The 59,454-nt window shown below is 40.3% G+C and overlaps 2 protein-coding genes across 5 annotated transcripts; one reads left to right on the plus strand and one right to left on the minus strand.

Moving 5' to 3' along the window:
- Positions 1 to 15,653: 15,653 nt before the first annotated feature.
- On the minus strand, positions 15,654 to 28,900 carry FAM76B (family with sequence similarity 76 member B). Of its 4 annotated transcripts, none has more exons than XM_056497008.1 (10): positions 28,631 to 28,900; positions 28,468 to 28,532; positions 27,965 to 28,019; positions 26,274 to 26,429; positions 25,146 to 25,342; positions 23,167 to 23,214; positions 22,886 to 22,966; positions 22,094 to 22,226; positions 19,446 to 19,547; positions 15,654 to 18,807 (listed from the first exon to the last, which is right to left on the minus strand). In XM_056497008.1, the coding sequence occupies exons 1-10, from the start codon at positions 28,733 to 28,735 to the stop codon at positions 18,718 to 18,720; spliced, it is 1,032 nt and encodes a 343-aa protein (XP_056352983.1). In that variant the 5' UTR covers positions 28,736 to 28,900; the 3' UTR covers positions 15,654 to 18,717. The 4 variants fall into 4 exon arrangements, with proteins under 4 accessions (XP_056352983.1, XP_056352973.1, XP_056353002.1 ...); XM_056496998.1 differs by having other exon boundaries at positions 22,094 to 22,229; positions 28,631 to 28,899; XM_056497027.1 differs by lacking the exon at positions 22,886 to 22,966 and having other exon boundaries at positions 28,631 to 28,899.
- Positions 28,901 to 29,223: 323 nt separating this feature from the next.
- CEP57 (centrosomal protein 57) lies at positions 29,224 to 59,097 on the plus strand. Its single transcript, XM_056484529.1, has 11 exons — positions 29,224 to 29,503; positions 34,120 to 34,279; positions 37,260 to 37,439; positions 37,748 to 37,869; positions 38,679 to 38,795; positions 50,874 to 50,951; positions 52,070 to 52,174; positions 52,333 to 52,413; positions 52,761 to 53,005; positions 56,461 to 56,605; positions 57,867 to 59,097. The coding sequence occupies exons 1-11, from the start codon at positions 29,456 to 29,458 to the stop codon at positions 58,101 to 58,103; spliced, it is 1,518 nt and encodes a 505-aa protein (XP_056340504.1). The 5' UTR covers positions 29,224 to 29,455; the 3' UTR covers positions 58,104 to 59,097.
- Positions 59,098 to 59,454: the final 357 nt, after the last annotated feature.

Raw genomic sequence — 59,454 nt, forward strand, 5'->3', positions numbered from 1 at the left:
TCCCTCAACCTGCTGCCCAGTCTGCTTTGCCATGTTTCTGCCTGCATTCATCCTGTTATTCTGGTTTCTCTCTCTTTTATTGAGCAAACATCTGAGAAACCCAGGTTGGGTTTCAGGGTTCACAACTTGGATTCACATCTTGCAGGCCACCTGCAAGAAGCATGATATCCCAAAAATCTGCTGCATGCCAGATACTTGCCATGCAGAAACAGCAAGGTCTCAAACACCCTGAATAGAAGAGGGCTTTCAAGCTTTCCACTCTTCAATGGGAAACATATTGTGAAACATATTTCCTAGGTCTTCTCCTTCTTCTTCACCTGCCCTTTTTATTAGAGGTGCCCTGACCAAGCCTTTCATAAAGATCTCAGAGCCATATTGAAAACTGAGAAAATAAAAGGTGTTCTCTGGAGCAAGTCTTCAGAACTGGCAGCCCCTGGAAAGGAACCTTCAGATGCCCAGAGTCAAAACAGATCAATCAGGGGATGCAGATTGATTATCTTGCCTTGGCCCCAACTCGTTATCATACTCAGTTTTTCAGACCTTTCCGATTTTTTTCTGATTCACCCTGGGAAACTGAATTGCATCATGTCTTTGGGAAGGTTTGTATTGGGTCAATGGTCTGGAGAGAGATTGTAGGAGTGGGGTGCTCTGTGCATCCTAAAGAAAAGAGCACAGCTTTCCAGCTTGAGTGAATCAGCATGCCAGTTTCTGATCCAGACCTCCCCAGCACTCCTAAATCTGTACACAGTATGGAGGAGGTTGAATGTCACCTCAGAGGACCCCTCAGAATTAGCACTCTTGTATGAGAGAATTTAAAAAATACATTTTCCTAGATTTAATGCCAAATTCTGTACCTTTGCTAAATTTTACAATTTAATCTTCTCTTGCACATCTCTTTCACCATTTCCGTGACTGAAAGCTGCCTAGTTACCTCTGCTGCAGGACCTTTTGCACTTAATCTCCTCATATTTCCTACAAAAATAAAATTTAAAGACCCTTAGGGAAAACTGGTGTTTCCTAGATAATAAACTCTAGACATCCAGTGGTTTATTTCTTGTCCACAGATTCCTTTTAGGGTCTGCAGGACTTATAATAGCAAGAGACTCGTTGCATTGCCTTCTGTAAATGTGCTACCAGCACTTCCACCTCTCCTATCACACCACCATGGAAGAGTACCTGCTAGGATTCAGGTCTGTATGGTGACATAATTCCTTTTTTTCTCCTGCATTTGAAGTTAGCACTTGCTTGCCTTCCTTTGTATGACCAGTGATCCCATTTTCCATCTGATGTTCTGGGGAGGATAATATTCTCAGTGACACTGCACTACTCTCCTTTTGTTGATTTCCTTCCCATGCACTGGGGAGAATGTAATCTTGAGATGAGCATTTTACACGTGCCCTTCATTTAAAGCATTGTTGGAGCAAAGAAAGACAAAAACATCCATGTTCCTGTGCAGGGCACTGGAGCAGTGCAGAAGTGTGAGCTACAGGAATGGTCCCAGACACAGCTGTGGCACAAGGCTCTGCACAGGGCACAGCTGACTGACTTCTCCCTTGGCCCACAGCTGTGACAAGTAGCAGCCAGTCCAGACTGAAGAGAGTTAGGTGCCTGTTCTTTATCATTGCTTTGTTCTGTGGGCTGGTTCATGGCAAAAAAAAAGAGGGAAGCATCATCAATATTCTCATGTGGATATGAATTTAGCAGGAGCAGGGCTCAAGTGAGGATCCAGCTTTTCATCAAGAGCACAACACTCCCACCAAATTAACCACACAGGTAAGTCCTGCAAGGGAAAAAAATGGAAATTTCATCTCACTTTCTTCCTAAGCAAGTGGATAAAATTAATTTCTCTCTTTTCCTGCAGTATTTTCTAATGGAAATACTTGCATTCTAAAAGTCTTTGCTGGAAAATAAATCTGCACATTTGTTCAGTTTGGACTCCAAAATTCTAAATAATGTTATTTGGATTCTCCTCAGTTAGACAGGTTTGGAACTGGCTATGCTGGAGTGATGTCAATCAAAGTGGAAAAGTCATCTCACTTTATTATTGCTCTCTCCTTGACTGTCTTTCTCTGCAGTTTATTCCTTTGCAATTATATAGAGATCTGCCACATGACTATTAGCTAGCATAACTAAGCTTAGCAGTTAATAATCACTTAAATTTCATTGTTATGAATTCCATGCAAAAGAAGAGAAGGTATAGCAAAAGTTTATTTGAAAAAGCAAATGTTCCAGGTTGGTATATTCATTAATGACTGTCTAACAGTCAAATTCTTGGCACATTATTGTTGCAATTTTTCCCAGCAAGACACAGAAATTGGCAAAGCAATCATCAAAGCACACAAGCATATGTCTTAAGTAGGTGTTTTGAGTTAATCATATAGCCAAGTACTTTGCAGAACTGGGAACTCTACATTACAGTGTGACTGCTTCCAGAGGTCTGGCCCACAGACAAGGAAGTGTAGGGCTGACAAAAGGAAAAGCAAACTTGAAATTATATGATAACTACCTCTGCTTCAGATAATATACTGTCTTAGCAATGTAATGAAGCAAGAATTTAAATAAAAAATAAAACTATTTTACTAGTCAAGACCTATCCACAGCCTTGTACTCAGCCCATAACCATGGAAGGACATCCATGAAAAACAGGCAGAGGCCACCTGGATAGAAAAAGTGCAGGAACAGGCAAAGGTGATTTCTGGGAGATGAGGACAAATGACATGTCAGGGCTGATGCCACTGGCAAACCATGAAGGATGGCTGCTGTAAGAAGATGAGAGGCATGGATAAAGCAGATATATAATATATATATAATATAATATATTATATTATATATTATATTATATAATATATACATAACACTGGTAGAATGAGAAGCTTTAAGCAACACAGAGTGGAAGAGTAAAGACCCATGAACAATTAACAACATGCAACCCTTCTGATTTGACTTGCTATAAGCATGGCTTGACTTAAATATGGTATCATATCAGCAGTGATTGAGAGCACTGTGCCTCCATCCTCTTGCACAGCTCACCTAATCAGCATAATCTTCTCCACACCATTTGTGAGCACATATGAAGAGACATTTTGGTCCATTTCCATAGAAAGGGATACTTTTAAATTCTGTGCTTCTACCTATTGTTCCAAACTGATTATTTAGCCTGTCAACCCAGCCTGTGATGCTATTACCACAAGAGTTTTGAAGTGTTTTTCCAAATAAAAGACAGGCACAGACTTTAAAAAAACACTTAAAGGACTGTAGTTCCATGAAAACTGAAGTCCCAAGATAACAGAGAGATAAGGCAGTGATTGGAAGATTCTTCTGCACTTTCTGATAGGAGTATCAGGAAGACAGAAATTAGCTCTAAAATGGCTCTAATGACAATGTATTTTTCCAAGGAAACAAACATCATTTTCCACATCAAGCTCAGGGTGTGCAGGTTTATAGTGAAAGTCAACTTTTTTTCCATATGCAAACAAAGTACTCAGTAAATATCAGAATCTTATCATGCTATCTTGCAGTAACAAAGTTCTTTCTATTATGGCTCCCATGGCAGACATGCATGATGAGAAAGAAATAAATTTGAAATAAATTGTCACATCTAAAAAGTATAATAGAAAGAGTGAGGACTGCTTCTGTTCAAATGTATTTTCTGTTTTGGGATGTATGAATTATGAACCATCACTGTACAGGGAAGTGACTACTTCCACTCCAAAAAAAAAAAAGAAGACTAAATTTAAAACAAAGCGGGCCCAGATTCTTAATCTAAACACACGAATTTAAGAGGAGAGTGTCTCCTCTGCCTTCAGCATAGTCTTTCTGCATTTAAGCAGATATTAATGAGATCAGCATACCTTTGAGATACCTACAAGGGAAACAGAACATTATTTCCACACAGTTCCAGTAAGTGCATTATGTTGGTAATTTAATGACTAATTGCAAAATCTATTATCCTGGAGATGAAAAGATTTTGGAAGATTTAAGATCAGATTTCAAGTTCAAGAAAAGCAGGAAACAAAAAAGAACAATAAACTAAATACTGGAATACACATGCATGACTCAAAGTCTTGCAATAGAAACTGCTGTAACTTCCACACACATTAACATGATTAAAAACAATGACATGATATGTGGGAAAGTTGAGCTCTGTATCAAATGTGAATTAGAACATTTCAGAGAAAACTGAAAATAAAAGGACAAAGAAGCACAAACCTTGCTTTGCCAAAACTGAACAGCAAATGCCTAGGAGACCACAGCAGTAACATGAGGAAAAAAGCAACATCTGGACAAGGCTTGGGAGGCCACCAACTTCCAAAACTATCCATCAGAACTGCCAGGTGTGCAGAGTGTCTCAGGCACTCGAGTGTCTGAGGCAACTTACTCAGCAGCACGCAGATAAAGGAGTAGGGGGACAACAGCCCAGGAGAATGTGGAGAGTAAACTTTTGTGTTAGAGGTGGAAGAGCTTATAAATATTGTTATGGGGTCCTGGCTTTGTGAGAAACCCATGGTTGCACAGTGGGATGAGGCAGTGACTCTTGCAAAATCTAACTGTGAAGAAAAGGCCAGTTTGTTTGAAAGACTTGAGTCAGGCACAAATAATGGAAAAGCCTTATAATGGCTTCTCTCAATGGACTGGATTTAGCCTCCTGTGCCTACCCTAATGACTGGAAGCAGAAATAGAATATTTGGGCAAGAAAAAGCATGCTGAGTTAATTTAGAGACGTTTTTCAAATAAGCTTCTGGGCCAAAGGCTGGTTTTGGACTTGATCATCCTTGTGGGTCGCTTCCAGCTCAGGCTATTCTATGATTCTTAGTTTCATGCACATTTTGGTAAGTTTGGAATATTTTCCCTGTCTTTTATCTCAGTGTCTGAAACGAAAATAATCTTTCATTTTCCAGACTGTACCTAACATCTTCAAGTGCCCAGGAGGCATAGAATCATGCAAATCCTTGGTTTATCTGTGAAAAAGAGTGTCCTGAGAGTAGTCACTGAAATGCTGGAAACTGTGAGCCATTAGTGGTATTGGCATAGATACACATAATGTAAACTGGCAGCACAGACTCAAAACATTAATACCCAAGCAAAATTAACACTGCACACTTGTAAGTACAAAGAAATGCCAAATAACTGCTTTGCAAAGAATGGTAAAATATTATGGGATAGAGAAAAGCAGATGATAAACACTTTAAAGAAAAGTTGTGTTGGTGCCTCCATTTCCTTCTCATCTTGTTGATGTGTGCATCACTCTTCTAGTGATGTACACATCCTATGCACACAGCTTGTGGGCACAGCTTATCCCTTGTAATACATCAGTGTGTTACCTTAAATGGTGCCAGTGCTTTGGAGTCAGGAAATCAGGGATGGTAGCAGACCTGTTGTGCAATGCTCACAGGCAAGGGAAGGACAGACACCAGCTAATGCAAAAGACCACAGAAGACTAGCACAGAGAAAGTGCATTTCATTTGAAATGAAGTTAGCATGCCCTTACCCAGTGGAACATAAAGCAGATTCCAGAACTACTCTTACTACACCACCACCATTTCCTGTAAGACCAACTTTTACACACAGACAGATAACAAGAACAGGAAAGGTCTTCTGTACATGCAAATCTTGCCTCTGTCCCAGACTCCAGGGCATGATGTTAGTCATCCCTGCAGTAAACCCTAATCATTTAGGGCTATAATTAGACAAGTAGGCAAAGGTGAGCCAAATATGCCTTTTAAGAAAATCAAACCCAGTCTCTGTCATTCAGGTCAACCAGAGCCAGGATGGGAGGCAGTGGGAAGGGCAGAAGTGAGATCATAGGACAGAGGAGCACTGAGAAATCTGTGCAGAAAAGGAGACTGGGGGACCCTCAATACTCCCCACACCTATGGAGACACTGACACATGCTGGAAAGCACAAGATTCCTTCTGCTGCTTCTCTTCTTTCTACCCCAGCTCCTTTGTAACCATTGATCCTTCCCACAGCCATAATCCTGCCTCCACAGCCTGCACCTACTATCCTGCTCCTGGGGGCTGTTTGGAAACATCTGCTCCACAATCCACCCTGGGAAAGGAGAGGAAAAGCATCCTACTGTTACTGTCCACAATGAACAGGAGAAAACCAAAAGGAAAAGGAGAACATGAAAAAGCGTGAACACCTATAGTCTAAACTGTTGAGGAAGACAAAAAGAGCATGGGAAAATTAATCTGAATTCCATCTGCAAATGGGAAACTAAAAGCAGAGGTGAAGTCCCAAGAAAGCTGGTGGAGGAACCAGAAAAGCAATCCATCTGTCCGAGGATGATGCAGTATCAAGCTCAAATCCTATTTTCTAGCAGTTTATATTTAATACAAAGAATTAAGTATGTGTCTAATAACCAGCATTCAGCAGGTTGTTTTAAAAGCCCCTCTAATTTCCTTCTCTCATCAGATTTCCCACATCTAATGTCAGGTATTTACTGAGATCTATTTATTTTCCTTCCTATGTGTCTCAGTCCATTTAGCTATCAAGTATAAGGACCTGTATTTTACTAAAATATCTGCAGTTACTGGGGCTTTTTTCCAATATTGTCTGTTCTCGTTGTCTTATCCTTGTGCTTTTCTGGTCTCACTATGTGAAAGCAAAACCAGAATTAATATCCACAGGCAAATCGAGGTGCAATCATGAAATACAAACCTAGAGGATAAGCAGAAACTCCCTCTGTTGTCATGCATGGCATTAATTTCTCCATTAATTAAGGCCTTTTTTCCCTGAGGATTGCTTTGTCCATTGATAATTTCTCAAAACAGCTCATTATTTTATCCAACTGATTATATTGTTGCTTTATAAAAGGCATTTATTATTTTTCATCCTAAGAATTATTTTCCCAGACTCAGTAGAGAGATAAGATGTTTTGTTCTTGCTCTTCCTGAAGGGCTTGTATTTTAATCAATTCATGACATAATTACAGTGTTTTATATAAATACCAACACAAAATCTAGATCTTAACTAAAACATTCTCCATTTATGCAGTTGTTGCTTGTGCCAGCACCAGCTCTGACACAGTGCAACCAGCCAGGCTCACCAGCCACTGAATTACAGCTGCATTTCCCTGGGCATCAGGGCCACATACTTCTGCCTGGCAAACCCTTTTGTCACATAAAGCATGGATGGTGCTTTGAGCAGTCTGGTCCACTCAAAGGTGTCCCTCCCTGCCCATGACAGGGACCTGGAACTAGATGATTTTTAAGGTCCCCTCCAACCCAAGTGATTCTATGAAAACAGCTTCTAAAATTCTGTCTTGTGAAGTGGTTGACAGGGATTCATTTTTTCCCTATGGAATTTAGCTCAGCCTGCAAGATGTGCAATAATATTCCTTCTCTAGAAGGATGCATGGTGCTCTCCTGGAGAAGTCTGCCAAAGCATTTTGGATATTGGCAGCAAGCCAGATCTTTCTCCCAGTGCCAGGACGTAGATCAAACAGGAACAGCAAGCAGCAATAGATCTCCTCTTTGTCATGAACAGGTACTATAAATTCTTAATCAGGTTACTAAGCCTCTTTGCACTCTGGCAGAACCAATTGTGGACTTGGCTGATTATTGCCAGAAGCAGGAAAGAGGAGCAAGATTACACAGCAGTGATCTCATGGTGCTCTCTCAGGATGCCCCAGGACAGCAGTTCTGATGGTGTAGCTGGCACTTCAGCTCTCTGCAATCTCAGCCCTACAGGAATGGGACTGGAAGAGTTTATCAGCAACACAGATTGAAATGTCAGGAAGAGTTCAGCTATTCTAAAATGGCATCGGTTGGAAAAATATGGAAATTATAAAAAAATAATTTAGGGTGAAAGGAAGTTCTTTTAAAAAGCTTCATGCTATCAAATTGTGAGAGAGAAAAGATCCTTAAATCCTTCAGGTGGTCTGCAGCCTGACATTTTTCACTACTCTGGGATTTCCAGATAGTTGTGATTAAGGAAAAATACCTTGGCAGTATCTGGTTCCTCTTCTGGGAAGTAAGACAACCTTCCAAGACATATTCTCCCTGCCCAAATACAATTAATTTTTCTTAGAAGACTAACATCATCTGCACTTCATGCCTGCTTCAGGATAAGACTGCTTACTTCCAGGTGTTGGTTGTAGTCCCAGGAGATATGGGATTTGTTCAGGAGATATAGGTTTCCCAAAGTACACCAACCTGTCATTTAGTTCCATCCCAGACTCAGAGACAACAACAGACAACCAATTTGGGTTCCAGCTGTTGATATGAGGGAAAGGTTAATTACACCTTTGAATATTCCTTGATTTTGATAAGTATTAGCTAACCAATAGCATGAAGGGTCATTTAAGCCATATTAAAAACACTGGGGAAGTAGAAGAGTTATTAAATTCTGTTGGTTTAGAGTATACCTGTGATGTTATTTTAGCTTTAGCACTAATAAATTTGTTATTTGTTTTTCATACCAATATGTTTCCATTTACTTGGCAAAAGTGATGACAACAAAAGTTCTGTCAAAATCTGTCACTGGATCACATGAGAAAGTAAATACTTGCAATAATCATTTGGTTAAATTATCTCCTCTGTCCTCCTTGGAGGTAATTTAGGATTACTGAGTTCTAGTATTGTCAGAAAGAGCCTTTGTAGAATACCATATGGCTAAAAACATAATGAGCCTTGCTAAAGTTCAGCAGAAGGTGTGTGTTTGTATGCAGTGACTAAGCATATGCAAGTAGGAGGCAATTACAGATGGCTGGAAATATGCTACTACTGCAGAACACATATGATGTTTTGTATTGCAGAGCAGAAAGCAGAAATGCTCTCAAGTACCAAGCTTGGCTACTAGCTAATACTGTGATTCTGAATTTGTGTTATTTAGGACCACAGCATCACACTCAGCAGCTGCAGATCAGCAACAAAAGGTTGCTCACTTCTGTTTCTTAGATTGAAAACAAGTTAATGAAATCATGGAAAGTATGCAGAAGTAAGGAGAATAGACAGAGTGGAAAACAGTATGATACATCCAGTAAAAGCCCCATTAAAAACAAAGGTAGGAGTTAACTGTGGCACAGCCATGCTTAGAGCACTTAGGAAATGAAATTTCTTTACTACCTGTGCCAGAGTGGTTAGCCTGCATTCTCTCCTCCATTTGGGGCTTGCTTTATCGATTTTTTGCCATACTACAGTTCTGAGATTGGTTTGGGCTGCTGCTGACTGTAAAATGTTCATTTGAGGAGTGTTCATTCTCTTAGCTAAAGTATTTGTCACTTTACCTAAGCAGTCACTGCTGCATTGAGATATCAGCCCTCACAGGATTCGCCAATTTTCACTCTAACTGAGGGTGTCCTGGAGAGGCTTATCAAGGGACTCCTTTGGAAGTGCTGAGTGGGAACTGTCGTAAATGTGAGGTTTGTAGGAGAGGTCAGGGATATAAACAAGTTGCAGTCCCTTCCCACCCATGCTAAGGAACAGAGACCTGGCATTGGATGACAGGTTTGTGTTTGGAAAAGAGGTATTTACAAAATAAACCCGAAACAACTACTTCAAAACCAAGCCACAAACCACTCCCTATTCCACTCATTTATGTTTCCAACCAAAGAACAATCCTACTGATGTCTACCAACTGATTCAAGGTGGGCTGAAGAGAAAGAAACACCCTGATTTTCAGAGCAAATAGGTCCATAAAAGGAGAGAAGGCATGACTAGGACCCACACTACTGATCCCATCAGCTTTGCACTAGGCAAGACAAAAGACAAGTAACAAGGTGTTTTATATAGATATGAAAATATATTTATATTCTAAATAAAAAAATATTATACAGGACATTGTATTGTATAATATTATAGTTTATTATATGTAATTATGTTTTATAAAGGTGATATATATAATTTATATAAATTAGAACTACTCATTTCTTCTTTCTTTATTTTCCCTTCTAAGGTCTGTTTAGCAATATTATTGTAGGGTCAGCAAGGCATAGAATTCTGCCTTTTAGCCTCAAAATTGCATCAATGAGTGCAATTGCATCTTGAACATCTGGGAAAATGAAAAGAAGAATTTCCCACTTGGATACAGAAGGTAATATACATTAGAATACTCTGTCCAGAATTTGCATGTGCAGCAAAACCCTAAGAAATAAGTCAAAGAGGCTTCTTTAGGAAAAGTTACTCTAAAAGCATTCACACTTCCTCTGTTAGCAAGTTAAGACCCATATACAGTGATGTAAAATAGGCTCCTTTTTTCCTCCTCAGAGGAGGAAAATGAAAACTCATTTTTTGGTCCAAGCTGCTCTCTGGTGACTTGATGGGAAGCCTGGACTGCCTGTCCCCCTCGTGGGCAGTGTGGATGGCCCCAAGTGCCAGAGATGTTTATCCTGGAGGAACTGGTCACTGAAAACCTCTCAGCTTGATCTTAAACCAGCTAACAAAGGTGTAATTTGAGCAGTCTACTCCTCAGGGGTCCATCATCTGCATTGCCTCTTCCTTCTCCGATGAGCCTCAGGTATTTTCTTTCTCAAGGCTTCCACTTTCTGCCTGTTGGTAAAAATTAGCACTGGAACAACACTGGAAGTGTATTTTACATCAAGGAGCTGATGGTGCCTTTTTCCCTCCCCCAGATCTATGATGACTAAATTATTGACTCCTGGAAGAACAAATCTTACTGTGAAGAGGAAAAGTCAATGGTGCTAATTAGCAACAAAGTGGTATAATTGAATCAGAGTGCTGGGAGAACTTTTGAATACACTGACCCTTGAGGGCAGAGTCACAGTCTTTAAATCCTAAGCCAATGAATGTATTAATGAAGAAAAACAATCACAGAAATTGTGATTAAATGGATCAATTTATGGACCTTTCTGCCAGAAAATTACAGTTACAATGCTAGTAAGATTTAAGAAACAGAAATTAAGCTAGAGGAAACTTCCAATGGGTTTAGAAAGAAAACTTAACTCTTGAGAAATCATTTTCTGTCAACTACCAAAAAATTCTTTCATGTTCTACTGAAGAAGCAGAGATATTTTTAGACTACATAAATTACTGTTTTTATCTAAGCTCGATTCTATTTTAGTAAATAATATATCAATATCTGTGTTCCTAACTATAGCTGAAGAATGAAAAGCATGTTTTTATTTTGTTTTCTAAAGCATCTCATTTTGTGTCTTTATAAGATAAAGCATGTTTATCAGCCTGATAGCAATCTTGACAGTAGAATCAAGTTTATAAGTGCATTCTGAATCACTACAAAATTCATATTTACTGCTTTTTAAAATTATCTCAATTGCTTATAGTTTTTTCCCACACTATCACCCAGTTTACTCAACTTAAAATGTTAACTATGACAGAATGGGTTAAGGTGGTATCTGATTTTTGCTATGATTTCTGTATGCCTCAGGAACAATATTCAGTGAGTTGTTGCAAGGATACTTTTCAGGAAAATAAATGTACCTGTGCTCATGATAGGACTATTCTCCTGACAGAAGGAAAGATGTGAAGAGCTACTCTGAACTGTGAGTTTGCTTTTTCAACTGAATTAATAAACTAAAAATATGTAATAACATAAATATTGTGCAAAAATCAGTGGATAAAGGGAAAGGAGTGCTACACATATTCTTGAGGTCCTACATGCTTCACACCAAACTTAGAACACTGTCACTAAACATAAAACAAAACAGTGCAAAAGGGCTTTAGAGGTCTGGACAGCAAGATAAGTACTGTTGGGAACTTTACTATTTTCAAACAGACTTGTTCCTGACTTTGCATAGTATAAGAATTATATCATGTCGGCAACAGATTAACAGGAAAGAAATAGATGGGAAGCTACTTTTCCTTGCTCTGTTTACTTGAAATTTGCTACCAAAAATAACTTTTAGAAATGCTTCTTCATGCAAAGCTCTATCTTTTACAAGTTCAGCAAACTATCTTGCTGGTTATGTAACAATCACAAATATAATTTAATGTTTCCCTAGTGCAGCACTCTGCCTAGCAGGTGAATGGCTATTACAAAAAATGTTGGGTTTTTTCCTCTTCTATTCAAATGAACTGAACACTGTGAGGGAAAAACTGAACACATCAAAACATTGCTTTCCTATTTTTTTCATTAAAAAATACTGTATTTTAATAGATTAGGGAAAAAAAATATTGCCCTGTTTAGGAGTCAGTTACAGGGCAGTTGAGGTTGGGAGTATCTTCTGGATGTCATCTGGTCCAATCCTCTTCCTCAAGCAGGGCCACCTGGAGCCAGTTGCCCAGGACCATGACTGGGCAGCTTTTGAGCATCTCCATGAATGGAGACTTTACCACCAGCTGGGCAGATTGTTCCACTGCACAGTCATCCTCACATAGAAAAAGCATTCCAATGTACCATATCCAGCATTTGGGACATTCTCATTTTAGCCTCAGTGCTGCTGCACAGAAAGCAGAACCATACACTGTGGGGTTTAAGCAGCATCTAGTGGCTAATCTTAGGTAGGCAGCCATCCTACTTAGCTCTGTTTTCCCTTAATATTTAGCATCAGGAAGTAGGGAAGGGATACATTCCATCAGTTTTGATAAACATGATCCAAAATTGTGCTTGCTTTAAAAAAATCTTTACATATCACTGCCTTTGAGCAAACTAAGAGAAAAAAAACACTGTACTAATCACACCCTAAAAACTGGAGAATATTTTTCACTGGAGAAAGGCTAAAGTATCTTCAGTGAAAGAATGAAGGAATAATTTTCAAATGCATCTTACAAGGCAATTTGGTTTTTAATGGAAAATAGTATCTTGCCATCCAGTAAGAGAAGGTACCAAGTGCTCGCCCCACTTTTGCAGATGTAAGATAGTTGGAGGCTGTCTTGTGCTCAGCAATCAAGAAATGTAGCTCAGTGATGGGGTCATTGCAGTCATGGAGCAGATCACCCTGTGCATCATGAGGCACATGCAGGACAAGCAGAGGATCAAGCCCAACAAGCATGGATTTAGGGAAGGCACATTCTGCTGGACTAACCTGATCTCCTTATATGCTGACCCACAAAGCAGATAAGGGAAAGGCTGTGGATATTGTCTGTCTGGACTTTAATAAAGCCTTTGACACCATTTCCCACAGCATTCTCCTGGACAAGCTGTTTGCTGATGGCTTGGACAGGTGCAATGCTCACTGGATAAAAACTGGCTGGATGGCCAAGTTCAGAGAGTGGTGATGGATGCAGTTAGATCCAGCTGGCAGCTGGCCACAAGTGGGGTTCCCCAGGGATCAGTACTGGGGCCACTCCTGTTTAACATCTTTATTAGTGATTTGGGGAAAAAGGCATTGAGTGCCCTCAGTCAGCTTGCAGGGGACACCAAGTGTGACTGTTGATCTGCTGGAGGGCAGGAAGGGCTCGCAGAGGGAGCTGAACCGACTGGATTGATGGGTTGAGGCCACTTATACAAGGTTCAGCAAGGCCAGTGGCATCCTGGCCTGGACCAGCAGTGGTGTGGCAGCAGGAGCAGGGCAGGGATTGTCCCCCTGCACTGGGCACTGCTGAGGCCACAGCTCCAATCCTGTGCTCAGTTCTAGGCCCCTCCCTGCAAGAAAGACATTGAGGGGCTGGAGAGTGTCCAGAGAAGGGACATGGAGCTGGGGAAGGGGCTGGAGCACAGATCTGATGGGGAGTGACTGAGGGAGCTGGGAGTATTTAGCCTGAAGAGAAGGAGGACTGGTGGGGAAATATTTCTCTCTACAGCCACTTGAAAGGAGGTTATAGTGAGTTGAGAGTAATTTTTTTCTCCCAGATAACAAGTGGTAGGACAAAAGGAAATAGCCTCCAATTGCACTAGGGAGGTTTATATTGGTTATTAAGAAACATTTCCTCATGGAAAGGGCTGTCAAGCACTGGAACAGGCTACCCAGGCAAGTGGTGGAATCACCATCCCTGAAAGTGTTCAGAAAATGTGTAGATTCTGTACTTAGGGACAGGGATTACAGGTGGCCATGGCTGGGTCAATGGCTAGATCTCCATGATCTTTTGGAACTTAAACTCCATGATTTTATGATTAGGCAAAAAGCCTTTTAGTAGCTTTATTGAATACTGCACCCTGTCAGGTAAGTGACTAGCAAGCAAATCCTCGTAGATCTTGAAGGAATGATTGAAATGACTATTCCTGGTTGTGTTTTGTAACATGCTCTGCAGCTACAGCACAGCAACTGTTTGAATGAACACCACTGGACTGCTTCAGTGGAGTCACCTTGAATTTATGTGTTTGCCTTTCAGCAGTGATTTAAGTTATTCCAGCAAATACAGCTTTACAGCTCTTCCCCTTTTTGGAAGGTTGTAAAAAGTTTCCCAAGAAACCTCTATAAAATAAAACTGAAGACATGAGCTGATGCACCTGATGAAGGACAAATTGCAAATGCTCTACACCTTTTATTGAAATAAAGCAAAACACATTTATCTATTGATTCAAATAGGGGAAAACATCTTAGGGTTTTCAGCACTCAGTTCAAAATACATTGTTCTAAGGTACTGAAAAAGTGGGAGAGGGGTTACCACAGGAGGTAAAAATCAATTTGGGAAAAATCAGTTTGCAAATTCTAATACCCATAGAAGCCATAGGAGGAATACATCACATTTCTCTGACCCAACCCATAATAATATCGCCTGGGTCTAAACTCTCTCCTATTTGTTAGTCCAATCTTATTTTGTTTGTTCCCACACCTTCTGCAGCGAAAAGAAGACCCTATAAAAGTAGTTTTCTGCTTACACCTCCAATACTGACCTTTTGTATGCGAAGGTGATGTGGGTATTTTCCAGAAGCTGGAATGCCTGTTTTCCAATTCACAATTAAAAATTAATGTACTTACCCAAGAACTCCAGTCAGAAACCCTTAGCAGGAGGAAAATGAACACTTCACAAACAAATCTCAATTTTCCCCTGGCTTGCCTAGCACATCAGCATCTATGGCACTTAAACCTCCTTCGGTCAAAATGCAAAATTAATTTTACCCATCAGGAGATACACTGAAGAGAAATTGCCATGAGCAGCAAGGTCAGTTAGAACTGTGCTGGTGTACAATGAACGTTTTCAAAGGCAAATAGACAAATCCAGACTTGTTTTCTGTTTAGGTGAAAGCAAGGGAAAATGTCAATGATTCATGTGCTGCTGAGTGACATACCTTCAAGGACAATTTCTGTCTAATGTGTAAGAATAGTCACTTGGAGCCATACAGTGGAACTTGCACCATTACCCAGCTGGGGTTACAGTATGCGTCTGTCTGTTGTAGTTTTACCTGTTTTTTTTTTCAACTTACACAGTTTTGACTGTTTATGAGGTGGATGTTACATTGTACATCTTTTGTATTTATTTAGGTTTATTCTGTTAATTTCTAAAATCTGGACTCTAGTATTGCTAAAAACGAACAGCCCCCAATAAAATAAAAAATCTCCCTTAAGCAATGCTGCATTTTACAGATATAGAAAATACATATCCCTTAAAAAAACCCAGCTGTGTGATTCAATACATTGCATAAACAAGTAACATGGCATCTCAGAGGTCTCTCCTCCCCATTAGCCCTGACACCTCCATTACCCTCCTTCTTTCTCACACCACAAATATCTCCTTTCAGCCTCAATAATCCCTTTGCCTGATACCCCCTACTTCTTCTGTAGAGTTCAACAGAAGTAATTTCATATATCAGTACCTCTTCCATGAGGAAAGCTAAAGCAATTGCACATAATATATCAGAAAATATATCTTTTATTGTAGTACCAATATTTTAGTAATCATTTGAATGAATAAAAATAACATGAAAAGCTTCTACTCCATTTCAGTAGCTATAGTTTATAGTCATAAACATCAGTGTTTTCATAAAAATCAGTGTGGATTCTGAACTTTTGAAGGTACTAAAGACCTGCCTGAATGCCTATATACAGATTATATTAAATTTAAACATTCTTTAAGGAAATTTGCTTCAAATGATGCAAATCTCTTTTCAGGAGTCAGTTGGTTACATGGCCAGTTACATTCATTTTGCATGTGTCACGTGGAAGCCACACCTAAAATAAGTACACCACACTCAGTTTTGACTTGCTCTCAGTTTTAAAAATAAATGGCTTCAAAGCTGCTGTTGCAAGTTGGCATTAAAATGAGACTGAGAGCAATCCAGTATTAGAATTGCATATTGTTCATTACTATACCCAACACAAAGTATCAACAGTTTTGAGTTGCTCTGAAACTCATAGATTTTTTCCTCTCTGTAATTGCCTTGACCAGATACAGAATCTTACTCTCTTGTAATGAAAGCATGAAATATTAACAAAAATATGGATTTTTGAATAAATTCTAAAGGACAGATAAATGTTTTGACAAGATTTTATTGTGAAACATTGGATTTAGAAAAGGTACAAAATGTCAACGGTCAGATGTGTGCCAGTACAGCATTTCAATAATCTATACATGTGGACAGCTGAACAGCTTCACTGCAGAACGTGGATTTGGACAAACTATCTAAAAGGGGACTGCAATATTCACAGGCTTAAAATACATAAATAACTTGAGCCAAAATGGCCATTACTGGTCAATGCTAATCAACATCTGGAAACAGGCTAAAAAGCACAATACATACAACAATCTCCTCTCAGATCCACGTTTAAAGAACATCAGTTTATTATGTCAATAATCTACAGCTCCAGGACACAATTCTCAGGACTGGGATTCAGTTGGCTAGTTAAGAACTTTAAAAAACTCATTTTAAAAATGAGATCATGTAAGAAAATCCACAGGTATTTAATTGGAAATAAACACCAGGAAACCCCTAAAAATTATTTTGACTGGGATTCATAAAGTCAATTAATTCTAACACATTTTTGTGTTTATTTCTTTAAACTATCCTGATTGCAGCTTGAACCGATATCATTAAGTAATCTCAATTCCAATATTTCATTTTGCTATTTTAAAACTCATTTCACTGAATATGGGTCACCATCAAACTGGAAAAAAAATGACCCAAACACTAATTCTGTATTAATAAAAGTCATAAATTTGTATACTAAAAAAATTAGTAACAACCCCAAAGATAGCAGCATTCTCTACCCTAGTTTAATATGTTTAAAGAGGAGCTTTTATAAACTTACAAAGATGATTTTAGGGTATAAAAATACACATATGATATGAAACAAGATAGCTCAAGTTTTTCAGTAGTCTGTTGCTGCTGGAACTCCTCTGAACTATTGAGAAGGTGCTCATAGTTCAGTACCTGGGTGAACAGCCAAGGGTCTAGAGACTTTTGTTCTTTAATTAAAAATGCATAGCTGTTTCTACACCAGCTTGCTGAAATATCGCCAGCTACCCTGTTACCAGTCAGTATCCAGAGCTGACTTAAACCTTTACCCATGAAAGTCTACTTGCTTTTATGCTGATTCATGACTTACCTTCATGAACAGATACCTTGGAGTACACTCAATTATTGTTTAACAGAAATTTCTGAATGTGACTCATGTCCATTAGGAGCAGAGCTAAACTTAAACTGATGTAATTTAGAAAGAAAATCCACCCAGAACATTATAACCCACCCTATGACATCACATCCGTTCCCTTGGTTAATTTCAAGACCATTGGCTACTCTTTTCTCAGTGTGCATCTTCAGTGGGGGATGTGAATGTTGCAAATCATTAAGAACAATCACCATAAGTTACAACCAAGTACATTAAATCAGACAATGGGGAATAAAAGTACTTAAAACTTTGTGTGTATCACTAAATAAGGATGTAACATTGGAGTACAATGTCTGCTATGGAATTAAAATTAGTGCTGTGCCAAATGGGAAAAATGTATAAACAAACCACGAAACTCCAGTGTGGCAAAAAAATATTTTGTTTTTTGTTCAGGACGTGTTTGGCATGAGCAGCACTAATAAAATTCTACACCTCACAGACACAAGCTACAAAGGTTATCTAAAGCCAATGCTCACTGTCCATCAATCAGCTAGCCAGCTCTTAATGCTGCCTTGAGCACTGCACTAGCCACTTTGATCTTTGTTTCAGATTCCTCTGTACACACATTTATATTTACATAAAACATTTATTAAACATGATTTTAAAACATAAAAACCTTATGTACAAAATACCAACATCCCTATAAATAAACAGTTGGAGAAAGGCACTTGCAAGAAAAGTCTACAGTAAATCTTACAAAAACCACACTGCCTCTGTTACTGTACAATAGATAATTTTTCAGTCAGTCCCTATCACAAGAATGTAAAACACTAATTACTTGTTATAACTAAGAATATAACCGTTACAGTTGTATTTACACATACATATATGCCTCTTTTTAGTTCCACTTGAGAGCACCATGATTTCCATTCCAAATTTATATTTTCATACAAAGTAAAAGAACGGTTGCCAGAAACCAGTGTTCAGTGTCACTGCAGATTCATAAACTTTTGGCTGACATCAGTGTAGTTTAAAAGACTCAGCTGCTACTTTGTAAAAAGTACACCTAGTTTGTTATTGCATGTTGTCCTTTCAGAGAGAGCACTGCTATGTTCTCTATGCAATTGTTTAATACTATTGCTGGCAAAAGGTTTCCAATATCAAAAAAATAAAAACATTCTTCAAGCCAGTTGAAGTATTTCATCTGAACAGTAACTAAAAAAAGCTGCATATTAATTATAAAAACATGTAGGAAACATGCCAACTAATCTGGTGTGCAAAAATATTTTTTCCACTACACAGGATTTTAAGGGCTTCACAGAATTACTCAAATGTACATTGAGTAGCAAACCCCACGAAGAATCAGTTCCTCAAGGAGATGTGAGGATACTCCCACTTTTATCAAACTTTTTACCCTTTGACAATGCTGCAACCTGTTTGAGCAGTTCTCTGTTTTTGGCCTGCAATACAGATTAAAAAAGGTATAAGTTACTGAATAGTAGTGTCAGGCACTTTGCATTTATGAACAAATTCTCAAAATGCACATGCTAAGAACATTCACAGAAGGTAATGATCACTTTTCAAAGTACTGTATGTTTTTTATAAGCATATTCTGTCTTCAAAAGAGAAAGTAACCACACCCATATTGCAAAATTTAACATACCCACTATTGCACAGGGTGTCTCTTCAGTCTGTGATTTACCAGGCAAGTAATTCAGGGTTTCTTCCTGATAAAGAATGCTTTAACAAGAGACATCTAGCTACCAATGTGCCAATGTGGAGTCCTTAAATCAGATCTATAGCCCATGACAACTCATAAATTGTTGAAGAACAGATACAAAACACAAACTTTGAGAAAGTATGTGAGGCAAGGCTTTACCTTTCAAAGATAAAAGGGTGAGTTTAACTCATATGGAGACTGTCTGTTGACTGCAGAGCTGCTGTACAATGCATCCAAAGTTAGGCATGGCAATGACCACTCATGAACTTGGTATTACTGTATTGGAGTGAACCATGCTAAGCAAGCAAGCTGAGTGAACAGCCTGAATATACGATTCCATCTGAAGTATTTCCCAAGTATTGATAAGCAATTACGCACCTGCAATTGTTCCACAGTTTCCTTGTGAGCTTTCTCCATACTGTTCATCTTTGTCCTCAAGTTAGACTCTTGGTACTGGAAGTCTGCCTTCAATTCTGTCAACTGAAAAACACATATCCTATGAAGATTCCTTGAACTGCAACAAGATATAACCTTCTAGTCAATATGTGAAGTCTTTAGTGAAGGCTCAGGAATCTCAGAAAACACTGTATTTACTATTGCAGTACTGACAGCTCAGCACTTGAGAAGCAGTTTGAAAAGTCTGTATACCTATTTTATAAGCAGAAAGCAATGGTAGTCATATAACCATACTAGCTGCTCAGGATTTTGTATAAAAAAGGCTAAACCTCAACAAAAAAAATACTCAAATACAAGACTGGTGATTTATAATGTTTGCTGTTCTTCCAGCTGTGAGATACTTATCACAATCTTCAGTTACATGTCTCAGTTATATGGTGTGGTAACACCCAAAGAATCTTCTCTACAAAGACAATAAAAAGGATTCTTTTGTGTCCTTTTATGCTACATTTTGTCCTAAGCAGAAGGATAAGCATATACAATGTATACATTCCATATTTACTAGGAAATGAAGTCTCTTTGCTAGCAAAGATGCCTGCCATAACACCTAATAAAACAGATATTGTTCAAAAAGCAGTCAGTCAAATGGTCAAGTGCAGATATGTTGCTATAATGGTACATAACTCACTGAACACACACTGCTGCTCAAGGTTTGCACCTATAGGGCATCCAGTGCAAACCCACATAGCTCACACCAAATATAAAACAAATTATGGTAGTGTTGCACCACAGTGAAGTATGCAACTAGACAAGCAAACACACTACCTGTGAACATTCAGCAAACTGTGCTCCTCTCCTAATAATGAAATCTCAAGGCCCCATGGCAATGCTGTGGTTTCTCACTACCATTTTGTTTAGAAAGACAAATGAGGCTAGTACTGCAAACAATAAGCACTGATAATGACATGGCTGATACCCTGACTCAGTGATGAATGAGTATTATCCGTAAAGCTGGTGTACTGAGCTGTTTTTGTGGCCATGCTATACAATTCAGAGGTTTTACTTTTGGAGCATTCAAAACTGTTCAAATGCTGTCGCTTCACAAATGTTGAGAAACCACTTTAACAATAATCTCCCACAGGTATGGCTCACGCTTTTCACTCAGTACATGTCTTCAAATTTACCATCTCACAGTACAAAAAACTACAGTATGTTCATTTGTTCTAATTTTTTCAGCTATGCAAACACTGTGTAATGTGTTCAGCTATTCTCCTCCCTGCAGCAGCTGAGAAAGTAAGTGACACTCTGAAAGTGAGGACTTCATGCCTGAAGGAGACTAAGTTTGAAGAACTCTTTAGTCCAATTGTTTTAGCAGTAGGGATATTAAAATCAGTAGATGTTCTCCCTATGGAAACAGCACAAAACAAGTCACTGCAATGGTTATGCAGAAGTAGGTGACATTTCCTTACTGACCACTTTTGTTAGCTTTGCCCAGTAGATTAAAAATAAAAAGAAATAAGTGTATTTCCTACTGACTCGTGACCTTCTCCTGGCTTTATAAGAAAGGGCCTAATGTCCATCCTTTGAAGAAAATACCTAAAAAGAACCCATGATAGACTGTTCAGCTCTTTCACATTAAACACTTAGAGGCTTGAAATAGCAAGTGTTTCCAACACTAGGTGTATTTTAACAGTGACATAAATGGAAATAGGTTCAATATTCTTTACAAAATACAAGTATGTGTAGAAATGAAGATACTGAACTATGACATAAAAGTGGAAGCATTTTCTTTTCAGTATGAATGAGTCTTAACCATCAATGTTAGGTAGACCACCATGCATTCACAATCAAAAATTTACTTGAAAATATACTACATTTGTTTGGAATATAATTCCATAACCTACTCAATCCCGAACAGACATTCTGCAGCCACTGCTACAGTGTCCTAAAAGCCCCTAATTATTCAGATGGCAGAGAAATAAAATAAATGCAAATCAAAGTGTTTATTTCATGTTATATCTCTTTTCTTGTTAGTCATTAGTTTGTTTGAAGGCTGAATCTTCTGTAAAAGTTTTGCTGCAGCCACTTGAGCCTGACAATTTCACTTTTGTTGAATGAGAGCCACTTAATCCAAGCTTTTCTTCTAGTCTCTGACTACCCACAAAGACTTGACAACCCACAGCACACATGCTTACCAATCCTATAAAAACAAACCACTTAATTTCCGTATACAACAAATGTAAATTTGGACATTGACTTATTATGGCTAGAGTTGCTTTAGTTTAAAATTTAATAAAAAATACGTTAAACCCAGAATGGTTACTACTCTTTGCCATGATTTAGTTAAGAGCATGTAAAACACGCAAACCACTGTCTGGCACTTTTTGAGTAACAGGCTAATTTCTGCATGACTGAAGTGAGGTAAGATGAATTACTCTTTGACTTAGAGATAAAATATATTTATGATACAAGAGTCCAAAAGTTTTCCTTTAAATGTTAAGATCTGATTAGCTGCTATATAAAACAATTGTATCTGACTTTTGCTTTATCATATTGTTTTGGCATTTTTAGGAGCCTACAAAACAGAAAACAAAATAATAAAGTTCTTACTAAGCAAGTGTAATTTTTACCTTTTTATCTTTCTCTAAAATAGTCTGATCTCTTTGCTGCAGAAGACGTTTAAGTGACATTACTTCTTCTTTCAGCTGACTTATAAGGACAAAGTTGTCAGTTCCTCCACTGTCTGCAGACTGATTTATAGAGCTACTAAAAATGAAAAACAATAGTTAGTTACAGCATCAAAAGAAAAAGGAAAAACAGTTTAAAAAAAGTTCAAATTCAATAATTAATAATTCCATAAACATCCTTAAGGACTAATGCAAAAAAAGTATGTACCTGACAGAAATGGATGCAACTGGCAAATTACCTTACTAATGGCACACATTACATACACCTGCAGAAATATAATTCAGTATTAGCTTTGAGGGGGACAAATACCTTTTGACTGAAGCAGCCACTTTTAACTTTTATTCTGATCATTTGGCCAGAGACAGAAAAAAGATTCAGTCTCCCACATTAAGGTTCAAAAGAATTCTCTAGATACTGGGTCAGCTTAAAGCAGCAGGTCCTAGATAAAACAATTCCCGATGTGAGGGAACACCATTGTGTTGATAACTGTTACTTTGTACATAAGATTTGTTTATTTTTTCCCCAAACAGCTTAGAAGTAGGAAAATAGTGCTAGCTTTCTGCTAATAAAGTAATTTAATTGACTGACAGCACTCAGATGCCACCCTACAATCCATCTGGCATGACACAAGTTTCACATCCCTCATTCTTCAGACAAACAAAGAACAGCAACTGGCCACAAATCAGTGCTCTCTTTGGTTCAAATGGCTCAGCTTTACAAAAATGTAACTTTACCTATCTCCATTTGATGGCTTGGATTCCAGTTTGGGTTTTTTCTTTGGAGTTTCATTCTGAATAGCTGCAGAGGATTTATGGCTGAAATCAAACAAAATGTAAACCTAAAGCCTCATACTATGCAACTCTCTAATATCACCATTTGGTACATGTAAAAAAACTAACTCATGCTCCTAGGTGGAATGCTAAAGACTAGCCAGAAATGCAAGAAAAAAAGAAATTCTTTAAATGAAAACTGAAAGATAAATTAAAATAAAATTAATAAATAATATCGTATTTACCTCTGTTTCCATAGTCCCTGATCTTGTTCTGGACTCAGATTGCTGATTCTGAAATATGTGAAATGTACTTAGTAACTGATCAAACACACCATTATTTGCAAGCTTATGTGAATGGTATCTGTACTTGAGAAAAATCCTTCCCCCCTTTTTTTTCCTAATGCAGTGAGCAATTATGAATTTTCAGTTGGACACTGAAGTTTCTGACCATGCTTTAGTATGTCAAGATGCTATAAAAGTATTTCTTGGCTAAATATATACATTATTGCAGCTCACAGACGGTAGACCTCAAGACTGATAGCCAAACTTTCCTGCTGTTATCTCCCAATTTTTGTGAACCTTGTCTTGCTGATCTTGGGCTCAGGAAGCTGGTCTAAAGCAGATCTCCTGGGATTCTCATACTGCCATTTGAACCCTGCCTGAAGTGGTGCTCATTTGGTGCCATAAGAGTAAAGTTAAGTTTTGGATCCCTGAAAATAACTGCTTTTCAGGTTGTAATCATATGCTTTCAATCATTTCAAAAGGAACAAATAAAGAACACTGGAATGGTAGAATGCAGAAGATTGCACTGAGTGAAATAGTTCAAAGAATCTGTATTTCTACCTCATTGTCTCTATTGTCTGATCTTAACAATAACTGAAATGGACAGGTAAAAAGAATCATATTAATTGGACCAGAAGTAATGGACCCGTGGCAGTCTACAGAAAGACAAAAAAGATGGGAAACCAGGAACACTGTGATCTGTATCAATATGCATACTGTTATAACTCTTGAGTATATCAGAAACTCTGTTCTGCAGTAAAGAGCTTATTTTTTTATTTAATCCTTACTGCACCTGTGCCAAATGCATTAAATTAGATTTAACTTACTGTAATTCAATTTTCAGCAGAGATTTAAAAGACTGGGAACAGTACAATAAGTCTACGCATGACAAGAATATTTTTTTTCTTTGAACTCCTAAAACGCCAAATCTTACTGTTCTCATTTTTGAAGTGAAAATATGGGCCTTTCTCTTTTACTCATTGCAAATATAATTTCACCTTACTTTTGCTTCTATCTTTACGTCACACTTAGGCAAATTTCAGACAAGATGAAAAATTATAAACACTAGAAAAGTAAAGTTTAGAAATAAAGTGTCTGTGTGTCTGGGATCAGGGTCATTACCATTGCAGACACAGTGTTTACTATCAAACACAAAAAATAAATAGGTCTGAAGTTATGCTGCCACAAATCTATCAGTGAAAAAAAGAATCATGACTACTATCACAGCAGCACAAAATCCCACATGAATTCTGGTGTTTATGACTAAATAAATTTGGTATGTACCTTAAGGTTGGTACAATGTCTATGCCATGGCCAGAGAAAATGTGTTGAGAAAAGTTGCAGAAAATGGGACAAAGCTATGTGAAATGTTGTTAGAGTGACAGTAACTGAACCCTCTGTCTGTATCACAGCCACTCCCAAACTGCCTACTCCAGCAAGACTTGGTGATTAAAACTAGCAAAGAGGTATGAACTGGTCCTACACTGAAGGTAATCCCACACTGCTGTTTCTGCTTCTCCTCCTAATTGTGAGTATTTATACACAAATAAGTCAGGGTGAAACAAGTCAGGATGAGGATTCTCACTGCTAACACACGTTTGGCAAATGCAGCTACCATACAGCAGTTGCTGTGTAGAAACCCAAATAGAAATTTACCCTCAAGTAAATTGCTTCTGTAGCCATTCCATGAGCCTCTTTCCTAGACTTGTTACCATATTTAACACCAATTAGTCTGACAATCACCAAGAATTCCTTTTTTTTTTTTTTTACGAACCACCTTCATTTAAACTCTAAGAATCCAAGGATTTTGACAGACCATGAAGAACAATGCTCTGCTACTGCTTTTGACACCATATCTTAAATAGCTTTTCTTACCATCTTACTAGTATAAACAGAACACAGAAAATGAAGAGCTACATTTCAATTTTTGAAATACTTACTTATGATGACTGCTGCTGTGACGATGATGATGGTGGTGATGGTGGTGGTGTTTTGAATGATGCTGGTCTTTCTCAGTAAGAGATGAGGATGAGGAGTTGGAATGTGAAGATCCCAGGCTCTTCCTCTGTTCTTTTGTCTTCTGTAACACTCTCTTGTAGGACAGCGTACAGAGCCAACACAACAACTTTCCATCAACCTTTTGAGAAATAATTCACGTTTTATTTCCAAGTACATTGCACTAGAGAGATGTACTCAATATTTGCAAGGAGATTTTGTTTCACTTCATCCATTATCTTTGGGAAAAAAAGACATCTTTGGTATGAAACATTGCTATTGTATCTCCCATATATGCAAGTTTCACTTTACTAAAAGAATCTTATTCCACTTGTCATCAAAGTTATGCTACAAAAGGTCCTAGCAATTTCTGGACCTGCTCTACATTGCAGAAATAACACTAACTTTTTAAAAGGATGAATGTTTTTTAGTATAGACAACATGTGCCCTCTTTCAACCTATCATACTGCAGGCAGAATCAAGATGTCCAGCCAACGTGTTACTTGTACCAAGTAAATTCTTCTGTAAAAACAGCATTATTCTTGGGTTCAGTCAAGAGGCTTTTGAGGTAATTTTCTCAGCACCTTCTGGAATGAGAAAGTGGCACTCACCAAAGCTATTTAACAGAACAGAACAGAAAGGAACAGAACAGAAAACAAAGGGCTACTCCAAGCAGTCTACCTCTCTGGTGCTCCACTTAAAAGCAAGGCAGGCAAATAAGAAGAGGTAAAGTGACAGACTGAAATTATGAACATACATGAGGTCAAATGGATAAGAAAACAGAAGTAAAATGAATATCAAAACACAAGAACTGATGAGCTGCTTAACTTCTGTTCCCCAGCTACAACTGTCTGCTAACTCTTTTTTTTTTTGAGTGATTTAATTAAAAAGTTAGCTCAGTAGCTAAAATAACAATTGCAAGTTACAAAATCTAATTCAAATATTGTAAAGCACAGATGAGCAACTTTAATCTAGTATTAGAGAACTTAAGATACATTCCTGTTAATCTTTCTCTTCTGAAGGAGGAACATTATTGTCAGCCTAAACCATGTGAGATGTGGAACAAAGCCTACCTTCCTTCTCCCCTCCTCTTTTCGATCAAAAGCACATTGCTGTTTGCACTGCTCACAGGTCTGAGGCGGGCCATACTTCTTCTCCGAGTTGGTGCAACGCTGGCATTTGGTGCCAATAAATGCTGCTATAATGTTACAATACTGACAAGGCTTGGGCTGAAAAACAAAAAAAGTTGAACTGAAGTCAATACACCTGTATTTTCAGTAATGAACACGGGTATTTAAATTTGCACAATGATGCTTCAGAACTAGTAAGGCTTCAAATACTCTACCTTAAAGAACCTTTTTCCTACCATTTTTATCTTCAGTACTAAACTTTTCCTCTAAGATGATGCTTCTTCAGGGGTTAAAACCAGCCTGGACTTTCCATGAAAACCCAGATACAATAAAAGAAACCCACACATCTATCTGGTCACTAATCTCTACACCTACAGCTTTGTATTTTTTAAAATATGTTGACATTTTCTCTCAGTTTTACTACACTACTTAAGAAATTACTTAGACAACTTTAACAGAAGAGTAACCAAGTGTTTTTTTTCAAACCGGAAATTTCTGATGGCATCCCTTTCCTTTACACAGCTCAGGGATTCAATAACCCTACAGTTCCAAGATTAGTATCCTAATCCCTGCAACTCTGCAGGAAACTTAAAAAACAAAACAAACAAAAAAGCCCCACCTCCAAACAAAAAAAAAAAAACAAGTTCAGATCTATTGGATCTGAACTATCAGGTCACACTATCGACTTTTATATCATATGCTAAACTAGCCTAATACAGAGCTGAAAAATAAAATTGCTGTCAGTTTTCATAGGTTAGAACTGGCTGATTATCTTCAGTGCAGTTCTGTTTTTTTGATGAACTACTGATAAAATCGTTGCTGGATCTGTCCTGCAACTCATTTTGCTGCATTTTAAGCTTTTGAAAGCATTTCTTTGTTCCGTTTATATACACATTCACAAAGTGCCTGACTACATGCCAACAGATACTATGTTTCTCAAATAATATGGCTTATGTCAAGTATAGGGAAGTTATGCCTTTTTGTTGCACAACAAGATTATCTTGATACCTCCTAAAAACTTGTATCTGCAGGGTGGCTCAGATACAATGTGTGCATTCACATAATAGAAAAATTCATTTTTCCAACAGAACTGAAGCTAAAATTCAATATGAGAAAATGCAAAGTAACATGAATGCAGAAAAATACTCAAAATCTTTTGTACTTATTAGCTTAACATGATTAACATGCATTTTTTAAGACTTATATAAAGTATGTAGCATTACTAGATTTTCTCATTTACCACTTGTTAGGAACAATGAAGGCTAATGGTCTTCCTGCCATGAAGTGTGTGCTTATGAGAATATGCAGGGAATAACTTAATGTGAGTGGCATGAAATAACATTGCTTTGTTACAAATAGCTACACTGAAATTATTCTTAACTATTAAACTATACGTAACCCAAATAAATTTCAATTTGGGAAAAGCAATGGTAACCCACAGAGGAAATCAAGAGATGTCAGTTTTTTCAATTACCTTTCTGGACAGCAATCTCTAGTGTGGGTTTCTTTTTTGTTTTTTGTGTTGTTTTTTTTTCTCAAAAGAAAATAAGAAGATTAGTTTCAAGAGAACTTTGTTTTCAGTTTGAAGCACAAACGAGCTCAGCTTCAGCATTTAGAAACAAGTAACTACTCACCGTTCCGAACTGCTTCACGTTTTGGGCACATTTCTTGCATATTGTGTTGGTTTTGCTAAAGAGATAAAATGGCACAACATTGAATTAGGTGACAAACGTGCACTTTGACATCCTTCCCCACGCAATTACTTGCAAACAGAATCAGAGAAGAGCTGGGTTGCACGGGAGCTCCAGCCCAATCCCCCTGCCAAGGCAGAGCCACCCAGAGCAGGTGACACAGAACGAGTCCAGGCGGATCCTGAGTGTCTCCAGAGAGGGAGACCCCACAACCGCCGTGCAAATAAGTTCTTCCTCACGGGGAGGTGAAACTTCCTGTGTTTTAGTTTATGGCCACGGCTCCTTGTCCTGTCGCTGGGCAGGAAAAGAGCCGGGCACCATCCTCCTGGCACCGGCCCCGGCGATATTTATAGGCATTGATGAGCTCCCCTCAGCCCGCTCCGCTCCGGCCCCGCCAGGCCCAGCTCCTGCGAACGCGCAGCCCCGAGCAGCCGCGCCGGCCGTACCTCTCCTGCTGGAACTCGGAGCGGCAGTAGGTGCACTTCACGATGGGGTGGGCGATGCGGCACTCCTGCGGGGAAGCGCCGCGTTACTGCCCGGCCGAGCCCCGGCCCGCGCTCCGCCCCCGCCCGCCGCCCCGCCAGCAGCCCCGGCCCGCCGCCGCCGCACCTTGCACAGCTGCTGGCCCTGCGAGAGCTCCTCGAACGGGTACCGCTGGTTGCACTTGGTGCACGCATAAAGCGCCGGGGCGGCCGCCGCGCCCGCCGCCGCCATCCGGCGGGGCGGACACGGGCGGGCCGAGGGAGGGGAATGGGGAGGTGCCGCCGGGGCGAGGGACGGAGCGGCCGCCGGGGCCGCCGAGGAGGAGCCGCCGCCGCCGCCCCGTCGCGGTGCCGCTGCCGCCGGTGCCGCCCTGGGCCCCGCGCTCCGCCCGCCCGCCCGCGTCCCCCTTGTGTCGGCGGCGTCACCCCGCGCGCGCCCCCCGCCCTTCCCTCCTTCCCTCCCTCCTTCCCTCCTCCCCGGGCCCGGGCTCGCGCTGCGCCCGCGCAGCCAATCGCCGCCCCGCGCCAAACCTGCCTTCGAACGCCGCCGCCCAATCGCCGCCCCCGCCGGCCCCGCCGCCGCCAATCCCGCCGCGGGCGCCCTGCGCTGCGCCGGGCGGCGGCCGCGCCGCTGCTCCGCCATTGGCCGAGGCGCGGGGGCTCCCTCTGACAAAGGCCGGCCTCTTCCGCCCTCCGCGCGGGCCCACGCGCCTCCCCCCGCCCGCGCGCCTGCCTGCAAGGGCCCGCCCGCCGCCCGTGCCTCTCCATTGGCTGAGCGGCGCCCTCGCTCTTCTTTTATTGGATATCTGCCGTGTCACTCAACTCTGAGATGAGGACGAGGCGGGACTTACACCCGATCCTCCCTTCTCATTGGCAGGCTGGGTTGGCAGTCAGGCGAGCTGCCGCGCGGGTGCCGTGCCTTAAAGTGACATGAGCTGGCGCGGGATCTCCAATGGCCGACATGGCGACGGCAGCGGCTGAGTGCGGCCATCGGTACATGGTGAGGCTCGGCGGGCGGTGAGGGGCAGGACGGGCGGGAGGCCTGTGAAAGCCGAGGGATAGCGGCCGGGCAATGCGGGGCTGGCGGCTTGCCGGGCCCCAACGTGCTGGGAGCCGTACGGGCTGTGGGAGCTGGCTTGTCTGTTAAATGATGTGTGTATATATATATATATTATATATACGTATATGCGCATGTGTATATATATCTACACACGTCTATCGGTATTTATGTGCGTGTATGTACGTATGTGTGTGTGTGTATATTTATGTGTGCGTATGTATGTTTGTACATATATGTACATATATATATATGTATATGTACGTGTATATAAACCCGTGATGCACGCACGCATATTTTCTAAAGCGACAGGAACAAAAAGATCCTCTGCTATTGAAGGCAGCCCTCTTGCTGTGCCCATATACCGGTGCTGGGCGGTCCCGTTTGTATTGAACGGGAATAAGGTGTTGAGTTTTTGTCTCAGAAACAGCCCGGGACGGTGACTTGGAGCCCTGTTCCGGCCCAGTCCGGGCAGTGCTGGGGCAGCGGGCGGTGGATTGCTGCTCTGGTTGTTTCCCAGCTGTGGCAGATGAAACGCTGCCTTCACTGCGGCTTAGCTTTGGCAGATAGCTGTGCCCTTAGGCGTGCGTGGAGCACCTGGCTCCACAGGTATTTGCCGTGTCCCTGGATTGGGACAGGTAACCACCTACACGCCCGGGAGCAGAATTTCCATGTCGGCTCCGCTCCCCAGGCCTGGGTGTGGAGGAGCAGCGGGACTCACCTGGTGACAGGTGACACGAGGAAGGAGCTGGGCTGGCCTCTGTGCACGGAGGCCGGCTGGAATTGTTTCTAGCATGCCTGGGGTAGGATGTCAGAATACTCATTTTAGTCTTCAATAGGTAAATGTAGGCTGCTTAATCAATTTAGTTAGCCAGACAAAACTTTTGGGGAAAAAAGTTGCCCACTGTAGACTTTCTTTCTGTACGTGTTCAAAAAAAGAGATAAACCCTAACTTTATATTTTTCTGAACCTTGAAAGTAGTTGCTTTTAGTATGTCTGGCACTCCATGGCAGATAGGTGACAAAAATTATTGTGTCAACATTTTTTCCTCCTCATTTGATGTAATTGCTTAAGTTAACTTTTTTATGTCTGCTTTTAACTAGAGATGTTATTGAAACGTAGAGTGCTCCTGACTCAGTCTATATCAGGGAGGCACAGCCGGCACTTGGCTTGTGGGTGATAGGAGCTCTCCTTCCTTCCCCACTTTCCTAGTACTGCAGTAATGAGGAAAGATAGGCTGCTAATTGAGATTGTCCCTCCAAAATTACTATGAAAGCTTGAGTAACTGGGTAATTGGATGTTTTATAATCACTACATTCAGTATCTCATTATTTGGGGGTTTTTTCCTCATTGCCTACATAATTTCCCTGTGTTTACTTGTTAGGTTGTTGTTTTTTTGTTGTTTTTTTTTTGTTTTGTTTTTTTTTTTGGTTTTTTTTTGTTTGTTTGTTTGGGTTTTTTTGGGTTTTTTTTTTTTTTTTTTTTTTTTTTTTTTTTTTTTTTTTTAGTTTTTTTGGGTTTGTTGTTTTTTTGGTTTGGTTTGGTTTTTTTAAACCAAGTGCAAAGACCACTTAAAGCATTGCCAGATATCAATATTTTTTCCTCTTTCTTTTTTGGTCGTGAGCACCCAGATGAGAGCTTGCAATAGCACCCATTCTAATTTAATCCCTTTTAAAAAAACCTTTTGTTTGAGTTTGTGTCTTTTTTCTCCCGGTGTGTTCAGGAGGTCCCTGTGTGCTGATGATGCGTTAAGTTATCTCTGGTCTGTGTTTTTAGTATTCCCTTCTTTCTGCTCGAGTAGGCAGCTGATAGGCAGTGGTGAAAGCCAAGAATTTTGGATGGCAATGTTCTCAGACCTGTGGAGATAAAATGTGCTCAGCTCACTGTTATGTGTTAAGCTCCTTCATTTACTACGCTGAGGCTTTAGTGTGGCTTAAGGAAGGAAAGACTCTGAGGAGCTCCCTGAAAGAGAGGAGATGTAGTTAGCAAACATGACCTAGCTGAGATTCAGAACAAATTATGTAGAGTTCCCTGTTTTTTTGTTTTGTTTTTCACAATTTTCCTGAGCATCAGAGCATGATACTCCCTGTGAGACTTTCCAAGAGCCAGAACAAATTTAAATGGTTTTTGATGACTTGAGAGATAGGGGAGGAGAGCAGAGAATTGCTATGATGTTTGAGCTTTGTGATGGGAAATTCTTTCATGCTATTTCATAAACTTTCTCAAAGTATTCAGTCAAATTATTTAAAGTTGCAATTTATGAAACTGAATATAAGCCTCTCTTTCCACTCTTTTGCTTAAAAATAGAAAAGAAAAATATACATAGTAGCAAGTTATTGTTTAGCCTGAAAAAACCACGATTGCCTATGTAATAGATGGTATTCCAAATTTTTTCAGTAGCCATTTGAAGCAGTTATCTGTACTATTACACCATTGAAATTACTATTGCTATTACAAGGTACTATTACTGACTATTTAAATTGCTGCCTATTCCCTGCATCCAAGTGGAATTTAGAAGACCTGTAACTAGTCAAAAGCCTCAATTTGCTTTGCTTTATGTGACTTTGGTGCTCCAGGGTTTTGAGCACAGCATTTTCTTTCAGTTAGTCTGCTGTTGGCTAGAAAAATGTTACTAACGCCAGTAAAAACAAACAGAAGAATTCCTTTACTTTGGTGTTTTTTATGTAGTTACTTTTAATTCTCAGACAAGACTTCACCTGTAAAGACATAAAAGAGGATAGTAGCATCTAGAAGGATTGTGATGCTGTCAGCCCTACTTTAGCTTCAACCTGATTCCCCTTTTTCTTCTGACTGTTCTGTGATGTACCTTTGTTTTTGAATCAATAGCAGACAGGATATTGATATTTGAATCAATAGTTACTGTTTGGGTTGCTGAGGCTTATGTTGCTGCTATTCCTGTACTGCTGCTGCAGAAGTGCTGTGTTTTGCTTGGTTCATTTTTACTCCATCGTTTGGTCTTGGTCTTCTCTGCTCATTGATGTCATATCCTGTAATGACATTTTTTATGTTAGCATCTAACAGGCTTTTGATCTGGTGGAGTCACATATTCTGGTTAGACTTGGGAGGCTGCTGAGTGTAAAACTGTGTTTTGCGTAAAACACCTATTCAAAATAGTTTTATTAAAAGGCTCTTAATTAGGGATAAGTGTTTTAATTCACTTTGTGGTGGCAAATGCGTGTGCAAATGCAGTTATTTTGAGAAAAAATATTATGTTGTGTAGGAAAATGTTTTAAACACAGACTGTAAAGCTGTCATAAAATTGTGCTTAGAAACACCAATTAATACACTCAGAGTAGTTAGGGTCCTAATTTTCTTACCCACAATGAATTACTGTAGGAAGAGTGATTATTAGAGGAAATCAGCTGTTCATGGGCTTTAAATGACTTTAAAATTTTCTTACATTTTTTCCCCGTATTTGGCTCCTCATAATATATTTTGGGCTGTTGTGTAATTTGCTATGAGATACTTAATACTTTCTGTATTTTAATTTTGGTCATGATATACTCCCAATTTGCCTGCAAAAGCATAAAAACACCCTGCCAAAATCAACAATTTCTCATTTTACTTACTGGTGAATGGGGAAGCTGTGGGAGCTTTGCATCTGCCTGCAGCCCACCTCTCTTAGGTTGCCTTCAACTTCTGTCACTGAAATGTGTAGTGATGGGTGCAGTTGAGAGAAGTTAAAAATAAGAATTTCATTTAATTTGTACATACAGATTGTAAAGCCTAGGCCAGGTAGACAGTTTTTGAGTTGAAACTATAAACACACCATTCTACCGTGTCTCCTTTATTTGGAAAAGCTTCTTCCCAACTAGGTGGTCCCTTCAGGTCATTGCAACATCTAAAGCACAGGAGGTTTTTGCAAAATTGGTTTTCCCAGACTGCTGGGAAATCCATGATCTCTGTAGCCACATTTTTCACAAGTGTCTGAAGCTGATTTAAGAGTACATTACTGCTTAGAGGCAGAAGTACTGCTGGTTTTCCTATGCTGATACCCCCAATAGATGTAGTATAAAGTCATCTGGATGTGTCTTGTGAAGTTCACTAATGAAAAGATAAGGACGATGAATTGGAGTGAGTGGAGTTGGAGGGATTGGGACTCTCACCTTTCCAGTGTGTCTTGTGCTCCATGTACAGTCAATGAGCTCTTGTGTTGGATTAGGGAGTGTAAACCATGGTGCTGGGTGTGCCTTATCAGGTTTGGCCACCTTAATGCAGTATCTCATGTGCAGTAAATGTAACCAGTAATTAAGGTGGTTGTTTTCCAACTGATTAAGGATTGCCTTCTCCCAATAAACAGTAGACAGAACAAGTAAATGGAAAACAGTGTAAATCAGAAACCAATATGGGAAAGACATTCTTCTGTTTGCTGCTGTTTTTAATGGATGGGAAGTTGGATGTAAAAATGACACATCCTGTGTCATTGAGTCTCCAGTAGCAGTACTTCTACACGTCATCTGATAGAATCTTACTTTATTTTTGCTGTTGTGACAAAGAAACAGATGTGCTGAATAACAGCTTTATTTTTTTTTTTTCAGGATGATCTGCACAGAACCCAAAACTCCACATCAGCCACTGATGGACTCTCTTCAAGAGAGTCATTTGTAGAATATCCAAAGCACAAGCCATTTATTAATTCAGATTTGCAGCGTTCCCCATGGAAACCAGTTATTCCGTATCCTGAAAGCAACAGCAGAGGTAATAGTTCAGCAAAGTTGTTTTCTTACATGTCTCCAAATTGTGGTAAAATACTTCCACGTCTGTGAAGGTCTTTGTCTTTTTATCCTTTTATCAGTTCCCAGTGATGTCCAGGTCACCTGTTTTGGAGGTCCTCGGCACTTCTCTTTCCAAAGGACACCTGATGATAGAAGTCATCTTACAGATGGAGAAAGATGCTCCTCTTCAGTAGTAGAGAATTGTAAAATTTCTGAGTACTCTGTGAAATTGTGCTGACATGTTTTCTTTGTTACTTCTTCAGTCTTCCTATCCTTCAACCTTTCGTCTCCTAAGTTGATAGCTGAGTTAGAAATAAGGAGACTTTAGTCCCCAGAATGGTTTGGAGCAAAGGGAGAGGTCCTGTTAGAATTGGAAAGCTTGTCATGGATGAAGGTTGTGTTGTGAGTATTTATCATATCAGTGAAGACTTAAAGGATGCAGAGAAGGTTTCAGCCAAGTGCTAAACTGATAGCTCACAAGACCAGAAAGGGAGGCGATTTTACTCTCATTTATTATTCTTGTTTCTAGGCTGTTCCTTGTCCCTCCTTTCCCACTCTGGTCCTGATGTTCATCTCCGTATAAACAGATTTGTCTTGCATGACTGGACATGAACAAAAAGCCTATTCTTGGTTAGTTTTTCTGTTGTTTTAATGAATTACCTTGTCATGTAGTGAGACTTACTCCAGAGCTGCCTTGGGGTACATGCAGGGTGCATCATGAGGAGTTGGGAGACCAGAGCAGGACCAATCCTTTGAAGAGCTCTTTGGCTCAGGGTCATTGCAGAAATGCTCCCTTTAAGTGGCATGGAGGCTTAAAGGTATGAACTACTTGATATAGTTTTCCTTTTATAGAGAAGAGTGAGAAGTGTTTAGGATGAATCCTAATATTACCCAAACTAAATAAAAAATCAGGATGCTAGCCTCAAGTCGCTGTTCCAATAACACAATCTATGTCTGAGTTACTAGGGACTTGTGTGTTAATGACCTCGAAGATGAAATCTCAGTTCTCTCAGCGCTATTTAAAATGCCATATATACTCTCAAGGCCATCAGCTTTGACAGTGCTGTTGACACAAAACTAAAACAATCTTTACAGATGAAAAATTGGATGTGCAGGAAGGAGCTTCCTTATGAATTACTGATGCAGCTGTATTTTTGTAGAGTGTGCTGCATGTTGCATTAGCAATAAAGTTTTGACTTCCAAGTTTTCACTTGGCAGTTTTTTCTCCTAATGGTTACTCTTCCAACTCTGAAATAAGGATGGGTGGTGGAAGGCAATCAGATAAATTATATCCCTTTTTAAAAACTAGCAAATATTTTTGTTTTCAAAAAATGTTCAAATGAAGTGCAAGTGAATGTGAATATGTGCTGAAAATTGAATCAAACACACGGATGATCCAGTACATTTCTCTTTTTGCATAGCTTTTAAAGATGCAGAAATATTCTAGAGTGTATATTTTAGTAAATTTAAGGATATGGGAATTCATTTCAAATGGCCAAATTGATTTGATTGTTCTTGAGGATCCTTATTGCTCCTCCCATTCCCCATATTAAATAAATTGTATTGAAAAAGCCTGAAATTGTTTATTGTGGGCTTAATATCTTTGTGTTGTATATATGTGTCAGCATGCACAGTTGGCTATAATACTCTAACAGGAATGACTGAATGATATTTGGCCTGTTTGGTTTCACCTTTATTCACTGCTTGATTTGCTTCATTTCTGTGTTTTGTTATCATTATTGTGCATATACAGAGATGTCAATGTAGCTTTTAACAATAGTAGTAACAAATTGTTTACTGTTTCAGCTATGCCCGTTTCAACTGAATCCTAGGAACAGTAATGTAAATAGAGAGGAGGGTGCAATTGGTGATTCTGATATTGCAAATAGGGCAGAATTATCAATAATTTCCTCTTAAATGTGACTCCTGTTGCTACTTCTTATGTACTTAACAGGTTTGCATTTTTGTGATATTCTCATGTGCTGTTATATCAATATTTGATTATTTTTTTTTTGCTTTTTGGGTTATCTGATGCACAAACCAATATGCAGTCTCGACTCTTCTAGTGCTCAAACATGCTTTATTATAGGTACATTCTTTCTCTGGAGTGGATTTAAGCACAAAGGAGTGGGCTAATGTGACCTTGCAGATTAGTCTGCTATATGAGCTGTGTGTACAGATGTTCTTATGTTTAATCTCAGCAGCACTGTATAGGGGAAAGGGCTTGTGGTTATGGTTCCCTTAACAGAATTAAACAGCACATCTAAGAGACGTAATACATCAGATTACCAGCAGATGGTTTAATTGCAAGGTGATGTGAGTTCTATTATAACTGCTTTTCTTTTTCTGGTGAAGAATATAGAAAGGCTTTGTTTAGTAACTACTGAAGCTGGGAATGCAGCAGAAAGGGAAAATGGTTCAGCACAAATGTTTTTAGGTGGAGGAGGGGAGCACAAGTGCAAAACCAGAAGAATTAAAAGAGAAGTCCACTTATTTATAAGCACTTCTCATAGTTAACCTTTACTATGCTGTGTGGCCATTCATGGGAACACTGTGTTGGTGTATTTGTTGTGGTAGGAATAATGTTAATGTGGAGAATTGCCACTGTTTTAACTATCTAGTTGTGGCTTTTCATTTCCTTTTGATAAAGGGTCAGAGGATGCACTGTTTGTTCTCAATCGACACAACATTTATATGCCTTGTTCTGGGAAATAGTTGTATCTTTCCCAAATGTGTCAGGTGAAGGGTGTGCCCCGAGGGCATCTATTTGTTTGAGACTAGTTTTAGAATCAGTTATGGTTTAAAGGGAAACAGGTCTTAATTCCTGGAAGGACTCTTGGATGCTGGTAAGGAACACTCTGACCTTCTTACGTAACATGCTTTTGTAATAATGTTTCAAGTTCAGTGTTGTCTTGAAGTGGTGATTTAATGGACTCTAACTAAAGGTACTTGTTCAATTGCAGCAATATTTTCTGCTCTGAAGAATCTCCAGGAAAAAATTCATCAACTGGAGTTGGAACGGTTTCAGGCGGAGGAGAACGTAAAACACCTCAGCAGGGAAACAGCAGACTATAAAAAAGTACTGAGTGAACAAATGCAGCGCAAAGAACGTGACAAGACTGAAGTGTCAAAGAAAAATCAAGGTTGTTTGCAAACCATATATAGATACTGTAGTACATTGGTGTGGATGAAACTTGATTCCTATCAATGCACAAACCAATTTTAATTTACTTTGTTTGGCATCTTTTAATTTGTAATGACATGGGGAGTCACAAAGAAATAATTTTAAGATGTTCTTCGTTTAGGGATTTTAATGCATATTAAAGTTCATTAAAGTTTCTTATATAGGTCCTTTTCTTGTTTGTTTTGAACCTGTCCTGAAAACAAACAAAAAAAAATCCCAGGAACAAGCAATGCATGATTTCTACTTTCTGCCTTCTGTTACCTTCAGAACTGTCTTCTCAGCTGGCAAATGCTGAGTCTCGATGCAGGCTTCTAGAGAAACAGCTGGGCTACATGAAAAAAATGATCCGGCATGCAGAAAGTGAGAAGTCACATCTCTTGGAGAAACAGGTCTGTTCCCAAAACTATCTCAGGGTTAAATCATAAAAGTCATTAATTTTGCAGTTAATTTTTCATAGTTACTGTAATTTTAATACCTTTAAGTGGCTGTCTACTTCAGCTGGCCTTCGCATACTTAGATATGGATAGCTTCCCTACTTAAATTTCCCAATCTTCTCACAACCCTGGTATTTTCTTTGTGCATCTGTTTCTAAGGCAATAGCAAGCTCTGGTATTAATATGAATTGTTTGCTTCTGCATGATTGGCTTACTGCAGTAGCTCATCTTTATCTTCCAGTGTTACACCTGTGTGCCACTGGGAAAAAACCTCCCTTTAGTGTTTACAGTCTTCAAGCCTTTGGGGATTTTCTTTACTAGCATTACTCTTGCTAAATTGGGGCTGAAATACTGATTCTGTAGAAATAGCAGTAAAATTTCCATTTTCCATCATCAGTGATTGAGATTTGGCCTATATCTAAAATGAACTTGAATTCTGTTTGTAGGCATATGGGTCACCTAGAGCTGTCCATTCATTGGTCTCTGTGGCTATTCTATTTCAGTCTGTTAAATATTTACTGAAGAAAAAAAAAATAAAACTAGAAATCTATTTCTAATTTCTGCATAATTTCTTTTTTTGGTTTGGTTTTTTTTTTTTTAATGTTTGGGGTTGGAAGGAAGGAGAATCCTCTCTGAGATGTGGCAGTAGTAGTTCCTTTGGACTGTTTATGGACCTCCTTTGTGCTCCAGACACAAGGCTTACTATGGATGTTCTTGTTTTCTTGTGCTTATAATTGTTTTCCTTTTCATTCCTTCTTTTCAAGGGCTACTTGGAGAAAGATCGGTTTCTTGACCAATCGCATGTTCAGTCTAAATTGGAAAAGCTGGATATACTGGAAAAGGAATATAGCAGACTAAACAGAATGCAGTCCATAGCAGAGGTCTGTCATTTTTCTTGGCTGCTATATCAGATTTATATTGTTTATTGTCATCTGTACTTCATATCTATATGGCAGTAGCAGAGCTGAGCAAAACTTTGTGCTTTAGAGTAAGACAGAGTAAAACTTCATTTTTAAACTGAGATGTTATGAAAACTTAGTTATTGCTGCAAGTCTGCATGTCCAGGTAAGCTTTGGGTCACTCTACACTGCAAGAGTTGGAGTTTTATTATGCTTTAGTAGTCTGTTGGTGTCCCTCTTTTGTGCTGAGTTGATGACTAGGCATTGTAAGATTGTAGCCATTCCTGAGATCTTGACTTGCTTTCCATGCTACTGAATGCTAGCAGTTATTTTCTGTTATTATCCAGATTCACCCTGACTTGTATGAATTGGATGTTTTATTTTTTTTTTCTTTTAGCCCTCCTTGTTAAGAAACACAGTTATTACCAGTTATTTTGTGTGCAGACTTCTGTGGCCTCATGTTGCAAGGCCTCTAGCACTGAGTGACTCCCTGTGGCTTTGAGTCAGCCTGGACTTTTCAGGACACTATTTGAATCACTAGCTTCTACAAACTCATCATGACTGTGTTTAGTCATATTATGTTGTTGTGGGTTCACCCTTGAATTTTTATAATTTTGTAATTTTGTGTCGAGAAATAAAACTCAATCTCACCATGGGCTGCAGGGGAATCTCTGCTCTGGCACCTGGAGTACCTTATCTCCCTCCCTGGTTGACCTTAGGGTCTGCAAGGCTTCTGAGTACAAATATTCTCATTCCTTGCTTATGGATGCCATTCCCCAGCAGGTTTTTTCCCCCCATTAATCCCAGAAGTGCTACCACCATTGCTGTTGGGCTCAGCCTTGGCCAGCAGTGGGGTCTGTCTCGGAGCCAGCTGGCATTGGTTCTGTTGACATGGGGAAGTTTCTGGCAGCTCCTCAGAGAAGGAAGCCCCATGGCTGCCTTCCAATGCCTTACCACACGAACCCCACAGATCTCTGTGTGCCCTTCGTGGTGTTGGCCTCTGATGTCCCATCCACATACCTCTCTCTGCTGCTGTAAGAGACCACAAGTCTCCCAGGCCTGGAAACTGCAGAGAGCTTAACCAGGGAGAGGCTTCCTTCTGCAAATTTCCACCCTGTTCCCCCAGAAGGACCAAATAGTACATGATTAGATTGTGGTATTGTGGATAGCAGCTCTGGATTCTATCAAAATCATAGTCTTGACACCCTGCACACCAGCCCTTACCTCTGGTGGTGAAGTAGATGGTTGTTTCTCCAAAAGTATATAAGGAGATGTTTGGTAGTAAATCTTTAGCTGCCTGGCTTGCTGCAGGACTCTTAGATGTTACAAATCTTCTTGGAAGTCCCTGAGCCAAAGCAGCTGCAGCAAGCTTTTTAAGATCTTGACACCTGTTGTGGTGAGCTGCAGTTGTAGAGTGCAAATGGTTGCATTGTTTACTTAGACCAAACAATTTCAATGAAAAACAGGAGTCTTGTACTCTGAAGTAGCAGTAGTTTCCTCCAAGGTTAGAGTTGAAATAACCCATTCAGCAACTGGCATTCCCTCTGAAAGGCTTTTATCAGGCTTTTAACTGGTAGTAGCTGGAGTTTGGTAAGACTTGTTGTTCGCCTTTTTGTGCCTGGTTAGTGAAAATAATTTATTGTGGTTCTTTTTGTGTTTTTTCTGGGTCAAATCAGATTTCTTTGATTCTTTAGAAATAAGTAGCTGTCACAATTAAATATGTTTTAGAGGAATTGGATGTTAAATTCACACAATTTTGAAGCAATTCTGGGACCTGAAATAAATCTGGCTTTAGCTGTGATGAGAAGTCATTTTTCTTGTGGTCATTATGAAGTCATGAGCCGTTTTCTGGTTGACAGGTTTGCCTGCCTCTGTGGTTATAGGATATGTTCATGTGTGAGCATCTGTGTGATAGATATTACCTGAATATCTTCAAAGAGTGACTGCACTCTCTACTCAGAAGCATTACATCTGTTCCCTCTTTGATCTCTGCTGAATTTGTGGCAAGATTGTAGGAACATTTTCAAGTTGAATTTGAAGCAAGAAATAAGAGACTGTTTCATACATGATGTGCTGAAATGGATGGAAAGTGGTGAGATGTGGCTCATGAGTGGGCAGTGATGTATCTGCCTCTGAGTTCAGATACTGCCAGAGCACAAGTTGTATGGGGGTCTTACTGAGGGCATTTAATCTCCCCAGAGCCACTACCTGGCCCTGTAAGTATTGTCTTCAAGTAATTCACTAATGTCAGTAGTGGCTGTGAAAAGGAAATGCTGAGATTCCTATTTATGTGGAGTACTTACCCTGTAAATGCTTTTGAAACATCTTTATTTCAACTGCAGTCCTGCAGTGCACTCTCTGGACAGTTGCCTGAGAAGATCTGAACATTTCTGTGTCTGAAGATGGAGTAAAGAAATGTGGCTGTTCCCCTAAAAGTGCAGTTTGGGCTGTGGTCTTGTGTGTAGCCAGATGGCCAGAATGTGAATGTGTGTGTGGATGGCATTTTCAACAACTGAAATTCATAGTAATTGATCTTAATGCTAACAGTGAGACTTAAAACTACACCACCCCACCCTCCCCTAATTCTGTGGGGTGGGTAAAACACTGGAACAGATTGTCCACAGAGGTAGTAGATGCCCTGTTCCTGGAAACATTCAAGATGAGTTTGGGCAAGGCTCTAGGCAACCACCTGGTTTAGTGGAAAGTGTCCCTTGGACTTAGGTGACCTTTAAAGGTCCCTTTAAACCTAAACCATCCTATGATTCTGTGGTTCTATGAGTAGGTGGTTGCATGAAATTAATTTTCTGTTAGAAAACAGGTCAAAAATAGACATTGAAATATTTCTATTTTGTCATTAAAGTTTTTTGCAGTGGCTCCTGGTGATTGAGTGGATGTTCAGACAGCCCAGTGCTGACCTGAGTCTGCTTGTTGCTGCTTTCATTGCTGTCTTACATGATGGGCAGCACTGCTGGGCAGGGTCTGTTTGTTTGGCTCTGTACCCTCTCTCTTAGTGACAATCCAGTAATCTGCATAATACCTTCTAAAAACAAACAAAAAAAAATAATTTAGGAAATCTGAGTTGAGTATATAATTTCTAACAGGGTCTCTCACAAATGATACAGGAAGATATGTTCTTGCTGTGTAGTTTGAGCTTCACACTGTAGCTGAACAGATACCTGAGGGAATACTCATTCATTTCAGAATAAAAGCCTTGGTCCAGCTTCATGACAATGTTTGGTTTAAATAGAATATTTTCCTCAATATTTTCATACTAAAACTTCTGTCAGACTTAAGAGGTTAATAAAAGGTCTTTGAGACTGAGCACGTGGATATCAAGAGTTGTGCCAATAATGGTAAAGGGCAGAAGATGATTTTAAGTTACCTGGAATATCTTTGTTTCAAATGAAAAAAAAATCATCAGAATGATTCTTTCATTCAAAAGAAAAGGTTGGTTCCTTTATATAGTGCCTTTGTCCTTAATGTTTATCCAGGCTTTTGCTTTTTAACACCTTTGTATAACAGCTCGTTATTCTTGCAATTGATGCTTAAGTAAAGCAGAACTGAAATATTTAGTACCTCAATGTAGCAGGTTTGTGAACAAACAAGTGTAAAATACAGCTGTCACTCTATATAGCGTGCTTTTCTGCCTCAAGTTTGATTAGTGGCTCTGTGAATTACCAGTCTTTGGGGGAAGAGAAGGGAAATTGTTTTGGGTACTGGAGCTGATACCGAAATAATGAGAAAAAGGACTAATGTAGATATAGTAGTAGTCATGCTAAGGCTTAGAAAACTGCAGTTTTCGGACAGGCCCTGGAAACCAACATTGTGAAACAATAGTTAAAGAAATTAGTAGGGCGTATAGGACATGTAGAACTGTGAAAACAATAAGGAATCAGTAGGGCATATAGAACATTTAGAAACTTACAAGATAAGGCTAAAGTATAATAATAAATAAAGGGTTCTGGTGATGAGAAAACATGCAAGGGGGATTAAGGGGGGTAGCCTATAGTTCTGAGTAGACAAGCATACAGAATTTATAACTTTTAGGAATAATATCTACAAGATTTATGTATCTGTATTGTCTTGAAGAATGTGTACTTTGGCAAGTAGACCATTTTGTAAAAAGGTATAAAAACCTGATGGAAAAAGGGAACTGTGGGATCCTGACTTTGGACGCTAGTCCGCAGGTTCCCCGGGCCCTGAATAAAGCACCGCATAAACTAACTCTGTTAGTTTGTGTTCTTTTTGGGGCATCGGGCAACAGTTTTCTGGCGACCCAGATGGGACTCCGGAGGCGGCAGGGGCGGTTCGTGGGCTGATCCCCTCCACGCCGGCACCAGGTGATTTCTGGGGAGGACATCAACCCGTGCCCGACCCCGCGCCTGACGGACGACCAGGAGGTAAGCCCGAAGGTGCTTTATTCCTTTTATCAAGGGAAAGGGGGGGGGGCCTGCCTATTAAGTCGGAACGGCGTTTCCGCACAGTGGTCACAGACGTCTTTAAGGTTGTGGAAAAGCCTAGGCGCTGACCGTCAGACGCAGCAGTGACTGCGCAGGTTCAGCACTTGCCACTCGCGGCGACGAGAAAGGCAAGATTTGTGGAAAATTTGTGGAAAGGGTGTGAGTGTTGTGTGTGGTGTGTATTGTAAAAAAAAAAAAAAAAAAAAAAAAAAAAAAAAAAAACGAAAACAAAACAAAAAAAAAAAAACGAAAAAGAAAAAGAAAAAAAGAAAAAGAAAAAAAGTGTAATGATGCCTTTGAAAACGTTTAAAACTCTAGCAAGTTCCGGGATGGAAATCCCGGACGATTTACCTTTAAGCTGCTTATTACAACATTGGAATGCGGGGAATTTTGGTCAAGAACTAAGTAAAAAGAAATTGATTGATTTTGTAATCATGTATGGCCTTTATATGAACCCGATGGTATGCAATGGCCTAGGAACGGTACACTGAATCCTGACATTATTACACCTTTGATACATTTCTTGCAAAGTAATGAAAAATGGGTTTTGGGGGAGGAATTGTAGCCAGTGGGGATGGAAATACAGGTGCTTTCCCGGGAAATTCACAAGGTGTCGCCCAGGCCTTTATGATGGGGAATTACCAAAATCAGAGCTGACTAGACCAGGATTTAAAGATAATAATGGAAGTAGATGGGGAACCGTTAGAATTTAGAGTAGATACAGGGGCATCATTCTCAGCTGTCAACACTAAGATAGGACCTTTGAGTGATTCTACTATTCAAGTAGTGGGAGTTACGGGACAAGTTGAGGAACGAACATTTTTGCGGCCATTATATATAAAATTTGGGGGGAAGGAATTTGACCATCAATTTTTATATATGCCAAATAGCCCAGAATCACTATGTGGGAGGGATTTATTGTCAATGTTAGAAGCAAAGATAATATTTGAAAAAGGTAGAGTAAGATTAGAATTTCCCGAGGAGAATATTGCTAAGCTGTTTGTAGTGAAAGAAGTAGAAGCAGTAGAAATACCACAAGAAATAGAGCAAGCTGTAGTACCATGGGTATGGGAAACAGGAGTACCTGGAAAATCAAAAGCGGCACAACCGGTTGTAATAGAACTAAAAGAAGGAGCCTCCCCAGTAAGGGTAAAACAATATCCTTTGAAATTGGAAGCACGAATAGGAATAGCACCCATGATTGAACAATTTCTTAGCTTAGGAATTTTACAGGAATGTGAGTCAGAATTCAATACTCCGATATTCCCAGTTAGAAAGCCAAATGGTAAGTATAGATTAGTTCAAGATTTAAGAGCAATTAATAATATCACTAAAGATATACACCCAGTAGTAGCTAATCCGTATACATTGTTGACAGCTGTGTCGGAAAAATTTAAGTGGTTCACAGTGATTGATTTGAAAGATGCATTTTTCTGTATCCCCTTGGCACTTGAAAGTAGGAAATACTTTGCCTTTGAGTGGGAGAACCCAGACACAGGACGCAAGAAGCAGCTCACCTGGACGCGTCTACCACAAGGATTCAAAAACTCACCAACTATTTTTGGAAATCAATTGGCTCGAGAGTTAGAAGAATGGAAGATGACTCAGGTAAAAGAATCACCTTGTTTATATGTTCTCCTACAATATGTTGATGATATCTTTATAGCCTCCGCAGAAAAGGATGTTTGCCTTAGACTCACCATTGAATTACTTAATATGCTGGGACAAGCTGGATACCGAGTATCGAAAGAAAAAGCTCAGCTGGTAAGAACCCAAGTGATTTACCTAGGCTGCGAAATTTCACAAGGGGTGCGAAAGTTAGGAATCAATCGAGTACAAGCAATTTGCACCATACCCACACCACGAAATCCGCAAGAGTTAAGATCCTTTTTGGGCATGATAGGGTGGTGCCGCTTGTGGATTCCGGAATTTGGACTGAAAGCAAAACCTCTGTATGAAGCAGCCAAAGGCCCTGTGTTTCAGTGGGGACAAATGCAAGAAAAGGCATTTCAGAGTTTGAAACAAGCTTTAAAGGAAGCCCCAGCACTAGGATTGCCAGATCTCACAAAACCTTTTCAACTATACGTAAATGAGAGACAGAGACTGGCAATAGGGGTTCTCACCCAAAAATTGGGTTCATGGAAGCGCCCGGTGGGGTACTTCTCAAAGCAGCTAGACTCTGTAAATGCCGGATGGCCCAGTTGTCTTAGGGCTGTGGCAGCAACAGTGCTTCTAATTCGAGAAGCCAGAAAATTGACTTTGGGAAAAAGGATGGAAGTATTTGTTCCCCATATGGTCATTGCAGTTTTGGAACAAAAAGGGGGGCATTGGCTCTCGTCGAGTCGCATGTTACAATATCAGGCACTCCTCCGAGAACAGGATGACATTGAATTAAAAATAACCAATCATCTCAATCCAGCAGAATTTCTTAGGAGCAGCAGCCAGGAAGAAGGAGGCGAATTGACACATGATTGTGTAGAAATCATTGAACAGGTGTATGCCAGCCGGAAAGACCTGAAAGATGAGCCTTTGGAAAATCAGGAATGGGAACTGTTTACAGATGGATCCAGCTTTGTGGAAAACGGAACCAGGTATGCGGGATACGCAGTAGTGACTTTGACACAAATAATAGAAGCTCGAGCTTTAACCCCGGGAACTTCAGCCCAGAAAGCCGAGATACAAGCTCTGGTAAGAGCTTTAGAACTGAGTGAGGGGAAAAGAGTAAACATTTGGACTGATTCAAAATATGCCTTTGGAGTAATACATGTACATGGAGCACTGTGGAAAGAAAGAGGACTGTTGAATTCTCAAGGATCAGAAATTAAGCACAAAGAACAAATATTAGCACTATTGGAAGCAGTGCATAAACCTCAGGCAGTAGCAGTGATGCATGTAAAAGGACATCAAAATGAAGAGGGAAAAGCGTTCCAAGGAAACAAGCTGGCTGACAGAGTTGCCAAACAGGTTGCTCGAGAGGTATGGACACAATTAGCTTTATTGCCAGTGCGAATTAACCCTGCCACTTCTTTTCTTGAGCAGAAACCATGGTATACACAAGAAGATGAGAAGCTTGCTCAATTTGTTCAGGCCCAGAAGAACGAAAAAGGATGGTATGTCACTGCTGAAGGTCAGGTTGTACTGCCAACAAAAGTAATGAAAACAATTTTAGAAATCGAACATAACAAGTGCCATTGGGGAGCAGACGCATTGGTACAATTTTTAAAACGTAAGGTGATTTCCAATCAGATGTTAACAATGGCAAAACGGATTAACGCCATGTGTCCAGTCTCTATTAAAAATAACCCAGTGACACGAAGGCAAATACAACTAGGAAAGTTACAAGTGGGGCCGCAACCAGGAGACTATTGGCAAATAGATTTCTCAGAGCTACCAAAAGCACAAGGGTACCGTTATTTACTGGTGTATGTGTGTACCTTTTCAGGGTGGCCAGAAGCCTTCCCATGCAGGACTAACCAGGCAAAGGAAGTAATTAAAACGTTACTACGGGAAATCATCCCTAGATTTGGAATCCCATTAGGGATGTCCTCAGATAGAGGACCTCACTTTGTAGCTAGAGTAGTCCAAGAGGTAGCCAGAGTGTTAGGGATAATTTGGAATCTCCATATGCCCTGGAGACCACAATCTAGTGGCCAAGTAGAACGGATGAATCAGACATTAAAAGGGCAGATTAAGAAAATTTGTCAGGAAGCAAAGATACAGTGGCCTCAGGCACTACCTCTAGCCTTGCTAAGAATCAGGATTAAACCCAGAGAAAGGATAGGAGTAAGTCCATACGAAATTTTGTATGGCAAACCATATCATGCTACAACTTACAAAGGGGACCCTCACTTAGTAGGAGATCAAGCATTGTTGAGTTACATTTTGTCTTTAAATAAAGTCCTTACAGTGCTGCAAGGAGCACTGCAGTGGAACCGGCCCCTGCCCTTGGAGAATCCTGTCCATGACATACAGCCAGGAGATCAAGTATATGTGAAGAACTGGAATACAGAACCCTTGAAAGAAGTATGGGACGGTCCTCACCAGGTGATCATGACTACCTACACGGCAGTGAAAGTCCAAGGGATCGAAAACTGGATTCACTACACTCGAATCAAGAAGGTCCCGTCAAGATAGGAAGTACAGCCTCTGTCAGCAACAAAGCTGGTGTTCAGGGCAAGGACTTAGTTCTTTTAACATTAGTCTGTATAATGCAGGTGGGAGAAGCATTTGTTAAAATTACAGTTCCGGAGCCAGATGTAATGGTGCCTGAAGGTGCGGGAGTAAATTTAACCTGTCTGTTTTCTGACAACCAGAGAACTGGATTAAAAGAAGTAAAGGTAACCTGGAAACAAATCACCACAGACGAAGTATTTACAGAAGGAATCGTGACATTTTGGGATATGGAACAGCAAAGAGGTAACACCACATTGACAATATCTCATATGCAAGCTAATCAGGTAGGACAATTCTCATGCATTGTGTGAATTAGAGAAAGCTTTGATTATGGGGACATAAATGTAGGTATTCTAAAAGAGAATAAAACCCGAAGGGGGTACTCGGTGCGGGTAATACCGGTCAGTGCACGGGTAGATATGTGGGATGGATTGAGAGATACAAGCTTGGCATTACAGAGAAACCAGGAACAACAAAACTTAGTAGTAGGGTTAATTCGAGATTTTGGACAAATACAAAACGTATCAAAAATAACAGCATGTTTACCTCTGCCACAAGCTGCAGGGGAACCAATCCCTTGGGGAGTGATTCCAGTAGGAAATCTACCCCTAATAAAAAGAGGTGAGAATGGAAGTTGTGAATTAAAATTACGAAATAAAATCGAAATTGAAGAAATATGGGAAAAGGTTGGAGAAACATTAAGATTATTAACCTATAAGGACTGTCTAATTAGCCATGGAAGGTTAGGACAAATTAGGGATTGGGGAATTCAATTAGTCGCAGGGGGAAAAGTAAAACCTGAAGATGCTGCTAAGTGGGAATGTTTTATACCACATTGGCAAAAGAAAAGAATACCTAAAAATGAAAGCTATTATGAAATGATATGCCAGAACTCGTCCCGGCAGGAATCCTCGTGGGACAGTTGGAAAACAGTATGGGGCCCCAGCATATTAGAACATTATAGTTACATCGGACAAGTTAATTGGTGTGTCCAATGGACGGGAAGCAGAAATGCCACTTACACAGAAGTATCTCAAACCAGCACTTCTACAAAAACTTTGAGCGCCACAAAAGAAAATTGGAACTGCACCCAAATTCTCACCTGTGACACTCCAGGAAATCAAATTAGTTGGGCACCGGTCAGAATGCTTATAAAATGGAGTTGTGAGTGTAGAAAACTTAACCATACAATTCCAGGAAGAGCTTTCCCGCAGGACCAGAAGGGTAAAACTTTGAGCTATAAGGATACAACTATCAGGAGTCCAGGAAATTTAGTATGGATTACAGGACACGGACAATGGACAACACATTTACCGTTAGACGGGCCTGTAACACAAATTACCTTAGGGGTTCCCACATTATGTCCTTTTTGGAAACAATCTAAATTAACGCAGAAAGAGATGCAGTCACGAGCAAAGAGAGAAACAAATGAAGTAGCAGAAGAACTGGGACTGGGAGATGAAGATGAATGGCATGAACCCTCATCAGGAGTTAAATTTGGATGGGTACTGGAATCCTTGTTTGCACCAATTTCTACATATAAAAACCCGAAGATGCTGTACAAATTATTAGGACAAACTGAGAGGCTAGCTGCAGTTACAAAGAAAGGATTTAAGGATCTAAATTTACAGTTGCAGGCAACGACAAGAATGACAATCCAAAATAGAATGGCATTAGATTTGCTTTTATTAAAAGAACATGGAGTCTGTGGTTACCTCCAAGGAAAAATTGATCATTGCTGCATACATATCCCAAATGTCACAAAAGAAGTAGAAAAGGACATAAGTCAATTAGAACAAATTGAAACAAAAGTGCATGAAGTCCAGGAGGAAGCTGAACATAACTGGGTAGGAGCACTGTTTAGCTCCCTAGGAATCCAAGTCTCTGGTTGGATATCATCAATTGTACAATATGTAATAATGATTGTATTGATTATTGTAGTATGCATGATTATGTATAGATGTCTTTTAGGAATGATTGCCAGAGAAGGAACTCATACTCGACGTGTTATGAGAGCACTGACCCGAAAAGAAGTAATCCTGCCAACTCGAAAGGAAGACTCACCATCCTACATAGAAACCATAACTTGAAGAATTGAGCATCCTTGCAGAAAATCTGAAGAATGCTCAAAAGGGGGGAGTTGATACCGAAATAATGAGAAAAAGGACTAATGTAGATATAGTAGTAGTCATGCTAAGGCTTAGAAAACTGCAGTTTTCGGACAGGCCCTGGAAACCAACATTGTGAAACAATAGTTAAAGAAATTAGTAGGGCGTATAGGACATGTAGAACTGTGAAAACAATAAGGAATCAGTAGGGCATATAGAACATTTAGAAACTTACAAGATAAGGCTAAAGTATAATAATAAATAAAGGGTTCTGGTGATGAGAAAACATGCAAGGGGGATTAAGGGGGGTAGCCTATAGTTCTGAGTAGACAAGCATACAGAATTTATAACTTTTAGGAATAATATCTACAAGATTTATGTATCTGTATTGTCTTGAAGAATGTGTACTTTGGCAAGTAGACCATTTTGTAAAAAGGTATAAAAACCTGATGGAAAAAGGGAACTGTGGGATCCTGACTTTGGACGCTAGTCCGCAGGTTCCCCGGGCCCTGAATAAAGCACCGCATAAACTAACTCTGTTAGTTTGTGTTCTTTTTGGGGCATCGGGCAACAGAGCTCTGGATAGTTTTTTCTCTGCTGTATATAGCCAGAAAGTTATAAAATAACTTTCACATTGGGAATTTCAATGTATCTTGTTTAAACAATGTTTTCATCTTGTTGGAGGTTTACAAGGAAGTGTGTGCTTTCCCCTTTAACCTTTTCCTATGAAGAAGAGTTTCAAAAGAGTTCTTACATGCTTTTGTGATAAAAAGATGAAATTACTTCAGTTTTATTTAAAGGTATCTCAGGGGTATCAGACAACATTTCTTCCTCCTTCTTTATTAGGAAGGTGCTAGTTGTCCAAAAATTCTTTTCTTGTAAGAGTTTAAGTTACATATTGTAGCAAAAATACTATTAGTGGTCTAAATAAAGAATGACATGTCTTTGTTAGGTCTTTTGTAGTACAGAATCTTGGAGAATAATGTACACAAAGCAATCTACTGTCTAGGGTGTTTTTACATCTGAAGAGAAAGAGCCTTGTGTATTGCTCTGTGTGTATTTGGCTGTGGCTTAACTTCAGATACCATTGTGAAAGTAAGAATAGAAAAATCAATTTAAATGTTAAGCATAAGCTTGTGACTTCTGTATTTATGCCTGTACAGGCAAAGCATCAGCAATCATTCTGATGTTCAAGTCTTCATTTATCCTTAAGTTGTAAGATGAACTCAGTTTTGTGCAAGCTCTTAGTATTGTAGGCTTCAGGAAGAAAACATATTGTTTCATTAGTAAAGTTGTTATTTTTATTCAACTTTGACTAGGAAAAAATGAAAGAGCTGGAACAGAAGCTTCATGAGGAAGAACATGCAAGGAAGCTTGTTCAGGAAAAAGCAGCTGAGGTAACCAACAGGAAATTTCTTTTGTACTGGTATGCACTGTAATTAGCTCTTCCTTTCATTCAGCTAAGCTTACTGAAAGTGCCCCCCATATGCCTCACAGAATAGTGAAATCCTGGTTTTAGTCTTTTTTTTTGTTTGTTTGTTTTTCCTCTTGCCTGATGTACCAAATGTTCTGAAGTTCTCTGAACTTTTTGGAAACCTTTTTCTATCACCACATGTGCACTGAAGCTTTGATTTCTTTCCCAAAAGTTGGAAAAGAGGAGTAGAAATTCAGACTAATCCATAATTGAGTATGCATGGGAACCTCTCAATATATCAAAGTCAACAACTGGGTTCCCTTGTTCATAATTGTAATTAAAATATTGTAGAAGAAAGCAAAAAAGAGGCAAAATACTCCTGATTATGAGCCCTTAAGGATGCTGGCTGGTCTTCTAACCTGAAAGTGTGGTGTTCATTAAGCATTAATCGTATGCTGGAGAATTATGGAGGTAATGTGTTAGGCTCTAACCTTTGCCATGAGTTTGGTATGATGGGGAAGGGGGTATCTCAAATTAATAATGAGAAGTTGTGCTGTGAATGCTTCTTCAGGACATGATTTCTAAAGCCGTGCTGTATCTTCCTCTTGAACAGTGAAGTGAGTTAGGATTCTCACTGCCAACAGGAAGTTCTGACCTTGACTCTTTCAATAGATGGTTTTGTGGTTAGTTTTTTTAATTGTGGTGTTTTGGTTTTTTTGGAGGTTTTTTTACTGTCAAATTTAATGGAACAGAAGGAGTATTTGCCTATTAGCTATATGTCATGGGATCAATTGATCATGGTTGGGTGGCTTGAGCTCCCCAATACCTTGCCAAGTGTAAAGCACAGCTGATGTTTTGGCACTTGCCTTCATGGGACTAATGGACTAAGGCTAATTCTCTAATTTACTAGGATTACTGATGAGTAGTGCTAACAGAGGAAGTATTTAATGTTTAAGTTGGCCTTAGACTGCAAAAATATCCTAAAAATTTGCATCCCTTGCTTCTGGACAGCTTGTTTTAACAATTCTTGCAGTTCTCTGCTTGCACTGTCTCTATTTATTTATATAGTTTCAGTAACTCCCCTTATTCCCTCAATTGTAGCTTCAGACAGGCCTGGAAACCAACAGACTACTGATTCAAGCAGCATCACCACTGCTTTCTCCAAAAGCAAGACAACCCAGGAAAAAAGCAAAGCAACCAGAGAAGGTAAGATGTGAGGAAGAGAAGGACAATTACTGAAGAGTTAAATAAGGTGGTGTGCATGTGGTCAGGGAGCAGGTTGCCCATTTTACTACAAAGTAAGGGGAAAGTGAGTTTGCTGTAGCACAGTTTTTGCTAAGTACTTGTGTCTTCTTTCTTTCCAGAAACGCTCTCTTGTAAGACATCCCACTGTGCAGCCCCATTACCGACTGTGTCTGGGTGATGTACCCTTTGTGGCTGGGAAGGTGAGCTGGTTAATTGCAAAGCTTAGAGCTCAGTAGCTGCAGCTTCTTAAGGGACTTTGGCTTGGTGCACTCCTGACACCCAGTGGTCAGATAATTTAATTTTCTTCTATGCTTTTCATGCAGATTGTCTTCAAAATACTTACCGGATATTGACAACTAGCTGAGCTGGTATTTCTAAAAATGGGCCTACACTATGCTGCTTTACAAGATGTTCTTGTTAGTGCATATTAATTCAAACAAAAATTACATTCTTGTCAGCAAAACAAAAGTGGGCCTGTTTTTAAACGCTCTCCAATATTACCAAGTTGTTGATAATGACATTTAAAAGAAGTCTCTTTTCCTTTCAGTCTACCAGTCCCAGTCATTCGGTCGGTGCCAATGTGCAGCATGTGCTACACCTGATGAAACATCACACGAAAGCTTTGTGTAACAAACATGTGGTAAATGACACTCCACTAGCAAAACCCACCAGTACTAGTCGTCCTGCCAGCAAAAGCAGAAGGCCATCCCTGCCAATGGACTCCTCCTCGTCTCAGGAAGAGCTCTCAGAAGTGTTGCTCACTTTACAAGATGAATTTGGACAGATGAGTTTGTGAGTGGTGTATTTTCTTCTGCAGACTATGAATGGAGATGTTTAGTGTTTTTGCCTTGTTGCTTTGAACTTGGAAGGTTTTGCCTGAGAAAGTTCTTAGTGTGGGAAATGTTTAGAATCTAATCTTTGACTGCAGAGGCTGTTAATTCTCCTTGCAGTCAGAGGCTCTGCTAAATAGTCTGGACACACCAGACCTGTGCTTATGTGCAGCAGTATCAATTTCAGAAGAGGTAAGGGAGAAGTGTGGTCACAGCTCCAATGCAATGGACTGTTGTGGTGTGGACCCAGCCAGGACCCTGCTGCCACTCACACACCCCCACACCCATCCCTCTCCTGTGTTCCTATTCCTCCACCTATTCATCCCTGTGTTGGGATGGGCAGTATTCACCCCTTACACTGTACCATTTGCATCCTGCCCAAGCCCCACACTTTCCAGTATGTCCCAGTTAACCACCATCACCTTTCCAGTCTTTTGATGTAGGTACAGACAGATATCATTCCTGTGGTCTGTGGACTATTACTAGTCCATTGAGTTAATTTAGTCCATGACTTTGGACTCAGCTGTTGTAATAGTCTTTCAGGGCAGGAAAGAGTGGTAGGTGGGTAGCTGAATGGCTGAAGTGACTCAGGGGTGCTGGTGGTGAGAGGCTGACATGACTCAGCCATGTGCACTCAGAGCCCAGAAAGCCAAACGTGTCCTGGGCTCCCTCCAAAGCAGCGTGGGCAGCAGGGAAGGGAGGGGATTCTGCCCCTGTGCTCTGCTCTGTGAGATCCCACCTGCAGTGCTGGGTCCTGCTCTGCAATCCTCTACATAGGATGTGGTCCTGCTTGAATTGAGTCCAGAGGAGGCCAACAAAGACAACCAGAGGGCTGGAGCACCTCTCCTTTGAAGACAGGCTGAGAGCTGGAGTTGTTCAACCTGAAGAAGGCTACAGGGAAGACCTCATTGTGGCCTTTCAGGGCTGAGAGGAGGCTAAAAGAGAGCTGGAAAGGGACTTCTTACAAGGGTGTGTAGTGTTTGCATGGAGGTAATGTCTTTAAAATGAAAGAGAGCATTAGATTAGATATTAGAAAGAAATTCTTTACTTGTGAGGATGGTGAGGCAGTGGAACAGGGCATCAGGGAAGGTGTAGATGTTCATTTCTGGAAAGATTCAAGGTCAGGTTGGATGGGGCTCTGGGCAGCCTGTTCCAGTTGAAAGTGTCCCTGGCTATGGTAGTGAGTTTTAGAACTCAATGATTTTTAAGGTCCCTTCCAACCCAAATCATTCTGTCACCTCTTGTTCTTTTACCTTCAGAAGCCCTACATCAGAAGAGTCCTCTGAGAGACAAGGCAGGGTAGACAGATGCTTCACTTCCTTTGTCTCCAGGGCAGTTCTCTGGAAAGCCCACCAGCACCCTTTTGAATGCTCTCACCTGAGTCTCTGCCAAGGGTGTACAGAGCCTCTGGGCCAGTCACAGTGGCTTTTGCCACTCATTTTGTCAGGCTGGTTTCAGCCTCCAAGGACCATCAACTGTTGGGATGCCCTTGTCACTCCAGAAATACAAATGGGTTCTTGATGGCATTAGGGTACACTGTGCACCAGGGTCTGCTAAAGCCTTGTACTCCCATGGGGCTGATGTGCCCAGGCCATCTGATACACACAGTCCGGTAAACCTGGCTGTCCCTGTCCTGCACCTGGCTGGAGACAGGGCTCCTCTAATACTGGTCCTAGGATTCTCCATTTCCTGTAAAAAAGATTTGGAATAGGAATTCCATAGGATCAGGAATAAGATCAGCCTTGCCACTCTGTCTGGGATAGGAATTCCATAGGATCAGGAATAAGATCAGCCTTGCCACTCTGTCTGGGAACTGCCCACTGAAGACTTTATATCAACTTTCCTGGAAGAATTCCTACTTGTGCTTGTTTTTTTCCTTCAGTTCACATACCTGTGCCTCTAGGGTTGACGTATAGATTTTCCATCCCACTTCATGTTCTCCCTGTGGTCCCAGAGGTGAAACTCAGGGTTCCCTGTGGTGTGTACCCTCTATATCTTGTCTTTTGTGCAGAGGGTAGCTTACTCTGTTGTGGTTTAACCAGCAGCTCAGTGCCACACAGCTGCTCTTTCACTGCCCCCAGACACAAATCCTCCCTGATCTGAGCCCTGCTCAGCACCACGCTGGATCCTAGCTCTGGCATCACGCTGGTTTTTAACTCCTGTGGGACATTGCACGTTCTCAAAGGCAAGTAGCCTGGAGCAGGAGGAAGGTGTGGGAGCATGTGGCTGGCTGTGCAGCAGGGAAGGAGGGAGGTGTAATTGCACCGATTCCCCAGTCGGTGGCTCCCACAGTGCGCGGAGGATACCCATTCCCCCGGGAATTTCGTGGCACCATAGCCCAGCATTGCGACCAGGCACTACTGAACCAGTACAACGATTCCTAGAAAAGATTTGTCTCCACACACTCTGTCAGACCTGTCATTAACCCCTCATGGCCCATGCTGGGTGCCAAAAAATACTGTCTTGGTTTGACCCCAGTTGGCAGCTAAGCACCACATAACTGCTTTTCAGCCCCTCTGCTCTGGTGGGATGGAGAGGGAAATCGGGGAAAGGAACAGCCCATGGGCTGAAACAAGGACAGGTTAGTAACTGAAATAAGGTAAAATGTAATGATAATAGTAATGAAAAAGGGAAGGAAATACAAGGTAAAAAAGCATGTGATGCACAGTACATTGTTCACCACATGCTGACCAATGCCTGTCCCCAGCAGCAATTGTCCTCTCATGGTTAACTCCCCCTAGTTCATATACTGGACATGATGTTCTATGGTATGGAATATCCCTTTGGCCAGCTTGAATCACTATCCCAGATATCTCCCTGTCCCAGCTTCTTGTGCCCCTGCTCACTGACATAGCAGGAGACACTGAAAAGCCCTTGGCTTAGGATAAGTACTGCTGAGCAACAATGAAAACATCAGTGTTACCAATGTTATTTTTGTACTGAATCCAAAACGCAGCAGTGTAACAGCTACTAAAAATGAAAACTCCATCCTGGCCAAAAGCAGGATCTGAACAAATAGTCCATTAAAGGACAGCTTTGCTGGTGTTTTGCTTGTCCTGGTTAACAGAACATGAATTGTTACTGTACTGCACAGCTGCAGTAGGTACAGATACACAAACTGGATGAGTGCTGAGATCAAGCTCTCAAGGGGTTATTTGGTCATTTTGAATATACATTTTGAAGTTGGAAGCTACTTCGATTATTGAGACTCAATGTTGCAGCAGCCTGCCACCATGATGTGCTACTCTAATAATGCTGCAAACCAGCAAAACTGTTCTTATGGTTTGTTATGGTGTGTTGAACATGTCTGGCTGCTGATGCTATGGTTTCCTAGAAGTGTTATTTCTGAACTGGATACAAGATGCAGAAGCCAATGGAGCCTGATGCAAGCCTTGTTCTGTCTGAATTGTGTGCTAGTGATCACCAGCAGCTGTCAAAGCTCATCGAGGAAGCCCCAACTGTTGCAGTGAGGGAAGATCTGGAGAGGGAGCTTGAGGCACTGGTGGGAAGGATGGAAGCAAAGGCAGATCAAATCGGCAAAGTTCAGAAGCATCGTTTCAAGGTGAGCTTTTGCCTGTGTTCATGCTCATGGTAGAGTTGCTGACTTAAGCAGGGGTTTTTATATATCTTAATCTAGCAGCAATTGCATAAAGCAGAAATAACTAGAGTAGTATTTTCTAATTCTACCTTTGATGTCCCAAAGTTAGTCTGCATGCCTCCATCTATCCCAGTATTTTTGCAGAAACATAGTTTCTGTCACCCTTCTGCCCACTCTTCACAGAGCTTTCACATCTGTTCTCACATTGCATTTTACACTCCTCTTGTCCCTTGAACATTGTTGATCTTTACTTGGAGTAAAAGACCTATTTATGTTTTGATTTGCATTTTTATACCTGTTTTGCTTATTTTATAACTTTCACAATGTTTTTGGATAGTGTAGCCTTTCATTCAAAGCTATAAAACATACTGATTCCCTATTTTCTTATGTCTTCATTAGTTTTAGTGAATTTCTTTCAAACAGCTTAACCCCATGTGTTTAATCTGGTTCAGTTCATATAAACTACGATTCACCCTCATCTGATGTAACTTATACACAAAACACATGCTGAGACCTGACATCCAGAATGGACCTGTGAAATGCCTGCTGTTAGAAGCATTGCTCACTTTTGATATGATCTTCAGAGGAACTGCTGCAGTGAAGCAGATGTGCTGTACTTCCCAGCAGTAATGATGCTGCATTTGCTATTGGCAAAAGTTTTAGGAGCCAGGGCTTAGGAAAATTGCTGCATGTTGTGGTTTGAGCATATGAATGTGTTTGAACCTCAGACTGTCCAGTTCCCCATTCAGTCTTTGCTGGGGAGTACTGAGATTTATATGCTGTGATTTTACACCCCAGCAGAGTTCTGGTATTCCTTCAAAGCTACATCTCTGACAGTGACTAGCTATTAAAATTACTAGTGTGTATGTAAAAAACCCCTTGTTTTGTTTTGTTTTTTTAATCACTGGATGGTAACAGTGATAAATCAACTTTTTTCATCTGCATCTTTTTATGTTACATTCCTGATGGCAGTGTTCCCCCATGATGAACTTCTGAGTTTTTAGAGAGATGGTAGATCACTATAAGCTAAACACAGCTCTAAAGATGCAAATAGAACAATGCTTTGTAAGGAAAATAACATTTATTGTTCAGTGTGACTTGGAAACAACCATTTGCTTACCTGGGTGAGATAAGTGGTGGGATATTTCAGCTGATTGGAAGAATTGCTGAACATAAAATGAAACAAGATCACTTCTTATTGTTTTTCTTTGGGCTTCTCTTTCAGCTAGAGAGACTTAAGAGAGAATGCAAGTCCAGAAAGACTTCTGCTAAACAAATAAAAGACAGCAGGTTCCCTGTCAGTGAGGTTAAAGTAACCACTACAATAACCACAAAAGGAAAAAATGCAGGTCCCATCAAAGTGAAGCCTGGAGAGAAGAGTCGGAAAAATCTTCAGTTGCTGAGAGACATGCAGACCATACAGACTTCACTACAGAAAGATGATATCAGCTGGGACTACTGACACTTGTGTTCTTGAACCATGCTGGCCAAACTTCCATCTGGATCTAAAGCAGCTGCCTTTCCTGCTTTGTGGAAGAGACTACTGTACACTAAGCGCACTTTTGAAATACAGGCTTACAGGCTCTTATTTTTCCATCCCTGCATTTGATTGTACATATTATGGTCTAGCTTAAATCACATTCCATTTTCAAGGTACATTGCCAGTGAATCTTAACAATAGGGCTCCTCCAGTTCCCTATGTTATGGTTCCAGCAGTCCCTCTGTGTTGTTCCAGCACACCAAGCACTACACATTTCTGTGGGTTGGTGTGTGTGAGATGTGCCAGTGCCATTTCATGCTGTGGATCTGGGAGGCCTCTCAGGATGCATCTTGTGTGAAAACAGTGCTTCAGCCCTGCCTGTTGAGGGCTTTTGTCAGTTCTGTTCTGTGTACAGCTGCAATGACCCCATCTCTGGGAGTGTCTGAGGGAAAGCAGGTAAGCCCCTTCAAAGGTGTTCTGTGGGGCTCTCTTCAAAAGGCATCCCTGGTTCTTGTTCTTGCATTTGTCAGCAACAGCAGCAGCAGATGTTTGAGTGCTCTGAAAGGGGCAAAGTAACTTATGAATTACATTGTTTAATGATCAGGTGAAATTTTTATACAGCAGTCCTGCTTTAGTAAAAAGCTGTAGGATAGGGGGTAATACCCTGTCTCTAGTTGACAGCTTTGGGTGGTAAAGGAGTGAGAGAAACCAAGCCACAAGTGTTTTAAACTGCAAGTGCCTCAATCGTGCCATTTGGTCCTGGCATCTTGCTTTTAACTTGAAGTATATGCTTTGATGAGCTATCAGCTTTGTTAGTAGTGCAATTAATTTTGTGCTCTGACTTGCACAGCTGATTAAATGTTATTTATTATGTTAATAATTTAAAGAATTTCCTATTAATGGAATGTGTAGAATACCCAGATTACCTGTATATACAGTTGAAAAATTAATAAAGCCAGCTTGCCTGTTGAATGAATTGTGGGAAAGCTGCACTTCCTCTCTATTAGTTGTGTGTTTGCTGCAGCACTGTGCCACAGCCAGTGGGCTTTTCATGGCAAGGCAACTTCTCCCTGGTCAGGGTGATGAATGAGAGCTGAGGTAAGGTTACAGTCTGAGTAATCCACCCCTGCCTGTAGCTGAACAAGCAGGGAACTCTGCAGTTCAACACAGGCAGAAGGGGGTTGAGTTTGTTGCCTGTAGGTGATCCACCCAGCTTGTCTCCTTGCACAGAAGGCACATAAGGTGTTAGCTGCTGTTAGATGCTGCTAACCAGGTATAGTGGGAGCAACCACTTAAAGAGCAGTTCATGTCAGGGGTCCTGAAAAATCAGTAG

This window comes from Oenanthe melanoleuca, chromosome 1, assembly GCF_029582105.1.
Source record: "Oenanthe melanoleuca isolate GR-GAL-2019-014 chromosome 1, OMel1.0, whole genome shotgun sequence".
In the NCBI taxonomy this organism is placed as follows: Eukaryota; Metazoa; Chordata; class Aves; order Passeriformes; family Muscicapidae; genus Oenanthe; species Oenanthe melanoleuca.

Excerpts from the sequence above, each read along its gene's own strand:
- FAM76B (XM_056496998.1), bottom strand. The coding sequence starts at position 28,735 with ATGGCGGCGGCGGGCGCGGCGGCCGCCCCGGCGCTTTATGCGTGCACC. Across the intron at positions 28,533-28,630 it reads AGGGCCAGCAGCTGTGCAAG|GAGTGCCGCATCGCCCACCC; the intron begins GTGCGGCGGCGG and ends GCTTCCCCGCAG. Across the intron at positions 23,215-25,145 it reads CACAGCAGCAGTCATCATAA|AATCAGCAATCTGAGTCCAG; the intron begins GTAAGTATTTCA and ends CACATATTTCAG.
- CEP57 (XM_056484529.1), top strand. The coding sequence starts at position 29,456 with ATGGCCGACATGGCGACGGCAGCGGCTGAGTGCGGCCATCGGTACATG. Across the intron at positions 37,440-37,747 it reads AGTGTCAAAGAAAAATCAAG|AACTGTCTTCTCAGCTGGCA; the intron begins GTTGTTTGCAAA and ends TGTTACCTTCAG. Across the intron at positions 50,952-52,069 it reads TTCAGGAAAAAGCAGCTGAG|CTTCAGACAGGCCTGGAAAC; the intron begins GTAACCAACAGG and ends CCTCAATTGTAG.